The 71151-nt window shown below is 42.2% G+C and overlaps 2 protein-coding genes and 10 non-coding genes across 12 annotated transcripts; 9 read left to right on the forward strand and 3 right to left on the reverse strand.

The window, feature by feature from the left end:
* Window positions 1–357: 357 nt before the first annotated feature.
* LOC112085669 lies at window positions 358–464 on the forward strand. Its single transcript, XR_002898969.1, has one exon. It is a non-coding gene; the product is annotated as a small nucleolar RNA R71 (small nucleolar RNA).
* Window positions 465–6534: 6070 nt separating this feature from the next.
* LOC112085371 lies at window positions 6535–7782 on the reverse strand. The gene is made up of 2 exons (XM_024154582.1): window positions 7299–7782; window positions 6535–7223 (listed from the first exon to the last, which is right to left on the reverse strand). The coding sequence occupies exons 1-2, from the start codon at window positions 7780–7782 to the stop codon at window positions 6535–6537; spliced, it is 1173 nt and encodes a 390-aa protein (XP_024010350.1).
* A 7805-nt stretch (window positions 7783–15587) lies between these two features.
* LOC112085372 lies at window positions 15588–16826 on the reverse strand. Its single transcript, XM_024154583.1, has one exon. It carries the CDS (start codon window positions 16824–16826, stop codon window positions 15588–15590), a length of 1239 nt encoding a protein of 412 aa, XP_024010351.1.
* Window positions 16827–38665: 21839 nt separating this feature from the next.
* Window positions 38666–38784, forward strand: LOC112085853. The gene has a single exon (XR_002899140.1). It is a non-coding gene; the product is annotated as a 5S ribosomal RNA (ribosomal RNA).
* Window positions 38785–39196: 412 nt separating this feature from the next.
* On the forward strand, window positions 39197–39315 carry LOC112085645. Its single transcript, XR_002898945.1, has one exon. It is a non-coding gene; the product is annotated as a 5S ribosomal RNA (ribosomal RNA).
* A 409-nt stretch (window positions 39316–39724) lies between these two features.
* LOC112085926 lies at window positions 39725–39843 on the forward strand. The gene has a single exon (XR_002899204.1). It is a non-coding gene; the product is annotated as a 5S ribosomal RNA (ribosomal RNA).
* Window positions 39844–40253: 410 nt separating this feature from the next.
* On the forward strand, window positions 40254–40372 carry LOC112085610. The gene has a single exon (XR_002898911.1). It is a non-coding gene; the product is annotated as a 5S ribosomal RNA (ribosomal RNA).
* Window positions 40373–40782: 410 nt separating this feature from the next.
* Window positions 40783–40901, forward strand: LOC112085678. The gene has a single exon (XR_002898978.1). It is a non-coding gene; the product is annotated as a 5S ribosomal RNA (ribosomal RNA).
* A 410-nt stretch (window positions 40902–41311) lies between these two features.
* On the forward strand, window positions 41312–41430 carry LOC112085633. The gene has a single exon (XR_002898934.1). It is a non-coding gene; the product is annotated as a 5S ribosomal RNA (ribosomal RNA).
* A 385-nt stretch (window positions 41431–41815) lies between these two features.
* Window positions 41816–41934, forward strand: LOC112085700. Its single transcript, XR_002899000.1, has one exon. It is a non-coding gene; the product is annotated as a 5S ribosomal RNA (ribosomal RNA).
* A 6524-nt stretch (window positions 41935–48458) lies between these two features.
* On the forward strand, window positions 48459–48565 carry LOC112085515. The gene has a single exon (XR_002898819.1). It is a non-coding gene; the product is annotated as a small nucleolar RNA R71 (small nucleolar RNA).
* Window positions 48566–58945: 10380 nt separating this feature from the next.
* On the reverse strand, window positions 58946–59053 carry LOC112085828. Its single transcript, XR_002899116.1, has one exon. It is a non-coding gene; the product is annotated as a small nucleolar RNA R71 (small nucleolar RNA).
* Window positions 59054–71151: the final 12098 nt, after the last annotated feature.

Consider the following 71151-nt stretch of genomic DNA (forward strand, 5'->3'; position numbering starts at 1 on the left):
TAGTTAAGCTCTTCCTCACTAAACCCATGGTGTGGGCATTGGGTTAGCTACATTGGTGTTCCTCATACACCAACAAAATGCATTGGCTTCTGAGTGGTGAATTTCAGCTTGTCCAATTCACTTCTCAACTCCTTAACTTCTCTAGTGAGCCTCTGTTCTGAGCTTGAACCTTCAGATCTATTTGATCTGTCATAGTCTTCACCATAAGTATCATTGCTCAATGCTAAGTTCTCCACTAGCTCTAAAGCAGCATGTATCTCCTTTTCCAGAAAGTTCCTATTGGAGGCAGTATCCAGCTGGTTTCTAATCTTGGGAAGAGCTCCTCTATATAGTGTGCTGAGAAGGGAAGCCTCACTAAACCCATGGTGTGGGAATTGGTTTGTGTAGCGCCTGAATCTCTCATATGCTTCACCAAAACTCTCTTTGCTGTGCTGAGTGAAGCTAGAGATTTGGTTCCTCAGTTTTGCAGTTCTTGAGGTGGAGAAGAACTTAGATAGGAAAGCTTGCTTGCATTGCTCCCAGGTTTGAATGGAGCCTCTTGGAAAATTCTTTTCCCATTGGTGAGCTTTGTCACCAAGACTGAATGGGAATAGTCTTAGCTTGAAGCTGTCCTCTGAAACTCCATTAATCTTAATCAGGTCACACACCTTATCAAATTGATCCAAGTGTTCCAAGGGATCTTCCATTGCTAATCCATGGAACTTTGAGTTCTGGACCATATTCAACAAGGATGCCTTCACTTCAAAGTTGTTATTTTGCACAGGTGGTGCCTGAATTCCAGCTCCATACTGATGAGCATTGGCCCTGTCATTCTCTCCAACATAGACTTGGGGTTGCTCATATCTCCTTTGCTGGTGTTGGAAGGGCTGATGTTGGTGGTGTACCTGTTGTCTTTGCTGTACATTGGCCTGATGCCTCTATTGATGAGCTTGAGCTTGTCCCTGGTGGACATAAGCTTGTTGGTGATGCACCTGTTCCTGATGAACATTACCCTGATTTAACCCTTGACCAACTCCATTACCAGCTCCATTACCCTGAGCCTGTTGCTCCTGAACCGGTTGTTCTATATCCACCACGTGCTCTCTTTGTTCTTCCATATCAGCCTGATCAATCTGTCTTCCACGTCTGTCCCTTCTCCTCCTTGGTACCAAAAGATTGATGTTGTCGTTGAGAGGGAAAGGTGGACCACAGCTTCTTGATCTAGACCTGGTGTTCATACACCTGAAATCACAAACAGAACTTGAAAGTAATCAGTAAAAACAAGAAAGTAAGCACTTGATCTCAAGAACAGATCAGAGCTTAATGCTAACAAACCACAATTTGGCAACGACGCCAATTGATAACTAAGAGTTTTCAAGGCTCTTTGTAGAGGTTATCAATCCCCTTTCTTGTAGTACAAGGGGTTTATCAATCCAAGAATGTGGTGATAGACAGTAAGCTATGTAATCAGGTTCTTAATTCAAGCAAACAAGAGTGGTTTGGTTAACTAGAGACAACTACAAACTTAAACAGGATTAAAAACTAATGAAATGATTAAACAAAGAACTAAAAAAATGACAAGTGATGAGAATGTATGTATGATGATGAGAAAGGTCTTAGACATGATAGAGGATTAGGGTGGCTTCAGTGATAAACTAATGAGCTAATGAATCACATGATCAAGCAAACCATTCAACATAAACATCTTTAATTAAGTTAATCCTCTCATGAAGGTATTAACTCCTATGCTAAAACAGTTTCTAACCCAATCATCATCAGTGAAACATGAGTTAACAAGCATTAAGAATCAGTTTAATCTGTCATTAACGCATATAGACAATCATTCCCATGATGAATAACACTTAAACCTCTAACAACCTTGGTTCAGGCATTTCATCAAACACTTTTGGTGCATGAAATGCCCAGAATCTAGACCACATATGATTTTTATGGATCTAGCATAGAGAACAGCTTGTAGAAAATGGAATATGCATGATCTAACCCCTAAGCTCACTAATCTACCACTTAAGCATCCTAATCTACATATCTAAAACCTTAATATGAGATTACTCACTAATCATGATCAACACACTAGATCCTTTGCAAGATGTGTTGTTAATCATGATTAGAAGTGTGATTTGATGATAAGAAATGATAGAACAAGATAAAAAGAGTCTTCAAATCGATATTAAGCTCAAAAGCAAAGTGTAATAAGTGGTCTTTCACAAAAAGGGAAAAGAGACTAGAAATGGATAAAAAGGTCCTCTCCAAATTAGGTCTAAAATGTATTTATAGATGCCTTGGACGAACCGGGTCAACCAGGAACGAACCGGGTACTGACCCGGCCTTGGTGGGTAAAGAAGGGGTTTGCCACGGTCTAGCAAGTTCTGGTCAGCCTGTGGCAAGTGGCCGTGGCAAAGTCTTGTATCTTCGTGTTCTTGGATGAATCTTGGTGTCACGGTCTAGCAAGTCTGAATCTATACCCATGGCAAGTGGTCGTGTCAAACGCCGAATGTATGTAAAAGGTTGCCACGGTCAATTCCTAGACTGTGGCACTCAGACCGTGTCAATCGCCGAAGGTGTGTAAAAGTTGCCACGGTCAAGTCCTAGACCGTGGCATTCAAACCGTGTCAAGTGCCAAAAGTTTGTGAAAAGTTGCCACGGTCAAGTCCTAGACCATGGCATTCAAACCGTGTCAAGTGCCGAATGCTTGTAAAGTCCTCCCAAGCCAAATGTTTCTTTCCCACGGTCAAGTCCTAGACCGTGGCATTCAAACCGTGTCAAGTGCCGAATGCTTGTAAAGTCCTCCCCAGCCAAATGTTTCTTTGCCACGGTCAAGTGTAGACCCTGGCATGAAGATCGTGTCAATCGCCGAAGGATTGCAAATAGGTGCCACGGCCAAGTGTGCACCGTGGCATTCCATCGCGGCATGTTTCACTTAGCTCGCATCATTCAGGGCTGTTTGGACCACTTCGCATTCCGGAGAGTGTAACTTCTGAGATACTTGTCCGAATTGTGTGCTTCTGGTTTCAAAGGCCATAGGACTCATATATCTCCAACTTTAGTGAAGAAAGCTTCGGTGCTTGGGAAGTGGAAGGCCTCCTGGAGGGCTCATCTTCGCAATGCATTTACACGATCAGAGAAGGGCGTCTAGACATGTGTCCATTCCGGAGACCGTATCTTCCTGCTCATAGCTCCGAATTGAATGATCTTGGACGTTCTGGAAATAGGACTCAAATGTCTCTGATTCCCATGAAGGCCCCGAAAACTGAATCGGCCTGGAAGTGCACCGTCCTTCGCGTTCTTCGGAGCTCATCGGCTTGATCCAAAACGGCAGCGAGACAGGAGTTTCTTCCGACGAGCTTAACTTTCTGCTCACGCGTCCGAATTGAATGATTCCACTTGCTCTGGAACCGTGATCCAATCCTCTCCAACTTTGATGAAGCACCCGACAGCTGAACGGACCGGAAGGTTCCCCGGACAGGCGATTTCGAAAACGTTTCTGCACCCGGAGATTTTGGCCGAGAAATCCATTAGCCGGTATGTGTTTTGGCCGATAAAAACCTTCCTGGTGCGCGAGAATGGCCGATAACCTCCAAAAACCCCATTTCACCATTTTTCAAGCCTTGATCACCATTCCACTTCCTGGATTCATCTTTCCAGCTCCAAATAGTTCCAAATGCACCTGATAAACACTCAAAACATGCAAAGACTCATTGGGACCTAATGCATCTCCTAAGTTCTAAAACAAACCCTAAGGACCTAAAATGCATGGAATAAAATATGATTTGGAATGAATTATGCAACCTACATGATGCAAATTATGAACATATCACATACCTTCTTCAGACCTGTGCACCTGATGAAGACAAGTGGAGATTCCCCTACACGTCGTTCACACATTCGCGAGTACCAGGTATGGAGATACCTCAAAACATTCAGAGTGGTGATTGCGGAGTCTACTGCCTGAAGTACATCGAGTGTCATGCTTTGGATTTGTCATTTCCTCCGCAACTTTGTGATAAAAACATTCGACAAATCAGAGAGAAAATGGCTGCAGAGATCTTTGACGAAATAGGTGCTAGGGGCCATGACAAGCTAGATGCAACCAGGCTGAATTTCTATGATAGGAAAGCTTAGGGTATCCATATTTAAAACTAACTTTGATTTTTATGGCAACTTTTTGGCTACTTGCATAAATGACATTCAATGTGATTGCAGGTCATTTTAGCAATTGGTAGATGATAGGTGTGGAAGTTGTTTGGCCCCCAATCGTATAATTAAAATGCCAACTATGCTGTATTTTCGTTTAGGATATTGTAATTAAACTGAAGTCTACGACTGAAGTCTACTAAGTTGTAATTGTATTTGTACTGAAGTCTACTAAGCAATTAACATGTTTGTATTTATAAGTTTCGATTTTCACCCTAAACACTGAATCGTGTGAAATATTATTGAAAATGCACTCCTGATAATGTCTACGGAAAAAGTTTAGTAGAACTCATAAATATGTTGCTTACAATAAATATAAGTCTACAAACGAAGTCTACTACAGAAGTCTACTAATATCAGTTAAACATATAAGTAAACACAAAAACATAAAACATTGCGTCAACAAATTTCAACGCGGCCATTCATTTGCAAATCCAGGAATTGTTTTCCAGAATATGGCACATTCCAACTTCCAGAAGCAAGAACTGCAGAGTTTGTCACCATATGAGTCGACAACGCTTTCATCATCCATCCAGTGCTGGTTTGGCAGATTCATACAAGCACAACTCCTTGATTGTGCCTTAGCAAAAACATGGAAGACCGGTTCGTGAAACTCGCAGGCTTCTTATAAATGGTCGGACACTTATTGATGTGCTGCTTAGTCTTCCTCATCTTCGTTGCCTCTGCCGAAAGTAGACCATGAATGTGGTTAAATACATCATGGCTGCCATCCATGGTTAAAGAGAACATAACCATAGAGTAAGTAGCCATGAGGCATCCTCCATTTGATGACACCTTTATTAAATCAAACCCTGCTTGGATGTTGTCTTCATAGAAGATTAGAGAAACGCCTCGTAGGTATTGCGCTGTATGATTTCTACACTCCAAACAGCACCGAAAGAATGCGTCAACCCTCCCATGTTGATCCCAGACCCATGGAATGGTCAAATTTATTAGATCAACGGATCTTAAAAAACCCTCTTCAGTAGAAATCTCATTTAGATGTTTGGAGAAAACCCTTGCTTTACAGAGCGCAGGGAGGGAGGGAGAGAGTTGAAGTTTATCAGGTTCGACATCTTCTAAGGATCTGGGATGAAACTATAATTCGTCTAAACCCGAGAATTTATAAGCAGGAATACCGTAGACAAACAGGAACAACGGTTATACGCACCGTTAAAGTCGTTAAAGCATTTACTTAAATGAAGTTGTTTCAAACCCTAACAGTAAACAAAATATCACATATATGGTAGACTTTGACAGTAGACTTCCATAGTAGACTTCTAGACAACAATAGCAGCTGTGTCCTCCTATTCCGGAGCCTTCTTGATATTGTCCTGGTGAATCTTCGACGTCTAAGTGAGAGACATAAAGTTTAGTAAATAAAACTGTTAATATTGTATAGGACATTATTAGATTAGTTTAGCTCAACTTACACAATTCGGTAGGGTATGACCAGGTTGCTTGCATTGTGAGCAGCTGTATAGTTTGTGCAGCTTCCTTGGCTTCTTGCTTTTCCTCCTAGCAATTTCTAGCCATGATTGCCACCGAGACTTCTTCCGTCTGCCTGATTTGCGGCGAATGTCTGGTGGCAGACATATTGGTAGTTGGACTCCTTGGACCTCTGAAATTTGGGGATATATGTTGGCAGAGTATGCAGCAAACAAGTAGTTGTTTGAGTAAGTCGGACATACAAGGGAATCCACAGCTATACCACCGGCAAATGCAGCTGCAATAGCATGTGAGCATGGGATCTTCTCGATATAAAACACACCACATTCACACATTCCATGTTCCAAATCAACAATACAATTTCTGGTTCCTCCTTTCACATAGTATCTCCAAGTGTCAATTCGGTCCACCTCCATTGCATCTGCATAATGTTCACGAATCGCCAGCAAATACTCCACTCCCCGAGTATTATGTGTTGTGAGACTCAAAGCATCTTCTCTGCGTTTTAAAAACCACCGACCGAGCTTCTCTCGTATGAAATCCAAGAGGAATGAAATGGGATAAACACGGGCCTTCTTAAGTGCAGCATTTATAGACTCTGCGACATTGCTAGTTTTAATATTGTATCTGTCTCCAACAAAATGAACTCGGGACCAAAGGGAAACATCGGCTTCTTCCAAATAGTCAGCAAGGTCAGGCTTGATCTGTCTCAGCTCCGCCATGTACCGGTTGTAGTCATAGAGGTTGTAAGCATAAGCCACACGTTTTACCAAGTACAACAACTGCTTCCCCCTAAACTTTGTTACTATGTTATGTTGTAGATGGTAGAAGTGTATCCCTCGTTTTGCCCATGGGAAAACAGTTTGGCAAGCTTTCTTAATAGAAAGATGTCTGTCAGAAACTATCACCAAAAGGATAACCATCTGAGACACATTCACGCAGTTTAGAAAAAAACCATTCCCATGAAGCATCATCTTCACCATCACCAATTCCAAAGGCCAAAGGAAAAATCTGAAAGTTTTCATCTTGTGCGGTGGCAACCAACAAAGTACCTTCGTAATTCCCTGTTAGATGACATCCATCAACCACAATAACTCTTCTCATGTACTGAAAACCGCCAATCGATGCTCCAAATGCGAGAAATAGATAGTTGAATTTGTTATTCGAATCTACATGAAGAGCTGATACAGTTCCCGGATTGGCTTTGTTCACTGAATGTAGGTAAGCTGGGAGACTCGCATATCCATCTTCAGTTGTTCCCCTGACCAATTGTTGGGCATATATCAAAGATCTGTATGAAGTAGTGTAATCCATCTTGATGCCAAACATATGTTTCATTGAAACCCTGACATGTTCTGGTATAAGTCCATCAATGATGCCCAAATGGCTTATAAACAGCTTGCCAATATACTTAGGAGTAGACTTCCCATGCTGAGCCATTCGATGGGTTATTGAACATGTGTGGTCTTTCACATATTTTGTCACCCAAAAAGTGGATGCATCATTCTTCACGCTTGCTCTAACCATCCAAGCACATCCTTCCACTCGACATTTAGCCACAAACTGGGTCTTGGTAGACTTCTCTGTTTTAAAAGCAAATTTTAACATTATCGCAGTCAATCTAACCTCTTATAACAGCTTCTCCTTTGTAGGGAAACTTGCCCTAAGATATATATTATCAGACCATGACATGGGCGTGCTTCCTGTTTCACCATATCTGTTTCTGACATTTTCAATACAGACTTCATCTTCATCATCATCTTCATCTTTCACTTTACCGTAGACACTGTAATCTTCTCCGTCAGAGTAAGCTGCATCGTCGACATCTTCTTCATCCTCGTTTACATCAGAACTGTCTGCCTCATCATCGGTAGAATGTTCTGAATTTTCCTCAGACTCCTCACCTAAATTTTCATCTGATCCTTCCTGGTTCTCCTCAGTATCCATCTCCACTCGACTGGACACACAAAGACGTACCATATGCACTCTGCTTAACGCAATCAAGCTTGAAACTTGTCTATCATTGGTGACATGCATTGGAGGTGTATCTGGAGCCATAGTTTGCAACATTGAGACTGGTAGTGAGTAGGTTAACTTGATGAGCTCAGTCTTCTTGCCCAAGTTATAATCATCTCGCGCCATCTCAGTAAGCTACCCCAAGGTGCAACCATCGTTCAAAAACCACATTCTTCCACCTTTGCCCATGTCAACAACAAAATGGCATGAATTCTCCTCAATCTTCCACTCCCCATACACAGCTGGAATTTGAGCCATTCTCTGAAAAAATAACCATATAAACTATATTAGCAAACACTGCATACAGACTTTTTGTATCAAGAGTAGACTTCTCCCGAAAAGAACATTAGTAGACTACACGACGAAGTCTACTTTGATAAGCTAAGTAGCTTAAAAATCGAAACTTCTGATTCAACAATAAATATCGAATGAAATGAAATGAAATTCACTGGGTAGTTCAATCAGTTACGAAGAAGCAATTCTAATCCAAAAATTTTGAAAAATACTTTATAAATTTGCCTAAAACGCGTTTTAAAAAAAACGCCAAAAGTAGACTTCTACAGCAGACTTCAAATGTAGACTGGAGGAGAAGTCTACTTTTTCATAGAGAAGTCTACTAATGAAGTCTACTAAAAAAACAGGTCATTTTTGCAATTGACCAATCTGTTGACTTTCTTTCAGTAGACTTCAAAAGTAGACTTCCGTCCAAAAATGTTACTTTAGCATTTGACTGATGCATTGACTAACAAAGTAGACTTCTATTGTAGACTTCATGTAAGAGTAGACTAATCTAACAATCTACTTTTGAAGTCTACGGAAAAAAATAGGTTATTTTTGCAATTGAATTTTTTTAGTAGACTTCATTGTGAAGTCTACTCAAAAAATGATTCCTTCTAAGTTTGACCGAAAAATATAAGTAGACTTCACAAAGAAGTCTACAAACTGTAGACTTCTTTGGGAAGTCTACTGAAGTTTTTCGGAATTTTTTTAATTTTTTAATTTTTAAAAAACAGTAGTCAAACACTAAAATGACCTATACGTTTTTGGTCAAACTACAAAACTAACTTTAAGGTAGACTTCTGATGCAGACGTAAACAGTAGACTTCATACGGAAGTCTAAATTCAAATGTCAAAATACGGTCAACTATAAAAATAACCTCTTTTCTTTAGTCGACTTCTTGAGCCTTCAAACGAAGTATGCTAAGCTTTTTTTTTGTTTTCAAAGGATGTCGAGTAGACTTCTCGTGAAGTTTAACGAAGTCTACTTTTAAGAAGTCAATTGCAAAAATAACCTTATGTTGACTAGTAGACTTCAGTATACTTCACGAGAAGTATACTTTCGCGATATAAAAACTGAAATGTGGAGAAATTGAAGTGCGAGGATTACCTTTAACAAAATTGAGCTCGCCTAAGTTTTTCTTAAGCACCCAGAACTCAGGATTTCACCGAAAATAAACAACCCAGGTGTCGAGTAACCAGAAATCACTGAAAATGCATAGCCCAGATGTTTTGGAGAAGAAATTATGAAAGAATGAGCAAGGTTATGAATGAATGAGCTCGGATATTTACTTATTACAGCTTTAAAATTGGTTGAGAAGCATTTATTCCCATTTCGTGGTTGTTCATGGTGGTTGAAGGAATTGAAGAAGATGGCATTTTTGTAAATAAATGGTCTTTAAGAGGACCAATGAGACTTTACCCAAATTAAAGAAAAATTGAAATAATAGATGTATAATGGCATTTTCGTTAATAGTTTAGGTGGGGAGGATAAAATTGTGAGAAAATGGATACTTGACCGGTGAAAGTTTTTGTTTTTGATCATCTGTGAATGTTTCATTTCTAACTATTTTTTATATTAAAACAAAAAAAAACTATCTAAAATATTCTAATTACATTGACAAAAGAAAATTTAATTAGTCATATATATATATATATATAGTATAAACGAAGTAAAATTTTACTTCTAAGCTCTCTCATTCAATTTTAGGATAACTAATTACTGTGTGAGCCAAAACTCGCACAACCAGAAATTTGTTTTAAGAAAACTAAGGGATCGAAAACTTCTAGGGTTTATCGTCAAGAACAGAAAGATCGAAAGAAAGTTTTTCTTGCTGTAAAAGTGTTTAGCTCTTATTGCTTAGGGTTGCAAAAGGTTACAGAATGAATTGTATACATCATCTATTTATACTAATTCTCTGAACCGCCTAGCCGAGAATCTCGGGAGAGATTTTCGGAATATTTCCTTATCGCCTCGTGCGGCTCACCGCCTTTGTATTTTGCCTAGGGTTTTATGGGCTTCGTCTCTCAAGGCCTTGGTTCGGCCCATTTGAACTTCTCCACGGCTCGGCCCATCTAAACTTCTCCACGGCTCGGCCCATCTAAACTTCTCCATGGCTCGGCACACTTGCCATTTGAGTCGAGACGTGATCTGGTCCACCTCACCGAGGCGCGGCTCGGCCCAGGCATGTTAGAGAGGGGCTCGGCCCATTTCTTGCGATACGGCTCGGCCCATCTCTCTTTCCTCACGGTGCTCCCTACTGGTCTATCTTCACGGCTCTCCCACTAGGTGAGAACGGCTCTCCCACTTGTCTTGGTGAGAACGGCTCTCCCACTTGTCTTAGTGAGAACGGCTCTCCCACTTGTCTTTCTTCCATACTAAGTCATTTTGAGATGGTTTTATCTGCGTGGGGTGAAAACCGACCCCAACAGTTAGCTCGTCAGTTTTGGAGGCGAGAGTGACGAGGTCCATTACTCCTGACCGTAGGATAAACCATCGAGTCAAGCTGTTATGACGTAAGGCCAGATAAGGTATTTTGGGAATGAAGATGCCGAGGCGTTTCCAAGGAGTGCCGAGGGTGCCGAGGTGTTTCGAAAGGGTACCAAAGATGCCGAGGCAAGTTTAAGGACGAGGCGATTTTGTTTGGTAATGATGAACGGAGGCGATTTGAGAAGGTTATGCCGAGCCAAATAAATGGCGAGGCGTTTCGAGAGAAAGTTCATGCCGAGCCGTTTTTGTTAACGACGAGGCGTTTTGAGAGAAAGTTTGTGCCAAGCCATTTTTGTTAACGACGAGGCCTTTTGAGAGAAAGAGTTAATGCCGTGCCGTTTCGTTAACGACGAGGCCTTTTGAGAGAAAGAGTTAATGCCGTGTCGTTTCGTTAACGACGAGGCCTTTTGGCTTTGCATGGTGTCGAGCCGTAAGGACGACGAGGCGTTTTAGCTTTTGTTAGCCAAGGATGATTTGGTAGTCTCGTTGAATCTGACTATGGACCGGCGTTTCCGAGAGGATGACTATGCTTGTCGGGTTTAGGAGTTTACTTCGGTTTTAGAGAAAGCGATGTAGTCTCGGCTTATATTCTCGTGTGCGATAGTAAACCGTGGCGACCTGATACATTTTTGGTCTGATATTTGTATAGCGCGCTTAATTTTTATCCGTAGAGGATGTAACTTGCACCCTCGTCCTAGGAAAGGTGGTAAAAGTCCGTTTAGAGAACTTTGTAGTTGTTGCCCCATTGTGGCCAGCAACGAGACGAGGCATTCAGTGGCTTAGTTTGCCGAACTGAAAATGCGGAGCAATTAAGGTCCGAGGTAACCAAGTCATGATTACTCGCCGAAGTGATGAGTGAAAGAATTTAAAAATCAGAGCTTGTTAAAATAAGTTGCTGATTTAGAAAGAATGAGAAACTAGCCGAAGTGATAATGAACAAACTGGAAATCCAAGGTAAACGTGAAATAAGTAGATGATTCAAAACGAGCTGAGAATGTGCCGAAGTGGCGATGTTCCTAAGTGAGCGAGCTAAAAAAGCGTTTTCTGTAGAGTTAAAGGAGGTATGTATACGTACCCACTCCCCCCCCCCTTTTTAGGAGGGGGACAGCTGAACCCGTCCGAGGACGGGCTGCCTACGTACCCTTCGCAGGGATCAAGCCGTGCCGTAGTTCATGTTGGTCGTGCTGTATCCTTAGTGATAGTATTTCTTCAGATGCATTGCGTTCCATGATCTTGGAATCGCCTCGTCGGCTAGTGTCGCGAGTTCGTAGACTCCTGGATGAACCACTTTTGTGACCTTGTAAGGACCTTTCCAATTTGCTCCGAGCTTTCCTGCGTTTTTCTCGGCAGTGTTTTGGAAGACCTTTCGGAGGACGAGCTCCCCTGCTTTGAATCTTCGGCTACGAACGTTTTTGTTGTAGTATCGCGCCGTTGCTTGTTGATAGTTCTGGATTCGAATTAAGGCTTGGTCGCGCTTTTCGTTGATTAGGTCGAGCTCATCTAGCATCATTAAGTGGTTCAAGCTCTCCTGTCCTGGTAGAAGTCCTCGTCGAATACCTGGGAATTACACACTCTGATCCATAGACCAAAGCGAATGGAGTTTCCCCGGTGGCTCGGTGCGGAGTTGTCCGATGAGACCAAAGGACTCCTTCGAGTTCGTCTGCCCACCGTCCCTTCTTGGCGTCGAGCCTCTTTTTCAGACCGTCGAGGATCGTCTTGTTGGCTGCTTCGGCTTGTCCGTTCCCTTGAGGGTATCTTGGCGTAGATTTGCTGAGGCGGATTTTCCACTTCTCGCAGAAGGCTTCGAAGCGTGTTGAGATGAACTGGGATCCGTTGTCGGTGACTATCTCGTAGGGGACCCCGTGTCGGCAGATGATATTTTTCCAGACGAAATGTTCGACTTGAACATCCTTTATGCTTGCGTAGGAATCGGCTTCGACCCACTTGGAAAAGTAATCCGTGAGGACAAGCAGGAAACGCTTCTGCTTCGAGCGATGTAGAGGTCTGACGATGTCCATCGACCATCTCATGAACGGATAAGGTGATGAAATTGACGAGAGCAACTCGGTGGGTTGATGAATTGTTGGAGCGTGCCGCTGACACTTCTCGCACTTCGCTGTAAATTTCTCGCAGTCCTCGAGCCATTCTTTGTCGCAGCCGTACTCCGGCTCGGCTGGTGAGGCGTCTTCATCCATAGGAATGGCTTCGTCGTCCTCTGGTTCTTGTTCAGGAGGATTTATCAGCCAAACTCCTTCCACCTCTTCGATGCTAGGACGTTCGATGAAATCGACTGGGATCGTTCGTCGGAGGTCTGGGTCCGAGGTCGAAGCGAGTGCTGCCAAGGCGTCGGCCGAGGTGTTTTCTCCTCGGGGAATGCGAGTGAGTTCGAACTCATCGAATTTTGGCACCAACTCTCGGACCACTTTGAGGTAAGCTCCCATTCGTCCATCCTTTTCCTCGTATTCTCCGTTGAACTGACATGCTACGAGCTGTGAATCGCAAAAGGTTCTTATCTTTCAAACTCCGATTCCCTGCGCTAGTCGTATGTCGGCGATCAGTGCTTCGTATTCCGCTTCGTTGTTCGAGGCGTGGAAGTTCAGGCGAAAAGACTGCTCCAATATTTCTCCGGTGGGAGAGGTGAGGCGGATTCCTATTCCCGAACCGTGTTTAGTCAACGAGCCGTCGACGTGCAGCGTCCACACTTTGTCTAGAGTCGGCTCGTTTGTTGCTTCGGCGGGAAGTTCAATGAGGAAATCTGCGAGCACCTGTGACTTTGCAGACGACCTGTTCCGATACTCGATGTCGTATTCGCTTAGCTCTATGGCCCACTTGGCGAGCCGACCGGATTGGCTAGGGCTGTGTAGGATCGAGCGCAGCGGAAGCATAGCGAGCACAACAATCGAATGTGATTGAATGTACGGGCGCAGTTTCCGAGCCGAGACTACGACGGCTAGGGCGACCTTCTCGATCTGGGGGTAGCGAGTCTCGGCGTTGGTCAATGTCTGGCTGATGTAGAAAATGGGTTTTTGCTCGGATCGTTCTTCTCTAATAAGCACTCCGCTTACCGCTGTGGCAGACACTGCGATGTAGAGGAAGAGCGGCTCTCCTTCGACTGGTTTTGCTAAGATTGGTGGGCTCGCCAGATAATTCTACAATTCCTGGAAAACCGTCTCACATAGTTTGTCCCACTCAAATTTCTTGTTTCCTCGGAGGGTGTCGTAGAAGCGCAGGCATTTGTCTGTGGAACGGGAAATAAACCTGTTTAGCGCGGCGACTCTTCCTGTGAGCCTCTGCACTTCGTGCTTCGTCCTTGGAGAGGGCATCTCGATTAAAGCCTTGATCTGCTTTTGGTTTGCTTCTATGCCTCGGTGAGTTACCAGATAGCCAAGGAATTCTCCCGAGGTGACCGCGAACCTGCACTTCGCCGGGTTTAGTTTCATGTTGTGCTTGTTCAATTGTTCGAAGCATTCCCGTAGATGCGTGACGTGGTCTTCCTCCTTGAGTGATTTGACTAACATGTCGTCAATGTATACTTCCATGGTTTTTCCGAGCTGAGCCGCGAACATTTTATTGACGAGCCGTTGATACGTTGCTCCTGCGTTCTTGAGCCCGAACGGCATGACTTTGTAGCAGTATATCCCGCGATCAGTTATGAATGCCGTTTTTTCTCGATCTTCCGGATGCATTAGGATCTGATTGTAGCCAGAGAACCGTCCATAAATGTTAACAGTCTATTCCCTGCAGTGGCTTCGACGAGCCGGTCGATGTGTGGCAAGGGAAAGCTGTCTTTTGGGCACGCCTTGTTGAGGTCGGTGAAATCCACACATACTCGCCACTTGCCGTTCTTCTTCTTCACGACCACCGGATTTGCGAGCCAGTCCGGATATTTGGCCTCGGCGATTGATCCTACTTTGAGTAACCTTTCGACTTCGTCGTTAACTGCTTTAGCTCGTTCGGGGCCGAGCTTCCTTCTTTTCTGCTTACTGGTTTAAAGGTCGGATCCACATTCAGCTCGTGACAGGTCACGTCGATGCTTATGCCTGGCATGTCTTCTGCTGTCTAGGCGAAAGTGTTATTGTTTTCCTTGAGGAGGGAAAGGAGTTCGCTTCTCAGAGGCTCTTCCAGTTTTGTTCCTATTTCGACGCATCGCTCCGGGCGCACCTCATCTATACACACCGAGTCCATTGCGTCGCATACTGGCTCGGCACGTGTTTCGCGGCTCTCCGCGATCTGTAATTACTATAAAAGTTTTGAGAGCTCGTTCGCGGGCTCTCGGTCTGTCTTCATCTTTTTGCGGTCGATGTCTGCTCGTGCGTCGGTGACGGGGTTCCTTAGCTTGTGCTCAGCTAGGCAGCACGTTCATGACTCCTTCTGATTCCCCCAGATCGTTTTAATACCTGCTGGGGTTGGGAATTTGAGGCAGAGATGATAGGTAGAGGGTACCGCCCTCATCCCGTTGATCCACGGAGTTCCCATGATCACATTGTATATTGTTGGGTGATCGGTGACGCAGAATCCGATGATCTTAGTGACTCCGCCAGCTACCACAGGAAGCCTGATCGTTCCCATAGTCATCGTCGTTTCTCCCGAAAATCCGGTTAGAGGTTTGGGGATTGCTTCCACCTCGGAGAGGTCGATTCCCATTCTTCTGAGTGTTTCCCTAGAGATGATGTTCACTGAGCTTCCAGTATCGATGAGCACCCTCGCTACGTCGTGATCCCTGATCGTTAACTCAATCACCAACGGATCGTTATGAGGTCGATCGATTCCTACCGTTTCCTCCTCGGCGAAGGAGATCGTTGTGTTTGGGATGTTGGTTGGTTCTGTCCAATTCTCCTTCGCTTCGGCTCGGCGCTGATAGGCTTTGATGGAGGACACGGTATCTTGGTAGTATTGGGATCCACCCATGATCATATTGATCCTTTGCCTCGGCTCGGGTTGCTCTTCAGGTTCGCCTCTCCTGTCACGTTTGGGGTTATCGCCTCGTCGGGGAAGATTCGCGGGTTCCGCCGCGCCGCTCGGCTCGGCTCTCTCTTGTTGTTCGTTAGGAACAAGGTCTTTGAGGCTGACCGCGTTTTGGAGCTCTCCTGCTGCCATTTTTGCTGCGAGCTTTGCTTCTAAAGTTCGGCATTGAGCTGTTGAATGCCCGTAGGTCTGGTGATACTCACAGAAAGCCTTCTTGTCGTAGTTGACGGACTTTCTCACCCAAGTGTTGTTGTGCGGCTCTCCTCTTCCGCGTCCGGTAGTTATGGGCGCCTCCGCTTCTAGGTTCATCCGAGCTCTGCGTTGACGCGTTGCTCGATGGGTTGCCCTTCTTCGCGGGGCGCGACAAAATTGAGCTTCGGATTGCTGCTTTTGTTGCTTCGTACTGCTCGTCCAAGTTTTTCATTTCCTCCTCGTTAACGACGAAGTCTGATGATCGGTGCAAAGCGTCTTGAATTGTTTGCGGCGTGTTGAGAGCCATCTCCCGTCGGAACTCGGATTTGTACCACAAAGATCGTTTTAGAGCCTCGAGCGCAGCCCTGTCGCTTATCCCCTCTATTTTGGATATGACTGCCTTGAATCTTGCCATGTAATCCCGAAGCGGTTCGTTCGGTCCTTGGGATAGTGTCCAGAGATCGGCATCGGATGTTCCTCTGTCCATAAACATCGAGTATTGCTTAAGGAACAAGGCGGAGAGCTGTTGAAAATAGCCTATTGAATTTCGTTCCTGCCTTGAAAACCACTCGAGTGCAGCTCCCTTGAGATGCTCCACGAAAAGCAGGCAGTATCCGGCGTCTACTTCGCGCTTGGTGAGTTTAGCGGCGTTCTTTGTGAAGGCTCGTCCCATTGCTATCCGAAACGCTGTGATGGGTGCTTTCAGGTCGGTTGTTCCTTCGTAGAACGGGATTCTCACCTTCCCTGGCTCTACCTGCTCGATCCATTGGAGGTTTTTTTCCTCCTCGTTTGGATTGTCGCCGCGGGTCGGATTGGAGACTTCGTCAGTTCGGATGCCGTTTAGTGCCGAGGCGAGCTCTTCTTGACTTATTCGGCGAGCCGAGCCGGTTTGTTGCAGATTCGTGGTTCCGTTGTTCTGCTGGGCGTCTACGTCGATCGCATTGTTTTCTTCTTCGCCGGCTCGTCGCCTCGAGTTTCGGCAGAGAGGGGGCGGCTCGGTCATGTTGACTCGGGTCGCCGCGGGGGTCTGTTCGTCGAGGAGACGAGACATTGGAGGAGCCGAGGGGTTTCTTGCGCCGCTCCCTGAGGCTTCTGCAGGTGTCGAGAAATCGAAGCGTCTCTGGATTCCATCCATCGGGTCGGGAATTCCGGCTCTCCAAGTTGGGTGCAGTCGCTCGGCCGCCATCGCGTCGAGCCTCTCCGTAATCGCCTCGTTTCTTTTATCCTGTTCGTCGATTTTCTTCATCAACGCAGCCATCATGTTTCACATCTCCTCTTGGGTTTCGATCGTTGCCGTCGTTGTGCCCGATGCCGGAGCGTCCTTCTCCGCGCCGTTACCGGTGTTGTTGTTGTTGTTGTCGTCGGGGGTGTTGCTCGCCATGTTCTTCGGATCTTAAAGTCTTGTCGATTTAGAGTAAGAAAGTTTCGATTCCCCACAGACGGCGCCAAATTGTGTGAGCCAAAACTCGCACAACCAGAAATTTGTTTAAAGAAAACTAAGGGATCAGAAACTTCTAGGGTTTATCGTCAAGAACAGAAAGATCGAAAAAAAGTTTTTCTTGCTGTAAAAGTGTTTAGCTCTTATTGCTTAGGGTTGGAAAAGGTTACAGAATGAATTGTATACATCATCTATTTATACTAATTCTCTGAACCGCCTAGCCGAGAATCTCGGAGAGATTTTTGGAATATTTCCTTATCGCCTCGTGCGGCTCACCGCCTTTGTATTTCGCCTAGGGTTTTTATGGGCTTTGTCTCTCAAGGCCTTGGTTCGGCCCATTTGAACTTCTCCACGGCTCGGCCCATCTAAACTTCTCCACGGCTCGGCCCATCTAAACTTCTCCACGGCTCGGCACACTTGCCATTTGAGTCGAGACGTGATCTGGTCCACTTCACCGAGGCGCGGCTCGGCCCAGGCGTGTTGGAGAGGGGCTCGGCCCATTTCTTGCAATACGGCTCGGCCCATCTCTCTTTCCTCATGGCTCGCCCTACTGGTCTATCTTCACAGCTCTCCCACTAGGTGAGAACGGCTCTCCCACTTGTCTTGGTGAGAACGGCTCTCCCACTTGTCTTAGTGAGAACGGCTCTCCCACTTGTCTTTCTTCCATACTTAGTCATTTTGAGATGGTTTTATCTGCGTGGGATGAAAACCGACCCCAACAATTACTCTTTAACTCTTATTAAATCATCATATATAGTATAAGCAAAGTAAAATTTTACTTCTAAACTCTCTTATTCAATTTTAGAGTGGCTAATTACTCTTTAATCCTCATTAAAAATCGGTTAATACTTTTATTTCGGTTCAAATTAAGTTTTTCCAAAATAATAAAATAATTGTACCGAATTTTGTTTATTACTTGGAGAGAACCTGTGCGTATGCGCGGATCTTGTTTGAATTTATATTTTAAATAATTTGTATTGAACTTTAAGTTTATTATTAATGTATTTTTTGTCTAAAATAGTTATATATTTTTTTCTTCTTGGTGATATATTATATGTAATCTCCTTTACACCAGTTGTATTAAATAGTTTTATTTTTTCTTCGATCTTTATATTCTTTTTATTCTTGTAAATCGTACTAATATAATATTTGTTCATTTTTTTTAATTTAATATTTAATTTTTATTTAGTTATATATATTTTATTGATTTCATCTTTTTTTATTACTTAAAAAAAACCATAGATGACATTTTTATGTGGATATCTTTCTTTTTACTATTATTTTTAATAACTTTTATCTTTTGAATAGTTTATTAAATATGATTTGTGTTTTATAATTTTATTAGTTGAATTTTTATATAAGATTATTTAAAAAAATTTAATTTATTTAGTCTCATAATTTTTTTTCACTTGCATTAAAATGTAATTATATTTTTAGTTTATAAATGAAGTTTAAAACATTTTAAAAAAATCGAATTGTGCATTTAAAAAATCTTGTATTATATAATATTTATAAGTTTGTATATAGTTAAATTAAATTTGAATTTTATTCTAATATAAATATATATCAATATTTATTTATGTTTTTAATGTGTTTTAATGTGTTTTAATATGTTTTAATATGTTTTATTGTGTTTACTTTAAATTTAATTAATTAATTATTTTATTAAATTTGAAGATGACAGGTGGCGTTCTCTCCAGCGCGCTGATGTGTCACTCAACTGGAGAGAGTTGGCCAAGTTTTATATATAAGATTGGGCCTTTTCATATTTTGTGATTATTGGATTTGATTCTTTCTAATATCGATTAAAGGGTTTTGTTTAGGCACATACAAAAATTTTGTTCTGTTGTTTGAAATTCGAACAAAATTTTTAATATAGCTTTATTTTTCAGGTTTTGTAACTAAGGATAAACTAATGTTTATTTGTTTGATGATACAAACTTACACAGGAAAAAGAAGGTGAAGAGTAAACCCATTACAGATGTTTTTTTCTCTGAAGGAACTCCATGCAGCCATAAACAGTTTTAATTACGATTAAAAAAAAACTTGTGGAGGTCGCTTTGGTAGTGTGTATTGGGGTCAGTTATGGGATGGATCTCAACTAATGATCTTTTTAGATTATTAACTAGAACTTGCTTGATATGGTCGCTTTGATTTTCATCTATTATAAGTTTTTGCTGTAGATTGTAGTAGAGTGATTGAAAGCATGGAGTAGCAGAGAAGAGAATTTTTCGCTGTAAATAGAGAGTTCAAGAGTCAAACCTGTTTCATAAAAAATTATACTTCAATACCCTACTGAGACGATATAATACAACTGTCATATGAAGCTCATATATATCCGCAGAAAAGGAAAAATGAAACTGCAGAAACCAGCCAGAAAATCGAAGAGAAGAGAGTTCATCTGTTTGGTCTGCTAATCAAGCAGCCACAGTCGTCGGGCATCCCTAAGATTCAAATAGAAGAAAGAACACTGAGAGTGAAATGGTACGGCGTTGTATGTGATAACTAAAAGTTTTCACTCTTTAAAGAGGTTATCAATACCCCTGTCCTTGTAGTACAAGGGGTTATCAAACCAAACTTGTAGTGGAGACACTAATCTATGTTACTTGTGATCTTAAGTCAAGATGAAATGATAAGGGTTTTAACTAAACTATTGAACGGGTAAATAAGCATGTAAATGAAGCAAGAGATGAGATTTGAACTAAGTAAAGATGCAAATGACAAGCAAATGGTTCGGATGATGATAATATATGATAAAGGCAGAAGCTTTAGACAGGATACTTGACTCGGGTGCTTCCAAGCTAAACTAATGGGTTAATGAATCATTTTATCAAGCGGTTTCATTTAACTTTGAACTCAAGGCATGTTAATCTTCTCATGAAAGTATTAAACATCTAAACTGATCCTCTTTCATACCAAAATCCCTTTTGAGAGGCATGAATCAGTCAGCAATAAGATTCAGTTCAATATGTCATTTAAGAGAACAAACTATCACTCTCGCGATGAAAGACTCTTAAACCCTTAACCGAGTGGTTCAGACATTTCTACAAACACTTTTGATGCGAGATATGTCTCAGATCTGAATCTCAAGTGATGTGCTTGGATCCAGCTTAGAGATCTCGTTGGTTAAAGAATGAAACATGCAAGACTAGACACCTAAACCTATTAATCTATCTTGAAAGCACCCTAATCTACCTAGCTAAAGCCGCTTAAACGACTACTCACTGATCATAACGAGCTCACTCAGTCCTTTGCAAGACGTGTAGCTAGTCATGATAAGGATTTGATGCTGGATGATAAAAGAAATAAAGAAAGAACAAGATTCTGATGCAAAAACGAGATATCGGATTAGATTAATCAAGTTTCACAAAAGAGGCAAGTTCTTAAAGCTAAAAGATGATAAGAGATAAGATGATTAGGTTTTTGGTCCTAAAATGTATTTATAGTAAAGGGAAAGTGTCGCGGGTCAGCCCGGAACAAACCGGGTACTGATCCGCCTTCTTGGGTTGATGGGTGAGTGCAACGGTGTGTCGGAGAGTGAAGCCGAGGCCTTGATGTCGAGGAGTGCACGTGAGCCAAGATCCAAATGGAGGTCTCGTGAAGAACACGTCAAGAACATGCATGAACCCTAGTCTTTGATCCATCTTCACGTGTGTGTTCTTGAGCCGTCTTGTTCTTGATTCTGGGGTTGTGACAAGGGACCTCGCCATAGAATGTCGCGGGGCTTGGTAGTCGAGGGGTTCGGGAGAACAGAGTCCGGCATGCACGCCGAGGCCATTACACCGAGGTGCACGTTCAACACTTAGTCATTTCTAGCTTCAATTCTTACGTGTGCATGCCTTGATCCCAACGTGCCGAGGCGTCAGCACGAGGTCTAGTCCAAAATACTCCCAATATATGAGCCTTGACTTGAGCAATGTCGAGGTGATGATGCCGAGGCCTGAGAAAATACTTAGCGCGTACCGCGACTCATTTAGGCTCGTGTCGACCATCTCGCCTTCCGGAAGCAGTAACTTTCAGCACACGACTCCAATTGCTTCGAGACCAGTTCCATAGTCGAGATGACTCGATAAGCTCGAACTTGGATGAAGAAACCGTCGGAGCTTGGGAAGTGGAAGGCTTCCTGGATTTCACATCTTTGCACCGCATTGAAATCACCAAAAATAAAGCTTTTGGACCGATGTGAACTCCGGAGACTTTATCTTTCACACCACTGTTCCGAATAGAACGATTCCAACTGTTCTGAGAAGGTCTTTCAGAGATCTCAAACTTTTATGAAGACCGGGCAGGTTAGTTCGGACCGGAAAGGCTCCGTCCTTCGTGATCTTTGAAGTCCGCTGTTCGGTTCTCGAGTACGCGCAGTACTGGTGCATCTTCCGGAAGCCGTATCGTTCTCCTCACTGGTCCGAATTGGATGATTCCAACTGTTCCGGGATAGTTGCTTGATTATCTCCAACTTTGATGAAGACCCCGCCAACTGATTCGGACCGGAAGGTTCCCCGGATTGCTGATCTTCGAAACGCGCGGCCAAGGACAGGTATTAGCCGAGAAAAGCTTCCCGCGGTAAGGAAAATGACCGAGGGATATGTACCGCGGTAAGCTTTTTAACCGTAAAATTCCTCTCGCCTCGGCCAAAAAATTAACCCGAGGTAATTTGCACCCGATACTCGACCTTGGCCGATTTTGGACGATCGGTAAGGGTTTTGGCCGATAATGAGCGTTCGGTAAGCTTTTTGACCGAGGTTTCTGTCCAGCCGGTATGAGTTTTGGCCGAGAAATTCCTCCAAGCGGTTTTCACCATTTTTGACCCTTTTCTTCACCGTTTTCTTTCCTGCTCCTCTTCTTAAGCTCCAAATGGCTTCCAAAACACCTGATAAAGACTTCAAAACATGCAAAAACTCTTTGGGACCTAATGCAAACCCTAAATCCTATTTAGATGCCTAAAGACTCAATTTACATGGGAAAACACATGATGAGAACTCTAAAATGCAATCTAAATGATGCAAAATATAGACATATCAACTCCCCCACACTTGTCCTTTGCTTGTCCTCAAGCGAAAAGAACAAATGAGAGAGAGAGGTTGTAGTGCAGATGGAGCTCATATTTTCTTTTTAGAGAGAAGTGATCACAATAAGAACTCGGATTCATGCTCAAATATGCAATGCAAAGCTATACTCAGATATTTTCCAAATAAAGCACGGAATCTCCACAAGTCATCATCACATTCAACTCTTTCACAATCATTAAGTTTGTAACCGGTGAATCAAATGATGCAATGTTCAAATAGGCTGGCTTGGCTAGGGTAAGGTCATGAGATAAAAATGATCTCATCAATATTCAAGCGGGAGCAATGCAGCAAAGGGATCTCTCTATGAACGACCAAACTTTGGCAGAATGCTAAAGGTAAAAAGTAACCTATGCATACAAGGGCAAGACTCATCACACCCCACACTCCACTCAAAGCTTTCTCACTTGCTCACCCTCTCAAGATCCTCACTCTTCTCAATCGTTTTCTTTTCACTAGGGGACTCATTTTTTGCTTTCATTCTCAAGTCTTGGAATTCATTTATTCGCATAGCTCTTCCCTTTCACAGCGAATAGCCTCTTTTCTTTTTGTTTTAGAACACTTGAGCCTTTTTGGCTTCTTTTCATTTCAGAGACTAAATTTTTCTTTTAAAAACATCAGAGCTCATCTTTTCAAATCCAAGACTCAATTCTTTTTCTTTCATCCCCCTAGCTATTTCCACTTTCTCTTTTCCACTCAACTCACCTTTTTCCACTCACCAACAAGTCTTTTCCCCCACACTTATTCCTTGCCAATACTCTCAGTTCCTTGATGTTGGAACATTGCACTCAATGAGACATGCCCTTGTCGCTCTAAACCTAACACTTTCTTCTAAGTTCAGTCCAAGGTGGCCTTACAATTCACACACAAACATTGGCTCAAAAGAAAGATGGGTTCAAGGTGAGGGAACTGATCCATGATGCGGATTCAGCTACTTGAGCTAAGGAAGGAGGGTGGTAAAAACAGCGATTCTAGCTCAAGTATGTATATCGGTATCCACAAGCCTATTCAAGCAATGCATCAAAAGATATTTTCAATTCAAGTTCAGGGTTATCACTTAGTTAGAGTTGAGTGTAATTCAAACTTGCTTCTCAAATTCAAATCGTTGCAAGCTTTACAAGCACAGAATGAGTTTCACAAGCATATTTAGTTCAAGTTCTCAAGTGATTTATTCTCTAGGAAAAAAATCTATCATTGCTCCTTGCACTGATGCAATCCTACATGATGCAACTAGACTCGATCTTAGAATGCGAGATGCAACTAGAATGATGCATTTTTTGTGAAATTTTTCAATTTATCATATGTACTAAGCTAGATGAGACTCAAGAATGCAAAAGTCAAATAAGAACAAAGAAAACAAGATCAGAAAACACAAAGCTCCTCCCTTACACTTAAATAACACAGTCCCTTGTGTTATAAAAGCGGGTGAGAGAAGTAAAAAGACAAACTAAACAAATGCAGGATGGTATATACAAGATGCATATTTACAAGGTTTGAAGTCGATACCTCAGTCTGAGAGGTCTGATCCCAAGTAGTGCGAGGGATTTGACGTTGAGCAGGAGGGTGTGGACTGACGTGGTGGGCTGCTCTCCGAGGGTTCAGGTAAGAAAGCTGTGGCAGGATCGATCCAGTCCTCTTTGCCTGGTGGAAACTCCGGGTTCCTCGCGTTTGAGCTTTCTCAAACCTCTTCTTGTGTAACCGGTGCGGTTGAGGTCGCCGAGTTCTTATCCGGTGAGGATGGCCTGGTTAGTTGCTTGACCTTCTTTTTCAAGTGCCTAGTCCACCAACGCGTGAATGGTCTTGTCTTGCCACTTACACCACTTTTGGAGGGTGTTTACTCTCGAATACAGCTTCTTGGTGTGGCCTGCTCCAATCCTTCTCTCAGCGTGTCTCTGTTCCTCATTCTCACATCCGGCCGGGCCATTCTTGTTCTGAGGCTTGCTAGGTGCGGCCTTGGTGCACTTGCGCATTTGTGGGTCGAGAGATGGGTTGTACAACTGATCTTTGAGGACATAGAAGGAGACGTTACACTGCTTATCAAGCATGGTGAGGCCTCGGTTAGGCACTAGAACCTGTGTGCCGTCTCTGTGCATCAGTGTGAAGTTGTAAACCCATCTGTCTCCTGACTTGCCTCTGAAGAATCCACTTTTACTTAGATATTGCTCATCAATGAGATTCGGCCTTGATGGTTAATCAGGGAATATGAACCCTTGAGCTCTCAAAATCTTAGTGACAATCCAACCGTTCTGAAGCCTCCTTGCTCCTTTCTTCTTTCAGTCGCACCAGACATTGTGCCTATAAGTAAGCATTTGAATCGCAAAGAACGCGCCTAAAGAGGGTACATGCATTGGCCCTTGGAACTCCTTGTTCTTCATTTGAGTGATGAGCGGCTTCAGTCCAAGTCCTAACAGTTCAAGCTCGCCTAAGTTTCTCTTAAGCACCCAGAACTCAGGATTTCACCGAAAATAAACAACCCAGGTGTCGAGTAACCAGAAATCACTGAAAATGCATGGCCCGACGCATTGTAACTTAGCCCAGATGTTTTGGAGAAGAAATTATGAAAGAATGAGCAAGGTTATGAGTGAATGAGCTCAGATATTTACTTATTACAGCTTTAAAATTGGTTGAGAAGCATTTATTCCCATTTCGTGGTTGTTCATGGTGGTTGAAGGAATTGAATAAGATGGCATTTTCGTAAATAAATGGTCTTTAAGAGGACCAATGAGACTTTACCCAAATTAAAGAAAAATTGAAATAATAGATGTATAATGGCATTTTCGTTAATAGTTTAGGTGGGGAGGATAAAATTGTGAGAAAATCGCAAAACTTGGAGAGAAAAAAAAAGAGGTTAGTTTGGTGTTTGACTTTGAAATATAGGTTAAATCTGAAACTCTCCCTATTATTTAAGTTTAAATATTTAAACTTTAGACTTATTTAATAAAAATATACAATAATATATCATTTTCATATCTGTTATTGAAATTATTATTTAAATTTTAATATTTAAATTAAATTTAAATTAATATCTGGGTTATTATTTTTTTAAAGATATAATAATATTTTTTTATAATTTTTTATAATTTAACCTATATTTAAGGAAATCAATAACAAATCTAAATTAAAAACTAAATTTTTGTGATTTATATTAAATTAGAAATTAAAATACATTATTTTATTAATATTACACTAAATTAAATTATTTAGTAAATCTAAATTTAAATCAATATTTTTGTTTGACAACAAAAATAACAGTTATCCAAAAACAAAATTATAAGAAACCAATTAAAAATTCTGTTTGGACACAAAACACACTTCTCTTTTAATAGTACAGATAAGGTTTTATTTTCCTTTTTAATAAATTATAGGGTCACATTTTTTTTTGGTCCACCATTCTTGTTGGACCAGTGAAAGTTTTTGTTTTTGATCATCTGTGAATGTTTCATTTCTAACTATTTTTTATATTAAAACAAAAAAAACTATCTAAAATATTCTAATTACATTGACAAAAGAAAATCTAATTAGTCATATATATATATATATATATAGTATAAACGAAGTAAAATTTTACTTCTAAGCTCAGGATAACTAATTACTCTTTAACTCTTATTAAATCATCATATATAGTATAAGCAAAGTAAAATTTTACTTCTAAACTCTCTTATTCAATTTTAGAGTGGCTAATTACTCTTTAATCCTCATTAAAAATCGGTTAATACTTTTATTTCGGTTCAAATTAAGTTTTTCCAAAATAATAAAATAATTGTACCGAATTTTGTTTATTATTGGGCCTTTTCATATTTTGTGATTATTGGATTTGATTCTTTCTAATATCGATTAAAGGATTTTGTTTAGGCACGTACAAAAATTTTGTTCTGTTGTTTGAAATTCGAACAAAATTTTTTATATAGCTTTATTTTTCAGGTTTTGTAACTAAGGATAAACTAATGTTTATTTGTTTGATGACACAAACTTACACAGGAAAAAGAAGGTGAAGAGTAAACCCATTACGGATGTTTTTTTCTCTGAAGGAACTCCATGCAGCCATAAACAGTTTTAATTACGATTATAAAAAAACTTGTGGAGGTCGTTTTGGTAGTGTGTATTGGGGTCAGTTATGGGATGGATCTCAACTAATGATCTTTTTAGATTATTAACTAGAACTTGCTTGATATGGTCGCTTTGATTTTCATCTATTATAAGTTTTTGCTGTAGATTGTAGTAGAGTGATTGAAAGCATGGAGTAGCAGAGAAGAGAATTTTTCGCTGTAAATAGAGAGTTCAAGAGTCAAACCTGTTTCATAAAAAATTATACTTCAATACCCTACTGAGACGATATAATACGAAGATCATATGAAGCTCATATATATCCGCAGAAAAGGAAAATTGAAACTGCAGAAACCAGCCAGAAAATCGAAGATAAGAGAGTTCATCTGGTTGGTCTGCTAATCAAGCAGCCACAGTGGGCATCCCTGAGATTCAAATAGAAGAAAGAACACTGAGAGTGAAATGGTACGGCGTTGTATGTGATAACTAAAAGTTTTCACTCTTTAAAGAGATTATCAATACTCCTTGTAGTACAGGGGGTTATCAAACCAAACTTGTAGTGGAGACACTAATCTATGTTACTTGTGATCTTAAGTCAAGATGAAATGATAAGGGTTTTAACTAAACTATTTAACGGGTAAATAAGCATGTAAATGAAGCAAGAGATGAGATTTGAACTAAGTAAAGATGCAAATGACAAGCAAATGGTTCGGATGATGATAATATATGATAAAGGCAGAAGCTTTAGACAGGATACTTGACTCGGGTGCTTCCAAGCTAAACTAATGGGTTAATGAATCATTTTATCAAGCGGTTTCATTTAACTTTGAACTCAAGGCATGTTAATCTTCTCATGAAAGTATTAAACAACTAAACTGATCCTCTTTCATACCAAAATCCCTTTTGAGAAGCATGAATCAGTCAGCAATAAGATTCAGTTCAATATGTCATTTAAGAAAACAAACTATCACTCTCGCGATGAAAGACTCTTAAACCCTTAACCGAGTGGTTCAGACATTTCTACAAACACTTTTGATGCGAGATATGTCTCAGATCTGAACCTCAAGTGATGTGCTTGGATCCAGCTTAGAGATCTCGTCGGTTAAAGAATGAAACATGCAAGACTAGACACCTAAACCCATTAATCTATCTTGAAAGCACCCTAATCTTCCTATCTAAAGCCGCTTAAACGACTACTCACTGATCATAAAGAGCTCACTCAGTCCTTTGCAAGACGTGTCGCTAGTCATGATAAGGAGTTTGATGCTGGATGATAAAAGAAATAAAGAAAGAACAAGATTCTGATGCAAAAACGAGATATCGGATTAGATTAATCAAGTTTCACAAAAGAGGCAAGTTCTTAAAGCTAAAAGATGATAAGAGATAAGATGATTAGGTTTTTGGTCCTAAAATGTATTTATAGTAAAGGGAAAGTGTCGCGGGTCCGCCCGGAACAAACAGGGTACTGAGCCGCCTTCTTGGGTTGATGGGTGAGTGCCACGGGGTGTCGGAGAGTGAAGCCGAAGCCTTGATGTCGAGGAGTGCACGTGAACCAAGATCCAAATGGAGGTCTCGTGAAGAACACGTCAAGAACATGCATGAACCCTAGTCGTTGATCCATCTTCACGTGTGTGTACTTGAGCCGTCTTGTTCTTGATTCGGAGGTTATACAAGGGACCTCGCCATAGAATGTGGCGGGGCTTGGTAGTCGAGGGGTTCGGGAGAACAGAGTCCGGCATGCACGCCAAGGCCATTACACCGAGGTGCACGTTCAACACTTAGTCATTTCTAGCTTCATTTCTTACGTGTGCATGCCTTGATCCCAACGTGCCGAGGCGTCAGCACAAGGTCTAGTCCAAAATACTCCCAAGATATGAGCCTTGACTTGAGCAATGTCGAGGTGATGATGCCGAGGCCTGAGAAAATACTTAGCGCGTACCGCGACTCATTTAGGCTCGTGTCGACCATCTCGCCTTCCGGAAGCAGTAACTTTCAGCACACGACTCCAATTGCTTCGAGACCAGTTCCATAGTCGAGATGACTCGATAAGCTCGAACTTTGATGAAGAAAACGTCGGAGCTTGGGAAGTGGAAGGCTTCCTGGATTTCACATCTTTGCACCGCATTGAAATCACCGGAAAATAAGCTTTTGGACCGATGTGAACTCCGGAGACTTTATCTTTCAAACCACTGTTCCGAATAGAGCGATTCCAACTGTTCTGCGAAGGTGTTTCACAGATCTCAAACTTTTATGCAGACCGGGCAGGTTAGTTCGGACCGGAAAGACTCCGTCCTTCGTGATCTTTGAAGTCCGCTGTTCGGTTCTCGAGTATGCGCAGTACTGGTGCATCTTCCGGAAGCCGTATCGTTCTCCTCACTGGTCCGAATTGGATGATTCCAACTGTTCCGGGATCTTTGCTTGATTATCTCCAACTTTGATGAAGACCCCGCCAACTGATTCGGACCGGAAGATTCCCCGGATTGCTGATCTTCGAAACGCGCGGCCAAGGACAGGTTTTAGCCGAGAAAAGCTTCCCGCGGTAAGGAAAATGACCGAGGGATATGTACCGCGGTAAGCTTTTTAGCCGTAAAATTCCTCTCGCCTCGGCCAAAAACTTAACCCGAGGTAATTTGCACCCGATACTCGACCTTGGCCGATTTTGGTCAATCGGTAAGGGTTTTGGCCGATAATGAGCGTTCGGTAAGCTTTTTGACCGAGGTTTCTGTCCAGCCAGTACGAGTTTTGGCCGAGAAATTCCTCCAAGCGATTTTCACCATTTTTGACCCTTTGCTTCACCGTTTTCTTTCCTGCTCCTCTTCTTAAGCTCCAAATGGCTTCCAAAGCACCTGATAAAGACTTCAAAACATGCAAAAACTCTTTGGGACCTAATGCAAACCCTAAATCCTATTTTGATGCCTAAAGACTCAATTTACATGGGAAAACACATGATGAGGACTCTAATATGCAATCTAAATGATGCAAAATATAGACATATCAACTCCCCCACACTTGTCCTTTGCTTGTCCTCAAGCGAAAAGAACAAATGAGAGAAAGAGGTTGTAGTGCAGATGGAGCTCATATTTCCTTTTTAGAGAGAAGTGATCACAATAAGAACTCAGATTCATGCTCAAATATGCATTGCAAAGCTATACTCAGATATTTTCCAAATAAAGCACGGAATCTCCACAAGTCATCATCACATTCAACTCTTTCACAATGATGCAATGTTCGTAACCGGTGAATCAAATGATGCAATGTTCAAATAGGCTGGCTTGGCTAGGGTAAGGTCATGAGATAAAAATGATCTCGTCAATATTCAAGCGGGAGCAATGCAGCAAAGGGATCTCTCTATGAACGACCAAACTTTGGCAGAGTGCTAAAGGTAAAAAGTAACCTATGCATACAAGTGCAAGACTCATCACACCCCACACTCCACTCAAAGCTTTCTCACTTGCTCACCCTCTCAAGATCCTCACTCTTCTCAATCGTTTTCTTTTCACTAGGGGACTCACTTTTTGCTTTCATTCTCAAGTCTTGGAATTCATTTATTCGCATAGCTCTTCCCTTTCACAACGAATAGCCTCTTTTCTTTTTATTTTAGAACACTTGAGCCTTTTTGGCTTCTTTTCATTTCAGAGACTAAATTTTTCTTTTAAAAACATCAGAGCTCATCTTTTCAAATCTAAGACTCAATTCTTTTTCTTTCATCCCCCTAGCTATTTCCACTTTCTCTTTTCCACTAAACTCACCTTTTTCCACTCACCAACAAGCCTATTCAAGCAATGAATCAAAAGATATTTTCAATTCAAGTTCAGGGTTATCACTTAGTTAGAGTTGAGTGTAATTCAAACTTGCTTCTCAAATTCAAATCGTTGCAAGCTTTACAAGCACAGAATGAGTTTCACAAGCATATTTAGTTCAATTTCTCAAGTGATTTACTCTCTAGGAAAAAAATCTATCATTGCTCCTTGCACTGATGCAATCCTACATGATGCAACTAGACTCGATCTTAGAATGCGAGATGCAACTAGAATGATGCATTTTTTGTGAAATTTTTCAATTTATCATATGTACTAAGCTAGATGAGACTCAAGAATGCAAAAGTCAAATAAGAACAAAGTAAACAAGATCAGAAAACACAAAGCTCCTCCCCCACACTTAAATAACACAGTCCCTTGTGTTATAAAAGCGTGTGAGAGAAGTAAAAAGACAAACTAAACAAATGCAGGATGGTATACAAGATGCATATTTACAATGTTTGAAGTCGATACCTCAGTCTGAGAGGTCTGATCCCAAGTAGTGCGAGGGATTTGATGTTGAGCAGGAGGGTGTGGACTGACGTGGTGGGCTGCTCTACGAGGGTTCAGGTAAGAAAGCTGTGGCAGGATCGATCTAGTCCTCTTTGCCTGGTGGAAACTCCGGGTTCCTCGCGTTTGAGCTTTCTCCAACCTCTTCTTGTGTAACCGGTGCGGTTGAGGTCGCCGAGTTCTTATCCGGTGAGGATGGCCTGGTCAGTTGCTTGACCTTCTTTTTCAAGTGCCTTACACAGTCCACCAACGCGTGAATGGTCTTGTCTTGCCACTTACACCGCTTTTGGAGGGTGTTTACTCTCGAATAAAGCTTCTTGGTGTGGTATTCAGGCTCACCCCACACGTATGGATCAAAGTGATATCGGCCTGCTCCAATCCTTCTCTCAGCGTGTCTCTGTTCCTCATTCTCACACTAGCCGGGCCATTCTCGTTCTGAGGCTTCCTAGGTGCGGCCTTGGTGCACTTGCGCATTGGTGGGTCGAGAGATGGGTTGTACAACTGATCTTTGAGGACATAGAAGGAGACGTTACACTGCTTATCAAGCATGGTGAGGCCTCGGTTAGGCAGTAGAACCTGTGTGCCGTCTCTGTGCATCAGTGTGAAGTTGTAAACCCATCTGTCTCCTGACTTGCCTCCGAAGAATCCACTTTTACTTAGGTATTGCTCATCAATGAGATTCGGCCTTGATGGTAAATCAGGGAATATGAACCCTTGAGCTCTCAAATCTTAGTGACAATCCAACCGTTCTGAAGCCTCCTTGCTCCTTTCTTCTTTCGGTCGCACCAGACATTGTGCCTGTAAGTAAGCATTTGAATCGCAAAGAACGCGCTTAAAGAGTGTACATGCATTGGCCCTTGGAACTCCTTCTTGTTCTTCATTTGAGTGATGAGCGGCTTCAGTCCAAGTCCTAACAGTTCAAGCTCGGCCGTATGAATAACACCAGGGTTATATGTCGAGAAGAATGTAGAGGCTAGAACTCGGTTCGTGTATCTGATCGCAGGGTTTCTGATGCAACTCTTCTTGCTCTTGCCTCCCAAGTAAGGTCCAAAAGCGATTGTTTCCCACAGGGCAGCCAACTCTTCTTTTGGGTACACAAATTTGTCAAGTGAGCTACCGTTCCTCTCAAAACCAAATATCTCGTCAAGCTCCTTGAAACTGACCTTGTAGTGCACGCATTCCATGTCAAACTCTATGTGGCCTAATCCTTTGCCATGTAATCGTTTGGGATCTCTCTTGGGGTAGATGACAACCTCCAAAGTGGCAAGAAACTGTTGTGTGATCCCCTCATAAGCAACATCGCTCATCTCAAAGAACTCGGCCAAGCCCATGTTTCGAAAGATGAGGGTAACATCGTCAAGTATCTCAAGCTTTCTCAACAACTCCATATCAGGAAACCGACCTTGTGCCACTCTTATAGAGTTAAAGTGGTCCAAGTACTCCTCAGTAGTTGGGAAATGCTTTTCCTCGGGTTCGGCCTTTGTTTCCTTCTTTGGCCTCTTGCCACAATCGGTTTCATGAGGGACCAGGGCTCTCAGCTCATCTTCATCGTTTCCAGTAGCTGCCTGCTTCCCATTCCTTCTTGATTCAAGGGCTGGTGCAGGAATGAGCTCGGCGTTCCTTGTTCGTTTAGCGGCTGGCTCGCCATCGGGTCTTGTTGAGGGTTTCTTGCTTGTTCCACCATTACGTGCCAAGGCAACAGCTTTTCCTTTCGTACCCCTCCTCTGGACCTCGCTTTAGTTCATCTCACGAGCAGGAACGGTTCGTTCGTCGGTCATCTGCAAGAGAGATTCTCAAGAAAACCATTAGAATTAAGTATATCGCTAAGAACATGTATCTCAAGATGGCAAGAACAGAGCTTTTTCTCTAACAAGACCGGTTTTATAGCTTCTTCAAACATCAAAGAGATTAACAACGAGCTAGAACAACCAGTGAGAGGCAAGATATCTAGACAGTTCAGCACATAACTCAGTTCACATTTAAAGCCGGTTCCAAGCGCATTTTCTCAAGAATTTTAAAAACTCAAGAACAAGTGATTTTCAGAGCAAAGACCAGTTTTGCATGTGTTGTCTATCGTGATGGAATTTTTAAAATTGTTCCCAAAGGCCGATACGTTCTAAAAGAATCGATTCCACATTTTACAAACATTAAAGCTCGCAAATAATGAAGGAAAAAGATGAGTTCTTTGAGATGCAAATACCTTTGGGAATCCAAGGTTCAAGCTTAGTGAGATGCTTATGCAGAATAGACAACACCCTAACGAGTCTAGAGCACTTGGAATCACGTGAAATGAATGAGAAATGAGAGAGTCGTGTTCGCAAAATGTAGAGAAAAGAGTGAAGAAGGCAAATTCTGCGTTTTGGCTCGGTATGTAGGCTGATATGGGCTGGGGCGCGCTTTCCAGCTGGCATTTGGACTGTTGTGGGACTGGTCCCCCTCTCTGCTCTAACTCCAGCCGTTGACCGCGCCAAAAACGCTCTTGACCAGGCGTTTAAATTCAAAATGCCGCGCAAAGCCTTCAAATGGACGCGGTATGGGAATGACGTGGGCCGTACGGTCTAAACCGATTTTTCTCGTGTTAACTTGAGCGGCCTCGACCTGTTCCACCACGAGGGCACCAAGCCGAGTGGAATGAGCTCATGCTAATGAGTAAATCTCCGTGGCCTCAAAGTCTTTTCCATGGACCGCGCAAAGCCTCTTTTTCGATCTAAGTGTTCCGAGTGTTCTTGTTTTTGTTCGTTCTTGAAACCGGGCATCTCGGCATGCTCCACCACGAGGGTATCATGCCGAGGTCACTTGTTTTAACAAAGAACACTTGGTGCTTGGGGGTTTAAACGGGCTGGCCTTGGTGTAAACTAGTCGCGGCCTCGGATCGAGGTTTTTGACCGTTTTAATTAAACATCGCTCCTCGGTATAATTATACCGAGGTGTTTACACCGTGAGCCTCCCCCACACTTAGTCATTTCACCACTTCTCTTCACATACACGGCAATGATGGAAATAAGTCGAGGAGTTTAGCTGAGGTTCTCAAGCTTACACTCGGTAAAAGATGACCGCGGTATGAATATACCGAGGGTCGATACCGAGGCTATGAATATTCTCTGACTTAAGTCATCAGACCGTGTCTGTTTCAAGCTTTTCTCTCAAGGCTCACTGTCTAACTCCTGAAACACTTAACAAACCCTTCAAAAAGCTTTAAATAAAAGAAAAAAAAAAAGAAGATGAAAAACGAAATATGTACAAGGATAGGCTTGGGGTGTCTCCCAAGAGCACTTTGTTTAACGTCTCTAAGTTTGACTTTTCATACCCTTTTAGGCTGATTCCGGTTCAAGAAGAGGAACTGAGGTAGCTCCCTCTCTTGTTTCTGATGCCAAGTAATGCTTTACCCTCTGAGCGTTTACCACAAAACCTTGCCCATCTTTTCCTTTTAGAACCACGGCTCCATAGGGCCTTACTTCAAGAATTGTGAACGGACCGAACCACCTAGACCTCAGCTTCCCAGGGAATAGCTTAAGTCTTGAGTTAAACAACAGAACTTGGTCCCCTTCTTTGAACTCTCTCTTGTGTATCTTCTTGTCATGGAGCGCCTTGGTCTTTTCCTTATAGATTTTAGAGCTCTCAAAAGCGTCTAAACGGATTTCCTCAAGCTCGTGAAGCTGTAAAACTCTCTTCTCTTGTGCAGTCTTGATATCAAAGTTCAGAAGTTTTACTGCCCAAAGAGCTTTGTACTCCAGCTCAACCGGTAAATGGCAGCTTTTCCCATAGAGCAAGTTAAACGGTAAGGTTCCAATGGGGGTCTTGTACGCGGTCCTGTAAGCCCACAAAGCATCATCAAGTTTCCTGCTCCAATCCTTTCTAGACGAGCTCACGGTTCTCTCCAAAATGGCCTTTATCTGTCGGTTAGAAACCTCCACTTGGCCGCTGGTTTGTGGATGATAAGGGCTGGCCACCTTGTGCTTTACTCCGTGCTTCTTCAGAAGACTCTCAAGGGTCTTGTTGATGAAATGGCTTCCTCCATCACTGATAACTACTCTTGGGACTCCAAACCGTGGGAAAATGATACTCTTGAAGAGTTTTACCACCACTTTTGAATCGTTGGTCGGAGATGTGACTGCTTCAACCCATTTACTCACATAGTCCACCGCGACAAGGATATACTGGTTCCCGTATGAGCTTACAAAGGGACCCATGAAGTCAATGCCCCAACAGTCGAAGACCTCTACTTCAAAAATTGGATTTTGGGGCATCTCATTCCTCTTGGATATGTTACCGTGCCTTTGACAAGCTTCACACCTCGAGACTACATCTTGAGCGTCCTTGAACATAGTCGGCCACCAGAAACCGCTTTGTAAAACCTTGGCAACCGTCTTGAATGCACCTAGGTGACCACCATATGATGAACCGTGGCATTCTTATAGCACCGGATGGATCTCTTCTTCGGCCAAGCATTGCCTAAAGAGATGGTCTTTGTTAAGCACGTAAAGATATGGCTCATCCCAATGATATCTCATGACATCTCTAAAGAACTTCTTCCTCTGATAAGTGTCAAGATCTGGTGGCTCTAAACCGCAAGACAAGTAGTTCACTAGATCTGCGAACCATGGAAGGCTTCTTTCCTTGATCGTGTTGGCCTCCTCCACTTCTAAGTAAGACCTGACTAGCATGAGGGTTTCCTCCGGTAAAGCATCATCAATGGGGACCCGTTCTTCAATCCTCAGCCTTGAGAGATGATCTGCGGCTCCGTTTTCAATGCCCTTCTTATCAAGTATCTCCATGTCAAATTCTTGGAGCAATAAGACCCATCTTAACAGTTGATATATTCATAAATTGCATCATTTAATGTACATATTCTAGTCCAAATCATGTCTCATTTGCATGCATTTTAGGTGTTTAAGCATTGTTTTAGGACTTAGGAGATTGCATTAGGTCCAAGAGAGTTTTGCATGTTTTGGAGTGTTAAACAGGTGCTTTTGGAGTTTATTTGGAGTGGAGGATGTGATTCAGATGAAGAAATGGAGTTGAAATGATCAAAAATGGTGAAAAGGAGCAATTTTGGGTTTCTCGGCAAAATGATATACTGATGGCCGAAGATTCTCGGCCAAAATCCTTCCCGCGGGTAGCTTTCTCGGCCAAAAACACGTACCGCGGTCAAGTCTCTCGGCCAAAATTCCCGGGTGCAGATATATTTCCGAAATCGCGTTACCGGAAGCTCTTGCCGGCAGATTCAGCTGTCGGAGTCTTCATAAAAGTTTGAGATAATTGAGTCAAGAGTTCATAACAGTTGGAATCAAGGCATTTGGACCACGGAACTGAAAGATATGGTAATCGTAAGACGAACAGGTCTCGCACTCATTCCGGAGCAATCCGATACCCCTGAATGATCGCCTGTCCGGGGAGCCTTCCGGTCCGATTCAGACGGTGGCTGCTTCATAGAAGTTGGAGAGCATTGCATCACGGTCTCTTAGCAAGTGTAATCGTGGAATTCGGACGCGTGAGCAGAGAGATAAGCTTGTCGGAAGGAACCCCAGTCTCGCAGGTATTCCGGACCGAGCAGATCAGTTCTAAAGGATGCGAAGGACGGTGCATTTCCAGGCCGATTTAGTTTCCGGGTCCTTCATGAGAACCAGAGACATTTGAGTCTTCTTTCCAGAACGTCCAAGAGCATTCAATTCAGATCTATGAGCCGAAAGATACGGTCTCCGGAATGGACACATGTCTAGACGCCTCTCTCTGGTCGTGTACATGCACTGCAAAGATGTGCCCTACAGGAAGCCTTACACTTCCCAAGAACCGAAGCTTCCTTCACTAAAGTTGGAGATAAATGAGTCCTCTGTCTTCTGCAACCAAAATCATTCAATTCGGACAAGTCTCATAGGAGTTACACTCTCCGGAATGCGAAGTGGTCTAAGCTGCTCTGGATGCTGCGAGATGGTCTTGCGACTTGGTTAACCCGCAGGCCTGAAGATGAACGCCTGAATGCTGATGCTGCGAGTTGATATGTGCGGGTAAACTATCACTGGAAGAGGTCTGAAGCTCAAGAGCAAGAGAAATGCTAAGTCCACAATCGTGCGACTTAGGCATGCGAGTTAGCCGCGCCTGGAACTATGCCGCACGATCACTCGCAAATCACTCCGACTTGAGCCTGCGACCTAGGTGCAACAGAGACCAACCCGCACAGTTTGTACATTCCCCAGAAACCGCCTTAGCCCTGCGAGTTGGAGAGGAAGGAGACCAAGCCGCAGCAACACTCGCAAAACACTCCTACTTAGGCGTGCGGCTAAGACAAGGCGATTTAGGCTTCACAAGACAAGTCTTCATCTACTGCGACTTAGGTGTGCGACCTGGGACATACTGGACTGACCCGCAGGATTTCCACTTGACCCAACTGAGCCGGGTCAGTACCCAATTTGTCCTGGGCTGACCCGGTCCATTAGCACTAGGTATATGTAGTTTTTTGGGAGAAAAGCCCTGGACATCATCTTCTCTCTTAGTTTCTCTCTAGTTTTCTTTCCTTTTTAGTGTAAAAACGTTTTTGATTAAGAGAGATCTCAAGGATTTAATCAATCTAAGTCTGTTTCTCATCATCTCATCATCTCATTTCTGCTTCTAATCATGATTAACATCATCTCTTGCAAAAGATTAGATGTGTTCTTCATGATTAGTGAGTAGTCATCTTTTAAGCTTCTAGGTGTGTAGAGTAGGGTGCTTAGATGTAGATTAATGATTGTTTAAGCTTAGATTCTCTTCTCCTTTCCTTAGTTAGCTGATCCTAATGCTAGATCCTTGCACATCACTTGGGTCTAGAATCTGGGTTTTTCATGCACCAAAAGTGTTTGATGAAATGCCTGAATGAAAGCTAACTAAGGGTTTATGCATTAATGTCATGGGAATGATTGTTAAATGCATGAATGGCATATTAGAACTGTTTCTTAATGCTCATTGATTCATATTTCACAAATGATGATTTGGTTTGAAAATGGATTAGTGTAGAGGTTAGTGCCTTCATGAGAGGATTAATCTAGATTAGAGTTCTAAGTTAATTGGAATTTGAGATCATGTGATGCTTGCTTTATCTTTCTGTATAAGATTCAGTCTTTCTTAGCTCTTATTTTGATGCACAAAGAGGCTGTCTGGTCATGTTAGACTTGGAACCTTATGCTTGTTAACTGCTTATTCACTAATGGGAATTAGTCTTGAATTGGTAATTAACAAAGGGATTTCTGTCATGAGAATGAATTAATCTGAATTGGAAGTCTAGACTAAAGATTTGCAAGTGTTGCATTGTTTGCTTAGCATCATGAATTCACATTTAAAGCACCCTAATCAATGATCACATCTAGAGGTTTAGCTTTCTTTTTATTTGAATTTGAGTGTTTGTTTAGTTTCTCTTGCTTTTTTTAATTCTTAATTACTGTTTGTTCTTGCTTGTTTTGTTATATGCTTTTAGATAATTTTGGTTACCAACTCATCTGCTTATTAGACTTGGATTAAGAATTGATCCTCATAGTTCTAGTGTCCAGAATCTCTCCATTTGGATTGATACCTCAAGTGCTACAATGACATGAGTAGTTGAGGAATTGATCAAGGATTGAAAAATTCCTACTATCAATTTGGCGCCGTTGCCAATTGGAGAGTTCATTCTAGCATTAGGACTTTGGATCTTCTTGAGATCAAGTCATTTTCTTTTGTTTTACTGATTACCTTTCAAGTGCTGTCTTTGTTTTCAGGTACCGAATCCCATCAGAACACCGCAATTAAGCGTGCTTGGGCGAGAGTAGTACTAGGATGGGTGACCTCCCGGGAAGTCCTCGTGTTGCACCCCTTTTTTGTTCCTCTTGATTTTTTTGTTTTTTTTTTTTTTGGTCTTTTCATTTGAAAAACAATGCATCTTCCGAACGACGCTATTTCAAGACCGTGTGGAACCACGCCTCCTACAGCAACTTTTCGAAAAGCCCCAAGAGTGCTCTCGGGCTTGCCCAAGGGTCTAAAGACCATGGGTGTGGTGTACGAGGCCAAAATTTTGAGTTTTAGACCCTCTTCCGGGCGTTTTTCTAAAACATAAGCCCCGGTTTTAGTGTCGTCAAACGTGGTGTCCTAACTTATATATCTTGGCACGAATGCTCGTCGCAGCTGGGTGGGAAAACCCATATAAACAATGCAACACACGCGAAGAGATTTCATTGCGGACTCAAAGCCAAAGGATATATGCTAATGCGATACATATACTAACGGGTGCGATCATACCAGCACTAATGCACCGGATTCCATCAGAACCCCGCAGTTAAGCGTGCTTGGGCGAGAGTAGTACTAGGATGGGTGACCTCCCGGGAAGTCCTCGTGTTGCACCTTTTTTTGTTCCTCTTGATTCTTTTCTTTTTATTTTATTTTTTGTCTTTTCACTTGAAAATACAAAGGCATCTTCCGAAGGACGCTATTTCTAGACCGTGTGGAACCAGGCCTCCTACAACAACTTTTCGGAAAGCCCCTAGAGTGCTCTCGGGCTTGCCCAAGAATTTAAAAACCAAGGGTGCGGTTTACGAGGCCAAAATTTTGAGTTTTAGACCCTCTTCTGGGCGTTTTTCTAAAACATAAGCCCCGGTTTTAGTATCTTCAAACGTGGTGTCCTAACTTATATATCTTGGCACGAATGCTCGTCGCAGCTGGGCGGGAAAACCCATATAAACAATGCAACACACGCGAAGAGATTTCATTGCGGACTCAAAGCCAAAGGATATATGCTAATGCGATACATATACTTGATGGGTGCGATCATACCAGCACTAATGCACCGAATCCCGTCAGAACACCGCAATTAAGCGTGCTTGGGCGAGAGTAGTACTAGGATGGGTGACCTCCCGGGAAGTCCTCGTGTTGCACCCCTTTTTTGTTCCTCTTGATTTTTTTGTTTTTTTTTTTTTTTGGTCTTTTCATTTGAAAAACAATGCATCTTCCGAACGACGCTATTTCAAGACCGTGTGGAACCACGCCTCCTACAGCAACTTTTCGAAAAGCCCCAAGAGTGCTCTCGGGCTTGCCCAAGGGTCTAAAGACCATGGGTGTGGTTTACGAGGCCAAAATTTTGAGTTTTAGACCCTCTTCCGGGCGTTTTTCTAAAACATAAGCCCCGGTTTTAGTGTCGTCAAATGTGGTGTCCTAACTTATATATCTTGGCACGAATGCTCGTCGCAGCTGGGTGGGAAAACCCATATAAACAGTGCAACACACGCGAAGAGATTTCATTGCGCACTCAAAGCCAAAGGATATATGCTAATGCGATACATATACTAACGGGTGCGATCATACCAGCACTAATGCACCGGATTCCATCAGAACCCCGCAGTTAAGCGTGCTTGGGCGAGAGTAGTACTAGGATGGGTGACCTCCCGGGAAGTCCTCGTGTTGCACCTTTTTTTGTTCCTCTTGATTCTTTTCTTTTTATTTTATTTTTTGTCTTTTCATTTGAAAAACAAGGCATCTTCCGAAGGACGCTATTTCTAGACCGTGTGGAACCAGGCCTCCTACAACAACTTTTCGGAAAGCCCCTAGAGTGCTCTCGGGCTTGCCCAAGAATCTAAAAACCAAGGGTGCGGTTTACGAGGCCAAAATTTTGAGTTTTAGACCCTCTTCTGGGCGTTTTTCTAAAACATAAGCCCCGGTTTTAGTATCTTCAAACGTGGTGTCCTAACTTATATATCTTGGCACGAATGCTCGTCGCAGCTGGGCGGGAAAACCCATATAAACAATGCAACACACGCGAAGAGATTTCATTGCGGACTCAAAGCCAAAGGATATATGCTAATGCGATACATATACTTGATGGGTGCGATCATACCAGCACTAATGCACCGAATCCCATCAGAACACCGCAATTAAGCGTGCTTGGGCGAGAGTAGTACTAGGATGGGTGACCTCCCGGGAAGTCCTCGTGTTGCACCCCTTTTTTGTTCCTCTTGATTTTTTTGTTTTTTTTTTTTTTTGGTCTTTTCATTTGAAAAACAATGCATCTTCCGAACGACGCTATTTCAAGACCGTGTGGAACCACGCCTCCTACAGCAACTTTTCGAAAAGCCCCAAGAGTGCTCTCGGGCTTGCCCAAGGGTCTAAAGACCATGGGTGTGGTTTACGAGGCCAAAATTTTGAGTTTTAGACCCTCTTCTGGGCGTTTTTCTAAAACATAAGCCCCGGTTTTAGTATCTTCAAACGTGGTGTCCTAACTTATATATCTTGGCACGAATGCTCGTCGCAGCTGGGCGGGAAAACCCATATAAACAATGCAACACACGCGAAGAGATTTCATTGCGGACTCAAAGCCAAAGGATATATGCTAATGCGATACATATACTTGATGGGTGCTATCATACCAGCACTAATGCACCGAATCCCATCAGAACACCGCAATTAAGCGTGCTTGGGCGAGAGTAGTACTAGGATGGGTGACCTCCCGGGAAGTCCTCGTGTTGCACCCCTTTTTTGTTCCTCTTGATTTTTTTGTTTTTTTTTTTTTTTTGGTCTTTTCATTTGAAAAACAATGCATCTTCCGAACGACGCTATTTCAAGACCGTGTGGAACCACGCCTCCTACAGCAACTTTTCGAAAAGCCCCAAGAGTGCTCTCGGGCTTGCCCAAGGGTCTAAAGACCATGGGTAAGGTTTACGAGGCCAAAATTTTGAGTTTTAGACCCTCTTCCGGGCGTTTTTCTAAAACATAAGCCCCGGTTTTAGTGTCGTCAAACTTGGTGTCCTAACTTATATATCTTGGCACGAATGCTCGTCGCAGCTGGGCGGGAAAACCCATATAAACAGTGCAACACACGCGAAGAGATTTCATTGCGGACTCAAAGCCAAAGGATATATGCTAATGCGATACATATACTAACGGGTGCGATCATACCAGCACTAATGCACCGGATTCCATCAGAACCCCGCAGTTAAGCATGCTTGGGCGAGAGTAGTCCTAGGATGGGTGACCTCCCGGGAAGTCCTCGTGTTGCACCCCTTTTTTGTTCCTCTTGATTTTTTTGTTTTTTTTTTTTTTGGTCTTTTCATTTGAAAAACAATGCATCTTCCGAACGACGCTATTTCAAGACCGTGTGGAACCACGCCTCCTACAGCAACTTTTCGGAAAGCCCCAAGAGTGCTCTCGGGCTTTTGAGTTTACGAGGCCAAAATTTTGAGTTTTAGACCCTCTTCCGGGCGTTTTTCTAAAACATAAGCCCCGGTTTTAGTGTCGTCAAACGTGGTGTCCCAACTTATATATCTTGGCACGAATGCTCGTCGCAGCTGGGTGGGAAAACCCATATAAACAATGCAACACACGCGAAGAGATTTCATTGCGGACTCAAAGCCAAAGGATATATGCTAATGCGATACATATACTTGATGGGTGCTATCATACCAGCACTAATGCACCGAATCCCATCAGAACACTGCAGTTAAGCGTGCTTGGGCGAGAGTAGTACTAGGATGGGTGACCTCCCGGGAAGTCCTCGTGTTGCACCTTTTTTTGTTCCTCTTGATTCTTTTGTTTTTATTTTTTTTTTTGTCTTTTCATTTGAAAAACAAGGCATCTTCCGAAGGACGCTATTTCTAGACTGTGTGGAACCAGGCCTCCTACAACAACTTTTCGGAAAGCCCCTAAGAGAACTTGTGGAGATTACTGTTGAGTTGTTACATCAGAGTATGGTCTTGCATTGCATATTGAGCATGAACTTGAATTCTCTTAGTTGTCACTTTTCTCTTTCAAAGGAAATATGAACTCCCAATGCATTCAACCTCTCTCTCTCATTTGTTCTTTTTGCTTGAGGACAAGCAAAGGATAAGTGTGGGGGAGTTGATATATTCATAAATTGCATCATTTAATGTACATATTCTAGTCCAAATCATGTCTCATTTGCATGCATTTTAGGTGTTTAAGCATTGTTTTAGGACTTAGGAGATTGCATTAGGTCCAAGAGAGTTTTGCATGTTTTGGAGTGTTAAACAGGTGCTTTTGGAGTTTATTTGGAGTGGAGGATGTGATTCAGATGAAGAAATGGAGTTGAAATGATCAAAAATGGTGAAAAGGAGCAATTTTGGGTTTCTCGGCAAAATGATATACTGATGGCCGAAGATTCTCGGCCAAAATCCTTCCCGCGGGTAGCTTTCTCGGCCAAAAACACGTACCGCGGTCAAGTCTCTCGGCCAAAATTCCCGGGTGCAGATATATTTCCGAAATCGCGTTACCGGAAGCTCTTGCCGGCAGATTCAGCTGTCGGAGTCTTCATAAAAGTTTGAGATAATTGAGTCAAGAGTTCATAACAGTTGGAATCAAGGCATTTGGACCACGGAACTGAAAGATATGGTAATCGTAAGACGAACAGGTCTCGCACTCATTCCGGAGCAATCCGATACCCCTGAATGATCGCCTGTCCGGGGAGCCTTCCGGTCCGATTCAGACGGTGGGTGCTTCATAGAAGTTGGAGAGCATTGCATCACGGTCTCTTAGAAAGTAGAATCGTGGAATTCGGACGCGTGAGCAGAGAGATAAGCTTGTCGGAAGGAACCCCAGTCTCGCAGGTATTCCGGACCGAGCAGATCAGTTCTAAAGGATGCGAAGGACGGTGCACTTCCAGGCCGATTTAGTTTCCGGGTCCTTCATGAGAACCAGAGACATTTGAGTCTTCTTTCCAGAACGTCCAAGAGCATTCAATTCGGATCTATGAGCAGAAAGATACGGTCTCCGGAATGGACACATGTCTAGACGCCTCTCTCTGGTCGTGTACATGCACTGCAAGGATGTGCCCTCCAGGAAGCCTTACACTTCCCAAGAACCGAAGCTTCCTTCACCAAAGTTGGAGATAAATGAGTCCTCTGTCTTCTGCAACCGAAATCATTCAATTCGGACAAGTCTCATAGGAGTTACACTCTCCGGAATGCGAAGTGGTCTAAGTTGCTCTGGATGCTGCGAGATGGTCTTGCGACTTGGTTAACCCGCAGGCCTGAAGATGAACGCCTGAATGCTGATGCTGCGAGTTGATATGTGCGGGTAAACTATCACTGGAAGAGGTCTGAAGCTCAAGAGCAAGAGAAATGCTAAGTCCACAATCGTGCGACTTAGGCATGCGAGTTAGCCGCGCCTGGAACTATGCCGCACGATCACTCGCAAATCACTCCGACTTGAGCCTGCGACCTAGGTGCAACAGAGACCAACCCGCACAGTTTGTACATTCCCCAGAAACCGCCTTAGCCCTGCGAGTTGGAGAGGAAGGAGACCAAGCCGCAGCAACACTCGCAAAACACTCCTACTTAGGCGTGCGGCTAAGACAAGGCGATTTAGGCTTCACAAGACAAGTCTTCATCTACTGCGACTTAGGTGTGCGACCTGGGACATACTGGACTGACCCGCAGGATTTCCACTTGACCCAACTGAGCCGGGTCAGTACCCAATTTGTCCTGGGCTGACCCGGTCCATTAGCACTAGGTATATGTAGTTTTTTGGGAGAAAAACCCTGGACATCATCTTCTCTCTTAGTTTCTCTCTAGTTTTCTTTCCTTTTTAGTGTAAAAACGTTTTTGATTAAGAGAGATCTCAAGGATTTAATCAATCTAAGTCTGTTTCTCATCATCTCATCATCTCATTTCTGCTTCTAATCATGATTAACATCATCTCTTGCAAAAGATTAGATGTGTTCTTCATGATTAGTGAGTAGTCATCTTTTAAGCTTCTAGGTGTGTAGATTAGGGTGCTTAGATGTAGATTAATGATTGTTTAAGCTTAGATTCTCTTCTCCTTTCCTTAGTTAGCTGATCCTAATGCTAGATCCTTGCACATCACTTGGGTCTAGAATCTGGGTTTTTCATGCACCAAAAGTGTTTGATGAAATGCCTGAATGAAAGCTAACTAAGGGTTTATGCATTAATGTCATGGGAATGATTGTTAAATGCATGAATGGCATATTAGAACTGTTTCTTAATGCTCATTGATTCATATTTCACAAATGATGATTTGGTTTGAAAATGGATTAGTGTAGAGGTTAGTGTCTTCATGAGAGGATTAATCTAGATTAGAGTTCTAAGTTAATTGGAATTTGAGATCATGTGATGCTTGCTTTATCTTTCTGTATAAGATTCAGTCTTTCTTAGCTCTTATTTTGATGCACAAAGAGGCTGTCTGGTCATGTTAGACTTGGAACCTTATGCTTGTTAACTGCTTATTCACTAATGGGAATTAGTCTTGAATTGGTAATTAACAAAGGGATTTCTGTCATGAGAATGAATTAATCTGAATTGGAAGTCTAGACTAAAGATTTGCAAGTGTTGCATTGTTTGCTTAGCATCATGAATTCACATTTAAAGCACCCTAATCAATGATCACATCTAGAGGTTTAGCTTTCTTTTTATTTGAATTTGAGTGTTTGTTTAGTTTCTCTTGCTTTTTTTTTTAATTCTTAATTACTGTTTGTTCTTGCTTGTTTTGTTATATGCTTTTAGATAATTTTGGTTACCAACTCATCTGCTTATTAGACTTGGATTAAGAATTGATCCTCATAGTTCTAGTGTCTAGAATCTCTCCATTTGGATTGATACCTCAAGTGCTACAATGACATGAGTAGTTGAGGAATTGATCAAGGATTGAAAAATTCCTACTATCAACAGCCGCCGTTGCCAATTGGAGAGTTCATTCTAGCATTAGGACTTTGGATCTTCTTGAGATCAAGTCATTTTCTTTTGTTTTACTGATTACCTTTGATCCATCCTCACGTGTGTGTTCTTAAGCCATTCTGTTCTTGATTCTGGGTTCGTGACAAGGGACCTCGGTATAAAATGCCGAGGGGCTTGGTAGTCGAGGGGTTCGGGAGAACAGGGTCCGGCATGCATGTCGAGGTCATTACACCGAGGTGCACGTTCAACACTTAGTCGTCTCTAGCTTTGTTTCTTACGTGTGCATGCCTTGATTCCAACGTGCCGAGACGTCAGCACGAGGTCTAGTTCAGAATACTCCCAAAATATGAGCCTTGACTTGGCCGATGTCGAGGTAATGATGCCGAGCCCTGAGAAAACACTTAGCGCGTATCGCAACTAATTTGGGCTCGTATCAACCATGTTGCCTTCCGGAGACAGTAACTTTCAACCCACGACTCCAAATGTTCTGAGATCAGTTCCATAGTCAAGATGACTCAATAAGCTCGAACTTTGGTGAAGAAACCGTCGGAGCTTGGGAAGTGGAAGGCTTCCTGGATTTCACATCTTTGCACCGCATTGGAATCATCGGAAAATAAGCTTTTTGGACCGATGTGAACTCCGGAGACTCTATCTTTCAAACCACTGCTCCGAACTAAGCGATTCCAACTATCCTGAGAAGTTATTTCACAGTTCTCAAACTTTGATGAAGACCGGACAAGCTAATTCGGTTCGGAAGGGCTCAGTCCGCCGTGATCTTTGGACTCCGCCGTTTGGTTCTCGGATGCGCGTAATGTTGGTGCATCTTCCGGAGACTGTATCTTTCTCCCCACTGGTCCGAATTGGATGATTCCAACTGTTCTGGGATCTTTGCTTGATTGTCTCCAACTTTGGTGAAGACCCCGCCAACTGGTTTGGAGCGGAAGGTTCCCCGGATTGCTGATCTTTGAAATGCGCGGACAAGGACAAGTTTTGGTCGAGAAAAGCTTCCCGCGGTAAGAAAAATGACCGAGGGCTGTGTACCGCGGTAAGATTTTTGGTCGTAAAATTCCTTCACCTCGGCCAAAAACTCAACCCGTGGTAATTTGCACCCGATCCTCGACCCAGGCTGATTTTGGTCGATCGGTAAGGATTTTGGCCGGTAATGAGTGATCGCTAAGCTTTTTGACCGAGGTTTCTGTCCGTCCGGTACGCGATTTGGCCGAGAAATTCCTCCAAGCGGTTTTCACCATTTTTGACCCTTTTCTTCACCGTTTTCTTCTCTGCTCCTCTCCTTGAGCTACAAATGACTCCCAAAGCACCTGATAAAGACTTCAAAACATGCAAAACTCTTTGGGACCTAATGCAAGCCCTAAATCCTATTTTAATGCCTAAGGACTCAATTTACATGGGAAAACACATGATGAGGACTCTAAAATGCACTCTAAATGATGTAAAATATAGACATATCACCCGCTCATGTGGAGCTCCAAAAACCTCGCTTAGCTCCAAGTTCCCTCGGTTGGTCCAAAAGACGCTTGTACACCTCGCTTTCATCGTTAAAGTACCCGTGCTCGCTTTGTTCCCGTGTCAAGACCACTTGTAACGGGTCTTCTGCGTTTAACTCCTCTAGGAGCTCATCAGCTAGCTCCTCCATAACCTCCACATAGAAAACCTGACCTCCAATGGTCGGTTTCTTCATCATATCCTTCACGTTGAACTTCATAGTCTCGGAACCGATGTGTAGTTCAATCATACCCCCTCTCACGTCGATTATGGCTCCTGCGGTTGCTAAGAACGGTCGGCCCAAGATAATAGGGTCTAGTGGTTCCTCGTCCATCTCAAGAACTATGAAGTCCGTGGGGATTTCTATCTTACCCATTCTCAAAGGTAAATCCTCAAGCAACCCCACCGGTAGTCTAACCGATCTATCAGCTAATACAAGAGAGATCTTGGCCGGCTTGTAACTTTTGTAAGCTCACAGAAGCTCCTAGATCACATAAGCAATTTCAGAACTTCAAGTGACCTAAAGCACACGGTAAAGTAAAGCTGCCCGGATCGGATAGCTTTCTTGGTATAGATCTTCTTTGTATTATAGCGCTGCACTCATGGCTCAGTATTACCATACCCTGGAGCTCCTTTGTCTTGTTGAGGATCGCGTCCTTTAGAAACTTTCCAAGCTGAGGTATAGCTAAGAAAGCATCTATGATGGGTAAGGTAAGTTGCGTATTCTCCAAGTGTTTCTCAAAGACCGCCTTGGCTTTGTCTAGGATTTTCTTTTTGAAACGCCCTGGGAATGGTATCTTGGGTTGGTAAGGTGGTGGTGGAATGTATGGCTTTTCAAGCTCAGTTGCCTTCTCCATCTCTTTTCCTTTCTCTTTAACCGGTTCCTTCTCCAAAACCTCGGTTTTATGCGCATCATCTGAGGCTGCCTCCCCCTCTAGTTGCTCATTGGCCTCAATGAGCTTTGTCTTAGGCGTTCGAGCTTGTAATTCTTTACCACTCCTCAATGTGATAGCGTTCACATACTCCTTGGGGTTTGGCTCCGGTTTACCAGGTAATGTCGGGCCTCTGGATGATGTAGAGGCTTGGTTTTGCTTAAGCTCTCTGATATCTTGCTGCATTGTTGCGTGCTGGCTCTCAACTCGCTGCTGACCCTATAACAGTTGCTGTAGAATCCCACAGACATCGGTTCCCATCTGATTCTGACCCGTTCCCTGAATCTGTTGCTGATTACCCATCGGCTGCGGATTGAACCCTGGTGGAAACTTCTGTTGCTGCGGTTGGCTGTTGAAGTTGTTACCCTGAGCCGCTTGATTCTGCTGAGTGTAGCCGTGCTGTTGCCCACTGAACTGTTGCTTGGGCTGGAAGGTATTCTGAAAAGGGGCTTTTTGAGCATAGCTTTGTTGTTGTTGTTGAGCAGGGTACACTTGGTCTTGAGGGTTAGCTACATTCGGGTTTCTATAAGAGAGGTTTGGGTTATTGCTGTAGTTGTTAAACCGCTGATACCTCTGCTGATTCCCTATGTAGTTCAGCTCCTCTTGAGTTAGACCATCTTCATTAACATTGTCAAAACTTTTCCCTTGCTCATCAAACTCGCCTACAAAGTGTATTGGCTTTTGAGTCGCCATTAAAACCTTGTCAAGTTTGCTCTGAAGCTCTCTTATATCCTTTTTCATGCGCTGTTCATCACTAGATCCCTCTGAACGGTTTTCTCTATCAAAATCCTCTCCATACGTGTCATTAGACATGGCTAGGTTTTCTACTAGTTCCATGGCCGCATTGATCTCTTTCCCAAGAAAATTTCCATTTGAAGCTGTATCGAGTTGGTTTCTGATCTTGGGGAGTGCACCTCGGTATAAAGTACTCAAGAGGGATGCCTCTGAGAAGCCGTGGTGTGGGCATTGGTTAGTATAACTCCTAAACCGTTCCTAAGCTTCACTAAAGCTCTCGTTGTTGTGCTGCGTGAAACTTGAGATCTGATTCCTGAGCTTAGCCGTGCGTGATGTGGAAAAGAACTTTGATAAGAACGCTAGTTTACACTGCTCCCATGTTTGTATAGAACCCCTCGGGAGGTTCTTTTCCCACTGGTGAGCTTTATCACCGAGGCTGAATGGGAACAAGCGTAGCTTGAAGCTATCTTCTGAGACGCCATTGATCTTGGTTAAGTCGCATACCCGATCAAACTGATCTAGATGCTCAAGAGGGTCTTCTCCGGCTAAACCGTGAAACTTTGAATTCTGCACCATATTGAGCAGGGAAGCTTTAACTTCGAAGTTGTTAGTTTGAACCGGTGGTGCTTGAATCCTGGCTCTATATTGGTGCGCATTAGCTCGGTCGTTTTCTCCAACAAAGACCGGAGGAGGTTGTCTCTGAGCTGGTGGTGGTGGGGGATGAACATGATGGGCTTGTTGCTCATTTCTATTCGCTTGTTGTTGGTTTTGCTGAGCAAGCCGTTCGTTTCTTTGAGCTTGTTGTTGGTTAACATAGGCTTGTTGTTCATTTCTTCCTGCCTGCGCCTGATTAGCCTGAGCCTGGTGCTCGGCATCCTGAGCCTGTTGCTCGATCCTTTGCTGTTCTGCCATTCCAAGTCTTTCAAAGTGCCGTTCTCTCTAGCGAGCTCGCCGCTCAATCCTGTTGATGTTATTGTCGTATGGTAAAGGCGGTTCTGTGCTACGAGACCTGGTTTTCATGCACCTGAAATCAAAACAAGAACTTGCAAAAGAGTCAGTAAAACAAAAGAAAGTAAAGTCTTGATCTTAAGAACAAATAAGAGACTAATGCTCCCACAAGTTGGCAACGGCGCCAATTGATAACTAAAAGTTTTCACTCTTTAAAGAGGTTATCAATACCCCTGTCCTTGTAGTACAAGGGGTTATCAAACCAAACTTGTAGTGGAGACACTAATCTATGTTACTTGTGATCTTAAGTCAAGATGGAATGATAAGGGTTTTAACTAAACTATTTAACGGGTAAATAAGCATGTAAATGAAGCATGAGATGAGATTTGAACTAAGTAAAGATGCAAATGACAAGCAAATGGTTCGGATGATGATAATATATGATAAAGGCAGAAGCTTTAGACAGGATACTTGACTCGGGTTATTCCAAGCTAAACTAATGGGTTAATGAATCATTTTATCAAGCGGTTTCATTTAACTTTGAACTCAAGGCATGTTAATCTTCTCATGAAAGTATTAAACATCTAAACTGATCCTCTTTCATACCAAAATCCCTTTTGAGAAGCATGAATCAGTCAGCAATAAGATTCAGTTCAATATGTCATTTAAGAGAACAAACTATCACTCTCGCGATGAAAGACTCTTAAACCCTTAACCGAGTGGTTCAGACATTTCTACAAACACTTTTGATGCGAGATATGTCTCAGATCTGAACATCAAGTGATGTGCTTGGATCCAGCTTAGAGATCTCGTCGGTTAAAGAATGAAACATGCAAGACTAGACACCTAAACCCATTAATCTATCTTGAAAGCACCCTAATCTACCTATCTAAAGCCGCTTAAACGACTACTCACTGATCATAACGAGCTCGCTCAGTCCTTTGAAAGATGTGTAGCTAGTCATGATAAGGAGTTTGATGCTGGATGATAAAAGAAACAAAGAAAGAACAAGATTCTGATGCAAAAACGAGATATCGGATTAGATTAATCAAGTTTCACAAAAGAGGCAAGTTCTTAAAGCTAAAAGATGATAAGAGATAAGATGATTAGGTTTTTGGTCCTAAAATGTATTTATAGTAAAGGGAAAGTGTCGCGGGTCAGCCCGGAACAAACCGGATACTGAGCCGCCTTCTTGGGTTGATGGGTGAGTGCCACGGTGTGTCGGAGAGTGAAGCCGAGGCCTTGATGTCGAGGAGTGCACGTGAGCCAAGATCCAAATGGAGGTCTCGTGAAGAACACGTCAAGAACATGCATGAACCCTAGTCTTTGATCCATCTTCACGTGTGTGTTCTTGAGCCGTCTTGTTCTTGATTCTGGGGTTGTGACAAGGGACCTCGCCATAGAATCTCGCGGGGCTTGGTAGTCGAGGGGTTCGGGAGAACAGTGTCCGGCATGCACGCCGAAGCCATTACACCGAGGTGCACGTTCAACACTTAGTCATTTCTAGCTTCATTTCTTACGTGTGCATGCCTTGATCCCAACGTGCCGAGGCGTCAGCACGAGGTCTAGTCCAAAATACTCCCAAGATATGAGCCTTGACTTGAGCAATGTAGAGGTGATGATGCCGAGGCCTGAGAAAATACTTAGCGCGTACCGCGACTCATTTAGGCTCGTGTCAACCATCTCGCCTTCCGGAAGCAGTAACTTTCAGCACACGACTCCAATTGCTTCGAGACCAGTTCCATAGTCGAGATGACTCGATAAGCTCGAACTTGGATGAAGAAACCGTCGGAGCTTGGGAAGTGGAAGGCTTCCTGGATTTCACATCTTTGCACCGCATTGAAATCACCAAAAATAAAGCTTTTGGACCGATGTGAACTCCGGAGACTTTATCTTTCACACCACTGTTCCGAATAGAACGATTCCAACTGTTCTGAGAAGGTCTTTCAGAGATCTCAAACTTTTATGAAGACCGGGCAGGTTAGTTCGGACCGGAAAGGCTCCGTCCTTCGTGATCTTTGAAGTCCGCTGTTCGGTTCTCGAGTACGCGCAGTACTGGTGCATCTTCCGGAAGCCGTATCTTTCTCCTCACTGGTCCGAATTGGATGATTCTAACTGTTCCGGGATCTTTGCTTGATTATCTCCAACTTTGATGAAGACCCCGCCAACTGATTCGGAACGGAAGGTTCCCCGGATTGCTGATCTTCGAAACGAGCGGCCAAGAACAGGTTTTAGCCGAGAAAAGCTTCTCGCGGTAAGGAAAATGACCGAGGGATATGTACCGTGGTAAGCTTTTTAGCCGTAAAATTCCTCTCGCCTCGGCCAAAAACTTAACCCGAGGTAATTTGCACCCGATACTCGACCTTGGCCGATTTTGGTCGATGGGTAATGGTTTTGGCCGATAATGAGCGTTCGGTAAGCTTTTTGACCGAGGTTTCTGTCCAGCCGGTACGAGTTTTGGCCGAGAAATTCCTCCAAGCGGTTTTCACCATTTTTGACCCTTTTCTTCACCGTTTTCTTTCCTGCTCCTCTTCTTAAGCTCCAAATGGCTTCCAAAGCACCTTATAAAGACTTCAAAACATGCAAAAACTCTTTGGGACCTAATGCAAGCCCTAAATCCTATTTTGATGCCTAAAGACTTAATTTACATGGGAAAACACATTATGAGGACTCTAAAATGCAATCTAAATGATGCAAAATATAGACATATCAGTATGGTGGTGGAAGAAGCTCTGGTGAGAGCTATGGATTGAGGCGGAGACAGAAGTAGGTGCTGAAATCTATGCCTTTAAAATGATAATGAAAACGCAAATTTTGATCTGCTAAGAAAAGAGAAAGGAGAGATTAGACACCCAAATTTTTTGTAATGACTTCTAGAGTTCAAAAATACAATCAGAGTTCAGTTGACTGTTGGTATTTGAATTTTGGGTTCATCAAATAGTTCATCAAAGACTTTTTATAAATCGTAAAGAAGAAATCATTTTTCTGTATGGTTTCATTTATAATGTGTAATGGCATGTGACATCAAATGAATAGTATATCAGAGTTTGTGGAAAAGAAGAAAGTATGCTAAAACATTTTAAAACATATAACAATGAATGTACTTTTGTGATTTGAAAAGGATTGAGCTTTTTAATCGGATAAGAAGAATGAGATTAAAAAAATATATATATGGAAAATAAAAGAAGTATAATTGGAAGAAGAGAAAGAATAAGCTGAAGAAAAGTTGGAACATAGAAGATAAAGTGGAAGAATGAAAAGATATGGAAGAAAAAAAACAGATAAAAAATTGAAAAAAAAGTGAAGAAGGTGAAAGTTAGGAAAAACACTAAGAAATTGGAAGAATAAAAAACCAGAAAAAAACGAAGACGATAAAGAAGAAAAAATATAAAACAAAGATGCTGAAAAAAGAAAACGTAAAAAATGAGGAAGATAAAAAATAAAATAAGAGAAGTTGAAACCAATGAATAATTATTCAAAAATAAGAGGAAAAGAAACGAAGAAAATAAATAAATTTAAATCATAAAATACTTAAATTATTCATACATCCACATACCTTGTGTTAAAAGTTAAATCATATATAGTATAGACCAAATTTGTAAAGATAGAAAGAGAGAGAGAGGGAGAGAGAGAGAAAGAGAGAGAGAGAAAGAGAGAAAGAGAGATTTCATGTACATCTAATTAATCAATATTTTATCGCCGTTAGCTCATCTTTTACATGTTTCTGACTTTTGTTTAATATGGTTGACAAGGAAGTTAACTGGTCAGAGAAAAGCCAAAAGCTATCAAAGAGTTATGCTTTGATACCATGATTTCGTATCCGTGCTTGGAAAAAAAGATAAGAATCGACAAGAGAGACAAAAGCTACCAAATAGATTGTTGATTATAAGCTCTAATACCAAAGAATAAAATGGCAATGACCCTCAAAACACATCAATGTATGAATTCAACAATGCAGTGCCAAGCCTTGCTGGAAAAGTTGAAGGAAAATCACAAAAGGTAGAAAGAAATAGTGGTTCACACGATGAAGATGTTTTCGGAAAAGACAGGTGTGATTTATATGAAGAATTCATATATTGCATATGCTTGCAAGAAAAATAAGAATTGACAAGAATAAGAGAAAAAAAAAAAAGTTACCAAATGGATTGTTTAACTACACTCTAATACAAAAGAAGAAAATAGCAATGACCCTTGACACATATCGACGTATAATCAGCAAAATTTAAGAGATAGTGCATTTGAAAATGTTAAAATCAAGTAGAAAACAAAAGGTTAATTATTCGCTACACGGTGCGTTTAGGTGTGGGTGCGATCAAAAAGGCGATAGGGTTTTAGGTTTTCTTCTCGTCCACGCGAGCTTTCCGGCGCAGCCGCCACCGTGATGGCAACGCCGGGGGAGCAGGAGGGAGTCCCCTCGTCACGTCCTCAATCACCGGCAAAGTCGAAGGAAGGTTCCGGTCCATCGACGATGTCTTTGGCTTCAGTAGTCCAAAATAAACAAGTTCTGAAACGGTATGACGTAGCGATCAAATCTTCAGATGGCCATCGATTAGTCGAAGTTCCAGACGAAGTGTTTGAAAATCCATCACCCCTGTGGGAAGATTTCGTTGTTGGTATATTTCTCTCGGCGGCTCCCCATGTCGCTAAAGTGCACGTCATAGTCAATAAAATATGGTCTCAAGGAGATAAAGTGGAAGTTCATGTTGTCAATCCAACAACGATGCGGTTTAGGATTCTAAATCCACAGATGCGAGCCCGAGTCCTTTGACGAGGTATGTGGAACATAGCGGACATTCCCATGGTGGTGTCTAAATGGTCCCCATTCTCTGAGAATGACACACCCAAAATCAAATCAGTCTCGTTGTGGGTTCACCTTCGCAACGTTCCCATGGATATGTTCTCGTGGAAAGGTCTGAGTTTCATCACCAGTGCTGTAGGGGAACCGAAGCACCTACATCAGGAGACAGCAGCTTGTTCAAATTTTGAATTAGCAAAAGTGTTCGTAAATGCTGATTTAACTAAAGAGCTTCCAGATAATATCAGTTTCACAAAACAGGGGAAGGAATCAGAAGTTGAATTTGCCTATCCATTGTTACCTCCAAGATGTATTACTTGTGAGAAGTGGGGTCACCTAGAGACAGCATGTGTAACTAACGCAAAGAAAGCTGGAGGTAAAGGAACTCCTACCTTAGCTATCACGGGCAAACCTGCAGAAGAAACAGTAAGCAGTCCAAACACTGCAGCGCCAGTGATCATAGTTCAGAATTCAGGAAGTCATAAAGCAGTAGAGGCCAAAGAGGATCAAGCTTTAACCGACACTAAAACATATCAGGAGAATGTGGAGAACTGGACTCGTGTTTCACCAGCTAAAGCAGGTCGAAGCCCATCAAAACAAAAGGATTCTAATGGAGTGCATAATACCATAGCCCTGGCCTCTGCATTTGCAATCTTGAGCGATCAAGATGAGGAAGGTGAAATTGTGGAGACTGTGGAAGCAGAGAACCCGTCACAGAATTTGGATGTAACTGAGATTGTTGTAGAAACATAAGAGCAGACTACAAAAGCAGCTGTCGTTGAAAGTAATGCGGTTAGACAGTCCTTGCCGAGAGACTCAAAAAATCGTCATAAGTTCTTGACGGAACCTGCGGTTGTAACAAACAGGGATACCCTGGGGGTTACAGCTAAAAAAGTCCCTCGTCGCAATTAATCCATGTCGAGATTCTTTTGGAATGTTCGGGGATTCAACAAAACATTTAAACATTCCGTAGTTCGAAATTGGTTAAGGGAGGCTGACGTTCAGTTTGGGTGTTTGTTGGAAACTAGAGTCAGAGAAAATAAAGCCATGAATATCGTAAATTCAGTTTTGAAGGAGTGGTCATTCATGGCTAATTACGAATCTAATCCATTGGGTCGCATTTGGGTCTTCTGGAGATCAAACGTCCGGTTAACTCCAGTGTTTAAAAGCGGCCAAATTGTCACTTGTTCAGTATTGTTAGATGGAGCGGAAGAAGAATTTTTCTGCAGTTTTATCTATGCGCTGAATACGGAAGAAGGAAGGAAGGATCTGTCGGATGATATGAGGAATCACCAAAACTCACCAATGTTTAAGGATAAACCTTGGCTAGTGATGGGAGATTTTAATGAGATTTTGGATGTGGAGGAGCATTCAAACGCTGATATCTCAACTAATGCCTCCTCAGGAATGAGAGAATTACAAGACACGGTGAGGCACTGTTCATTGTCTGATCTCGGAGGACACGGACCTCTGTTTACTTGGTGTAACAAAAGGGAAAATGGCTTGATCTGCAAAAAACTTGATAGGGTATTGATGAATGATGTGTGGCTGCATAAATACTCGCAAGCTTATTCGGTATTTGAGGCGGGAGGATGTTCAGATCACCTCCGATGCAGTATTAAGCTTGACGTCTCAGACACGGTTAAGAGAAGGCCATTTAAATTTGTGAATTTGGTTGGGAAAATGCCCGAGTTTCTACCACTAATCGAGGATTGGGCATCCTCAGCTCCCCTGTTTCACTCTACTTCAGCTTTGTTTCGTTTGGGGAAAAAACTAAAGTTGCTAAAGCTGAGATTAAGAGAGCTAAGTAAAGCGAAATTGGGGAATTTGCCTCAGAGAGCAAAACAGGCTTTGCAGGATCTCTGTGAGAAGCAAACGGCAACAATGGATTTACCGACTGCAGAAAACATCAGGGACGAATCAGAAGCTTTTCTCCGCTGGCAGCATGTGGCCACACTAGAGGAGGAGCTCTATAAGCAGCGATCTAAACTCCATTGGCTGCAAGTGGGGGATCAAAGATCCTCCTTCCCTGTGGATTCGATCCCTAAGTACTACAATCGATCAGCTGTGCACTTGCGGCTATTGATTTCTTTTAGGGTAAAACTTGACAACCCTCGACACACGACACACCACATCAAGTTTTTGGCGCCGTTTCCGGGGAAGGCACGTGTTTTCTTTTTCGCAAAACCCCAAGAAAGGTTGGTAAATCGACTCTAGACCCCCTTTTTCTGCATATTTCCATTTTTCGGTTATTTTGTTTCCATTTCAAAAGATATGGATCCTATAAATCGAAATACACACTATGAGGAAGGTTTCTATAACACTCCTCAAGCCACCCGACGCAGAGAGAAGCAGTACTTACGCAATCTCTACGAAGAAATTCGAACTGAAGACTACAGAACGTTCCAGAACGAGCCATACATACCTCCAATGGCAAACCCTAGATATCCTATGTATCGCCTACCTCACCAGATTCTCCACCGAGATGAGAACGTCCAGCTCAGCAACCGATTGAGTCAGCTCGAAGGCGTGATCAAGCAATTCATAGAAGCTCAAGCAACCGCTACAGCCGCTCTAAACGAAAGGATTGACGGGATATCGAAACTTTTCAATGAGAAGATCGATGACCTAGCCTCACAAGTCAATTCAATAAAAGAACGAGCAACCAAGGACGCAGCTATGATCGCTAACAGGTTCGACAACATGGAGGAAGAGCAAGCAAAGCACACCTATGAGCTCCGCAACACCAAAAACAAAGTCATGGACCTGGATTTCAAACTTGATGATGTGCACAAAGCCCTAAACGAAGCAAAGAACGAGTCTTATGACTTTACAGTCGAAGTTTCAGAGAAGGTTTACAAAGTCATTGACAAAACCGAAGAGCTTGACTCAACCATGGACAAAGTTGTCTATGCTCTTGATGAAGTTGAAGAAAAGGTTGAGAGATCATACAAGGACTTGGAGCAGATTACAGCAATCAAAACTAAAGGCTCAACCCCAGAGAGGAAGTACATCAAGCCAGAAGACCCAGGAGATCATTGAGGAAGCAAAGGAGCAAGGAACAGCAGCAAATCAACCTGGAGACACTTCCCCGCGGTTGCATCGCTTTCGACCGCGGCCAAGAAGCCTTCTCCCGCGGTCGTGTTAGGTCTACCCGCGGCCCATGGTCGTTTTCCCGCGGTCGCGTCACCTGCAGTCAAGGCCAACCGGAAAAACGTTCCAAAACAGTCCCGTTCAGCTCATACAAGCAACAGTGCGTCTGATACACCTCCTGCGATGACTAAACCACTCCATCAATAACTGGTTTGCTCCATCAGCACCCAAAGATCTGAAGACGAGGACAAGTCATGGCCCTGCAACATGGCCTTGTCTTGTGAAGATGAGTATGAAGAGCAACACTTTGAAGAAGAAGAGTATGGGTTGTTTGTAAAAGATCCAAACGCAGGATATACCAAAGTGTTTCATAATGCTGTTAAGATTCGGCAAAAACATAGCAACATTCGCGAAATTCAGTGCTCTGATGGTAGTAAAGCGGCCACTGATAACACCGTATTTTGACCACTTTTATGGATCATAATAATGTCTTATGCAGGTGTTTTAACTCTGTTTTCGATGTTTTAAAGTGTTTTCAATGTTTTAGAGTTTCAAAAGACTTTACAGGAAAATTGGGCAAAAGATATGCAATTTGGAACAAACGAGCAATTTTGGATAAATGCAGACCGTCAGAAGTATGACATGCGATGAAGACCTTCTCACCGTCTGATCACCCCCAAAATTTGAGACAACATCGAGGATCCAACCAGCTTTCTAATGCACTTGGTTTGGAGACAATCCAACGGTTAGATCTTCAGATACTCCCGATGCAAGAATGACAGAAAATGCAGTTCCGGAAGAGGACCACGAGCCGGGACCGCGGCCAACACCCATTTTCCCGCGGGTGGAGCCACCGCGACCAGGGACTTTGGTCGTTCACTTTCCCGAAGACTTAAATAAAGCCCAGATCAATTCCTTTCATTATTTTTGAAGCCCTAAGTGTCCAGAACCACCCCAGAAGCTATAAATACCCCCTTTAGGTCATTCTAAAGAGATACCCCCTTTCTAGTTTAGATTTAGTGACAACCAAAAACCCAAAACCAAAACCAAAACCTTTTAGTTCTAATCTGATTTAAGCGTTGTAGTGAATTCGTATTGAAACAACTAAGTCTCTGTGGATAGATACCCTAAGTACTACAGCGCACATCTGTGCACTTGCAGACATTTAGGGGTTAAAAATTTAAAACCTGAAGCTTAGTAAAACAAAAACAACAAACCCCGCTTTTGCTCGCATCAAGTTTTTGGCGCCGTTGCCGGGGACATTGATTTGTTTCGTTGCGAATCCCAGCTTAAATCCATTAGAACACTTCTTTACTTTTACTTTTTCTTTTGAAATTTTCAGGTTTCTCTACAATGAGAGACCTGGAACATGTTCCCGGAACTCTTGGTGATCCACCAAATCGTTTGGATGGTGATCCAGGCGATGATGACCTGACTGATGATGAGTTTGAAGAACCGATTTATGATGACAATGAGCTGATCGGATCGGTCAAACACAAAGATGATGATGAACTGATTGGAAGTTTCGATTCACTCGAAAAGTTCATGAGAGATCGAAGAGCTATTCAACCAGCCTTACCTGAGGATGGCAAAACCGAAATTAAGGTACCCCATATCTATTTAGTTCAACAAAATCAATTCTCTGGTTATTCATTCGAAAACCCGATAGACCATATCGAGACGTTCGAAGAATTATGTGCAACCATTACAGCAAATGGGGATTACCACAAGTATAGTTTTTTCCCATTCTCTCTTAGAGATAAGGCCAGCAAATGGCTAAAATTTTTGCCACCTGCTTCACTAAAAACGTGGGCAGCGTGTAGAACTGCTTTCCTAAATCGTTTTTACACTAGAAATCGTTCAAATCTCTTAAGAAAGAAGATAAGAACTTTTAAACAAAAAGAAGATGAAGATCTTTTAGATACTTGGGAAAGATTTAGGGAGTACCAAAGAGATTGTCCACACCATGGATATGCCGAGGAATAACTGCTAGGTATCTTCTATCGCGTTATAACTCCAGAGTTGCGACACTCTTTTGATATAGCAAGTAATGGAGATTTCACAACTAGATCTGTAGAAGATGCTCACGTTTTCATTAAAAATTTAGGAAACAGCATCCGAAATCAAGTAACCTTTGGTAATTCTGCACTTCCTGAGAAGAAAGAAGAAATTTCGGAAGTTATAAAGTGTCTCCGTCACATAATGAGTCATCTTGGATTGCAACAACCAAATAGGGTACACAATACGTGTAACTTTGATGGCTGGGACAACCAAATGGATTCTTATGGTCAAGGGATGCTTAACACTGCAGAACTCTATCAAATTCAAGATTTTCCATTCGTTTCTGATCACCGCGGGTCCATTCATCCGGACCGCGGCCAAGCAAGCTTTCACCGCGGTCGTGCTGATTCTGACCGCGGCCAAGACATGATTCACCGCGGTCGTGAGCCACCTGACCGCGGGAAAACGTCTTCCGAGCCTGGTTGGACACCACCTTCCGAACCAATCTCGGCAATTCAATCTAATCCTGTTTCCTATCCTAGTTTTCCCTCTTCTAAAGCTGAAAACCTAAACAAAAAGAATTTAGAGCTTGAAAAATGTATTTCTCAAGAGATTAGTGATCTTAGATCTGAACTAAAAGAAATGTGGAAGGATTTTGATACCCTCCTTAGCATAATGGTCAAAACTAATTCTAGAAACTTAGAAAATTCTGAAGAGGAGCCAAGTGAAAATTCTTTCGAAAGCTCAAGTGAAGCAGATCCCTCCGATCATGTGAAAGCTATCACACTTAGGAGTGGATTAGCTTACAAAGAGCCTGAATTTCCTAAAGATCCCGAAGATGAGGAAAAGGGTAAGGAAAAGGAGAAAGAAAAAGAAAGAATCACGAATGAAGATGTTGAAAAGGAAGTGGTAGGAGAAAAGGATGGAGAAGATTCATCCCGGGAAATCCTTGGAGAAGACCCGATTCCTCCTCCACCAACTCGTGTCTACAAACCTAAACCTCCATATCCTAGAGCCTTAAGCGCCCCTAAGAAAGAAAAAGAAAAAGCTAAGCTGAAAGAGTTAATTGATCAACTAAATGTGAGATTACCTTTCGTAGAAGCTTGTGCTATGATTCCCGCTTTAAGAAAATACATGAAGGGTATTCTAACAAATTCTTTAACTCTTGAAGAAGGCGTTATGATGATAACCCATGAATGTAGTTCTATCCTGAAAAGCCAAATCCTTGAAAAGAAAAACGATCCTGGAAGCTTTGTACTTTCTTGCACCATCAATGATGTAGCTTTTGAGCATGCTCTCTGTGATTTAGGTTCTAGCATAAACATGATGCCTCTTTCAGTAGCAAAACGTTTAGGACATCACACTTTCAAGCCCACTAAAATCTCCTTAGTATTAGCTGATCGTTCTATTAGACAACCTGTAGGTATCTTAGTAGATGTTCCCGTCGAAATCGAAAAATGTTCCATACCAACCGATTTCGTAGTTCTAGAACTAGAAAAAGAACCTAAGGGTCCACTTATTCTTGGACGACCATTCTTATCTACAGCCGGAGCCATAATCAATGTTCCTGAAGGAAAAATCGACCTTCATCTAGCCGGTTTAGTTATGCAATTTGACATGAACAAAAGTTTCGATAAACCGACTCTGGATGGCAAAATTTGTTGGGTTGATGAGTTAGACGGAATTATTGAGGAAGTCTATGAAAATCTGCTTCTAGACGACCCTTTGAGTGTCACGCTTTCACCCGCAAAAGATGAACGCAATTTCCTTGAAGGAATTTCGAGTGAATGCGCGCGTATGCTTGATAAATCTGAAACTTATAGGAAACCTCTAAACTATCTAGATCTTAAAGACCAAACAAACATTCCTACACCTCCTAAAGACACTGCTGCAGCAATTAACGATCCTTGGAGCGAGCTTAAAGCCCCTAAAGTCAAGCTTAAACCTCTTCCCGTCGGACTTAAGTATGCTTTCCTTGGACAAAATTCTACTTATCCTGTCAAAATAAACTCTGGTTTGACGGAAGAAGAAACCACAATGCTGTTGACTGAGCTGAGAAAGCATAGAAAAGCCTTAGGATATTCACTTGATGACATACCTGGAATCTCTCCAGATCTTTGTATGCACAAGATAAATCTAGAGGATAATGCTAAAAACTCAATCGAAAGTCAAAGGAGACTGAACCCTAATCTCATGGATGTTGTCAAGAAGGAGATTATGAAGCTTTTAGAAGCTGGAATAATCTTTCCTATCTCAGATAGCACTTGGGTTAGCCCAGTTCATGTTGTTCCAAAGGAAGGAGGAGTCACTGTCATTAAAAATGATAAAGATGAAATGATCGCTACAAGAACAGTAACTGGACATCGTATGTGCATCGATTACCGGAAACTGAACGCAGCAACTAGGAAAGATCATTTTCCACTTCCATTCATAGATCAAATGCTAGAAATATTAGCTAATCATCCCTACTATTGCTTTCTTGATGGATACTCCGGATTTTTCCAAATTCCTATTCGCCTGGAGGATCAAGAAAAAACGACATTCACTTGTCCATATGGCACGTTCGCTTACCGACGTATGCCTTTTGGATTGTGTAATGCACCTGCTACCTTCCAGCGGTGCATGATGTCGATCTTCACAGATTTTATTGAGGATTTCATGGAAGTATTCATGGATGAACGTATAAATAGATTAGACACAACCTGATCCACGTCGATCCTTGCTTAGAGTGGCTCTGATACCACTTGATACGTTCCACCTTATGATCGTCACTCTAAGCACTAGATCTCACGATTTTGAGTAGATTTTGGATATGAACTTTAGGTAGAAGTTGGTGGAAATGATAGGTCACACAAAGGATGCGGAAGGCCTTTGATATACCAGGGTGATTCTAAGGATATGACTCACCAAAGAATCGGTTTGCTTGAAGATATAACACACTTACAAGCTAAGATGTTCAAGAGAACAAATGATCTAACTTAGAAGAGTTTTTGATAGAAAAGATAGATGAGTTTAACAAGGAGCGTACAAGGGTTTAAAAAGAAAGAGAACAAGTCTGTGACAGCCAAGACTTGTCTCGGAAATACTAAGACAATAAAGACTAAGTTTGAATAAGAAAGAAACAAGAAAGAAACTCTTCTTCTCCAGGCCGATACTTCATGTTTTGGGCCTCTTGTTGGATCAGCGAATGAGGGATATGATGTGAGCCGTTTGTCTCATTAAAAACCTCCCTTTGGAAAACCCATTGGGACAAAACCAAAGGAGAGGGAAAAAGAGTGCAAACGGGTCACATGCCCATTCACTGATCATCTTGAGCCTGTATAGAAACCAATGCGGCTTGTATAGCAACTTCTCCCTCCTGGCTCAAGACATTGGCTTGTCTCCAACTGATTCTAAGCATAGCTCCGATAGCTTCCTTAAGTTTCTTGCTCCTTGATCTAGTTATTGGACCAGCTGGCATCTCCAAAGCTTCCTCTATATCCGGTTCTTCTTGTTCTTCTAGTCCATCTTCTTGAGCTTCAAGTTCCAAGTCCTCTAGGCTGTCCATGATTGCATCATGTGAAGATAAGCATTTAGTATTAAATTTGGAAAAATGTCACTTCATGGTACGAGACGGAATCGTGCTTGGGCACAGAATTTCTGGAAAAGGAATTGAAGTTGACAAAGCTAAAATAGAAGTCATGACCAGCCTACAACCACCCACAAACGTAAAAGGAATTCGTAGTTTCTTAGGACACGCAGGATTCTATAGGCGATTCATAAAAGATTTTTCTCAGCTAGACCTCTTACGTGTTTGCTTTGCAAGGAAACGAACTTCGAGTTCGATGATGAGTGCTTGGGAACTCCCTTGTTTCCGCTCCAGTCGTGCAAGCACCTGATTGGGAACTCCCATTCGAAATCATGTGCGATGCAAGTGACTATGCAGTCAGAGCAGTGCTTGGCCAACGAAAAGATAAGAAACTGCACGTAATCTAATACGCAAGCAGAACTCTAGACGAAGCTCAATGCAATTATACTACAACAGAGAAAGAACTTCTAGCTGTCGTATTTGCATTTGAGAAATTTTGTTCTTATCTCATAGGATCTAAGGTCATAGTTCATACTGATCATGCTGCAATCAAGTATTTAATATCTAAGAAAGACGCTAAACCTCGGTTGATAAGATGGATCCTCCTACTTCAAGAATTCGACATCGAAATTCGAGATCAAAAAGGCGCAGATAATGGAGTTGCAGACCATCTTTCACGAATTCGAGTTGAAGAAAGATTGCCTTTAAATAACAGTTTGCCTAAAGAAAACATTTATGCTATAGATACAACACCCACCAATGCTAATACCGCACCACCACGTCCTCTAATGCGACGAGCAGATGTTTTCAACACCCCATGGTTTAGGCATATAGCGAATTACTTAGCAGCTGATGTAGAGCCCCCGCAATTTTTCGGTTATAGGAAGAAAAATTTTCTGAAAGACATAAGACATTATTTTTGGGATGAACCCTATCTCTATAAGAGATATGCTGACGGGTTATTCTGAAGATGCGTGGCTGAAGAAGAGATGGAAGGAATTTTATTTGGATGCCATAGCTCGTCTTACGCAGGACATTTCGCAACCTTCAAAACTGCTTCAAAGATCTTGCAAGCAGGTTTTTGGTGGCCTACTTTGTTCAAAGATACTCAAGCTTATATATCGCGATGCGATAAATGCCAAAGGATGGGCAACATAAGCAAAAGGAATGAGATGCCTCAAAATTTTATTCTCGAAGTCGAAATTTTCGATGTCTGGGGAATAGATTTTATGGGACCCTTTCCTACTTCTTTTGGAAACCAATACATCTTGGTAGCAGTAGACTACGTCTCTAAGTGGGTAGAAGCAGTCGCTAGTCCCACCAACGATGCGAAAGTTGTCATGAAGCTGTTTAAATCTGTTATATTCCCGCGTTTTGGAGTTCCTAGAATTGTGATAAGCGACGGAGGATCACATTTCATCAACAGAGTTTTCGAAAACCTTCTTAGAAAGAATGGAGTTACACATAAAGTTGCTTCTCCATACCATCCCCAAACCAGTGGTCAAGTAGAGATCTCAAACAGAGAAATCAAGTCGATTTTGCAGAAAACAACTGCAGTTCATCGCAAGGATTGGTCTGCAAAGCTTGACGACGCATTATGGGCATATCGAACAGCATTCAAGACACCATTAGGAACAACACCATTCAATCTAGTTTATGGAAAAGCATGCCACCTTCCAGTAGAACTTGAGTATAAGGCGCAATGGGCTATCAAGGAGATAAACATGAATCTGAAAACAGCTGGAGAAAGAAGACTACTTCAACTGCACGAGTTAGAAGAAATCCGACACAATGCTTACGAAAACTCGAAGATCTACAAGGAAAAGACTAAAGCATATCATGATAAGAAGATTAATCATAGAACTTTTGCTTCTAACGATAAGGTACTTCTTTTCAATTCTCGTCTTAAGCTTTTTCCAGGAAAATTACGTTCAAGATGGTCAGGACCCTTCACGATAAAGGAAGTCAAGCCATACGGAGCCATTGTCCTGTGGGACAGAACCGGAAACTCATTTACAGTGAATGGACAGCGTGTAAAGCCATATCTGGCTGAAGAAACCGAAGACGAGAGAGAAGTGATGTTTTTGATTGATCCATCATCGGCCAATGATGAGACCAAAGAGTGTCACGACCCCGGTTAATTCTAATCGAGCAACAATGTCAAGCTAACGACTTGAAACAAGCGCTTAGTGGGAGGCAACCCACTTGGTATTTTATCTATTTCCCTTTGACCTTCATTTTCTATTTCCATTGCTTTGTTTCTGTTTCATTTAATTTCAGGTTTTCAATAAGGAAGAATAAATAAAAAAAGACGAGCAGCACTCTCCAGCACGATAAGTTCACTTAAACATCTCAACATTTCTATTTTCTTTACCATTCTTTCCAAGATTTATCACACGGACAGTGTAAAATAAGTCTAGGGGAGGATGTTCATCCGTTACTAATGAAATTTGATTTGTTTTCAGTTTGTTTTGGACACATAAAATTTTTCAAAAAGTTTTTCAAAAAAAAATTTTCCAAAATCGTCTTCAAAAATGCTTTTCAAAAAAGTTTTCAAACCAGGAACACAATAAACATTACTATGATGAATTAGACCAGTGTACTTCTACGCTATTGCCTCGTTTTTTGCTCTTTTTGTGATTTAGGCCTAGACTAGGCGGTAGCTAAGTACTTGCATTACGAAATCCCACCAGAGGATTTCTATTCATGGAGATTCTTTCTGACAGGATATACTAGCTCATTTTATTTGGACTTAATTTTGACTTAATTTTATCATTAAACCATTAGATCAGGGAAACGAATCATACATTCAGGACTTCTTATTCCTTTTACCACTCTTTGTTGATCCTGAATGGCTAGTTTATCTTTAGCTAGTTCCCCACCGAACCTAACCTCTTTCAAACCACATGCATTCTTGTTTTTCATTGTCCAATATGCAGATATGTGCAAAAATGTCGGAGAGAAAGAGGATCAACGCGGTTTTCAGTCACTGAAGACGGAGACCTGCGATTTCATTGGAACAATTCACCAAAAGAAGAAAACTCAGTTTGCCTTGGAAAATTTTCAAAATCTTGGTACAATTTCGTCTCTTAGACTCCCTCTCCATAAAAGGTTGTTTCCTCTTTCCCAAAAAAAAAAAAAAAAAACCCGAAAAAGAAAAGAAAAATATGAAAAGAAAGGAAATTTAAAACCTTAGAGAGTCTAGGAAGATTGAATTTTATACTTGAGGCAAGCTTGATCTGATTATATGGAGTTTTGGAGATTATCTTTATGATTCCCGAAAAAGATCTAAGTTTGGGGGAACAGCTGTTTACAACAAAGAAGGAAGATTATGCAGTAACATTTGGCAAAGGAGAAGTGACTGAAAATCTGCGGTCATCAACAGGTCCTTCTCTCTCTTGCGATTTTGCATAATATCTAGCATCCTCCAGATCTTCAGGTAACCCTAAACACCTAAGCTCCACCACTTAAATAGCCTTTAATGCCAAACGCCGTCTACCCTGAATAATGTCTTTGATGAGAATTCACTACTATACTTAATAAATTTAGAGAGCTAGTTGACTGGAAGTTAGATCTAAGTGTGTAGATTTTCGCATGACGGATTAACGGACTAGTTTGCTTGTATTTTGGTGAGAATTTTCTAGACTAGATCCAATTAGATGTTTCACGATAAGTTATGGTTCAGAAGGACGGTCACTGAGTGTTTAGTTCCTGCGATTTTTCAAAAATTTCTTTCCTGACTTAAGTTTGTTTGAGGACAAACAAAAAGGTAAGTCTGGGGGAGTTGATAACACCGTATTTTGACCACTTTTATGGATCATAATAATGTCTTATGCAGGTGTTTTAACTCTGTTTTCAATGTTTTTAAAGTGTTTTCAATGTTTTAGAGTTTCAAAAGACTTTACAGGAAACTTGGTCAAAAGATATGCAATTTGGAACAAACGAGCAATTTTGGATAAATGCAGACCGTCAGAAGTATGACATGCGATGAAGACCTTCTCACCGTCTGATCACCCCAAAATTTGAGACAACATCGAGGATCCAACCAGCTTTCTAATGCACTTGGTTTGGAGACAATCCAACGGTTAGATCTTCAGATACTCCCGATGCAAGAATGACAGAAAAAGCAGTTCTGGAAGAGGACCACGAGCCGGGACCGCGGCCAACACCCATTTTCCCGCGGGTGGAGCCACCGCGACCACGGACTTTGGTCGTTCACTTTCCCGACGACTTAAATAAAGCCCAGATCAATTCCTTTCGTTATTTTTGAAGCCCTAAGTGTCCAGAACCACCCAGAAGCTATAAATACCCCCTTTAGGTCATTCTAAAGAGGAGAGACCAATAGAGACCGAAAATTTAGATAGAGAGAGAGAGAGAGAGTTCGTGGGTGTGCTTCACAAACCCTAGGAGGCCGCCGTTTTAAGGAGGAGGAGCCGCCGCTGGAGAGCATCATCGCGCCTCCGTCGTTGCCTCCGTTCTTCGTTCTTCTTCCTTCTTTTCTTTAATTTCCTTCAACTTTCAATACTCTGTGATGATTGTTTACAATATGTTTGAGTAGTTACCCAGTTGGGTTTAAAGGGATTTTTCAAAGGGAATTTCATGTGTCTTTGCTTATGAATCGATAGATTTAGGATTTATAATCTTCTAGATGTTCTTCGTTTGCCTTTAATCTTACTGCGTAATTCTTTGCTGGCCACTTAGAAGCCGATCTGATATGATATGTTGCGAAAGCTTTCATTGATTGTCTGAATTAGGGTGAAACAAGCAATTCTTCTATAGGAGTGGAAACCTACCTGTAGTTGAGTTGTGAATATTGATGTGTCTTGTTCTGCTATTGCATCTTCTCCCTTCCAGAATCAGAGTGGAAACCTACTGATTAGGGTTGCGAGAGATAGTTGTTTAGTGCTGCGAAAGTAGGCTATTCATACTTTTGTGTCTCGATTTCTAGAACATACGTAGTTGATTACCTTTATCATATGTTTAAAATCGACTTAGCATAGACCATGAACCCCTGCGAACACCCCTTGAGCCCCAACATTTTTCTTTCATTGCTTACAACCTTTGTTTCTTATTCGATTTTCCCTGCTTTCAATTTGTCTTTGATTTATTCGCTTATTACCTGCTTTCATTAGCCTTAGTTTAATCGCTTACTACTTGCTTTTGTTTGCTTTCGTTTTTGTCAATTGCTTTTTAGTTTTTAATTGCTTTCTAGTTTAGATTTAGTGACAACCAAAACCCAAAACCAAAACCAAAACCAAAACCCTTTTAGTTCTAATCTGATTTAAGCGTTGCAGTGAATTCGTACTGAAACAACTAAGTCTATGTGGATCGATACCCTAAGTACTACAGCGCACATCTGTGCACTTGCAGACATTTAGGGGTTATAAATTTAAAACCTGAAGCTTAGTAAAACAAAAACAACAAACCCCGCTTTTGCTCGCATTAGCCATTCCGGAGGAAATAAAGAAAGAGGCTGAGCGGTTCTTTACTGACTTTCTCACTTATAAGCCTGAGGATTTTGTAGGAGCTTGTGTGGACTGTTTAGAGCAGTTGTTGGATTTTCGATGCAGTGTAAGTGATTGTCAGGCTCTTGAGCGACAAGTCACTGAAGAAGAAGTTCAGAAAGTCTTATTTTCGATGCTGGGAAACAAATCACCTGGACCAGACGGATACTCCAGTGAATTTTTCCGATCAGCTTGGCCTATAATTGGAAAGGATTTCACCATCGCAGTGCAGTCTTTCTTTTTTAACGGTTTCCTCCCTAAAGGTATTAATTCCACCATTCTCGCCCTGATTCCAAAGAAAGGAGATGCCATTGCGATGAGAGACTATAGGCCCATATCTTGTTGCAATGTCATCTATAAGGTTATATCTAAAATCATAGCCAATCGGCTAAAGAGTCTTATGCCGAGGATCATAGCACCAAATCAGTCTGCATTTATAAAGAATAGGCTATTGATGGAGAACCTTCTTTTAGCAACTGAGATAGTTGAAGACTATCACAAAGACTCTGTTTCAGCTCGATGTGCACTAAAGATTGACATCTCAAAAGCCTTTGACACTGTCCAGTGGTCGTTCATTGTCAACATCCTCAAGGCTTTACAGTTCCCTCAAGCATTCATCCATTGGATACACCTCTGCATTTCCACTGCTTCATTCTCGGTTCAAGTCAATGGCAAATTGGCAGGGTATTTTTGCAGTGAGAAAGTCTCCGGCAAGGTTGTTCTTTATCCCCGTATCTTTTTGTACTGTGTATGAATGTCCTATCGATGTTAATTGATGCAGCGGCAAAGAGGAGAGAGATTGGCTTCCACCCACGATGCCAAAATATCATGCTAACACACCTGTGTTTTGCTGATGATATCTTGGTGTTTACGGATGGAAAAAAGCGATCAATAGATGGAATTCTGGGGGTATTTGATCAGTTTGCTCGATATTCTGGGCTGAAGATAAGTTTGGAAAAGTCCACCATCTATATGGCTGGTATTTCCCAAGCTAATCATGAAGCTATTCTTGGTGATTTCCCCTTTGCGGTTGGGACGCTTCCGGAAAAAGTATCTTGGCCTGCCTCTGCTCACTCGGAGTATGGCGTCTACTGACTATGAGCCCCTTTTGGAGAAAATCAAGGCGAAGATCAGCTCTTGGACTGTGTGGCCACTTTCATATGCAGGTCGGCTCCAGTTGATCAGATCTGTGTTGATGAGTGTTGCAAATTTCTGGTTAGCTGCATTCAGGTTACCGAGCACGTGTACAAAGAAGATTGAGAAGCTCTGCTCCGCATTCCTCTGGTCGGGCCCCGAATTAAGCCCTCACAAAGCAAAGCTTGCTTGGAGTATAGTCACCAAAGAAAAGTCAGAAGGGGGTCTGGGTTTGAGGCCGTTGAAGGAGATAAATAAAGTTTGCGGCTTGAAATTAATTTGGAGAATATTGGCGTGTCGTGAATCATTATGGGCGAAGTGGATTCATACAAAACTTCTTGGCAAGGAATCATTCTGGTCGGTAAAAGAGAAACAGAACATGGGATCCTGGATGTGGCGCAAGATCCTTAAACTCAGACCACTGGCGAGGCTATTTCAGAGGATAGAAGTTGGAAGCGGAAGAGATACGTCTTTTTGGCATGATCATTGGTCATCCTTTGGAAGGCTGGATGAACTCTTAGGCTTGCACAGCTGTATTGATTTGGGTATTTCCATCAATGCCTCTGTAGAAGCTGTTCTCAAACACCACCGGCGTTGGAGACACAGAGTGGTGCTCTTAAATCGACTCGAAGACAAAATCAGGCGGTAGAAGGAGTCTGCAGACTTTGAGGAAGCTGATATTTTAAAATGGAAGTGTGGCGAAGACACTTACAAGCCGAAGTTCAACTCAAAAACCACCTGGATGCTCATTCGGGAGCCGCAACAGCAGTGTTCTTGGGCCGCTTCTGTTTGGTTCAAGTACGCAACACAAAAGTTCAGTTTTCTTCACTGGATTGTGATGCAGAACAGATTGGCGACTGGAGACAGAATGATGAAGTGGAACGTTGATGTCGTTCCCTCATGTGTATTTTGTCAGCACCCTCTAGAAACGAAACACCATTTGTTCTTCTCTTGCCCATACTCCTCTCAGATATGGACGAAGCTCGCTAAAGGCATTCTCAAGCAATGTTTCACGACAAATTGGGAGAACTTGATGCAGCTTATACAGGATCGTACTCAGACGAAGGTCTACCGATTCATCCTCAACTACACTATCCAAGCTACAATCTATACCCTCTGGAAAGAACGAAATGGCCGCCGACATGGTGAAGACTCTTCTCCGCCTCAAGTGTTAATAAAGCTCATCGATAGAGCTGTGCGTAACAGGCTTAGCTCGATCAGACTGATGGGGGACCAAGATTATGAGGACAGCCTTATGTTTTGGTTTGACACTAGAGATTAGACCATTTCAAATTTGATTTGCTTATTTCAAACTCAGTTGCACTTTGATGTAAAAAGGTTTTTTGGTTGAATAAATTTTACATTCAATTCAAAAAAAAAAAAATGTTAAACTGGTACCAAACCATGTTTGAAATGTAGTAGAAAAAACACATGCTACACGGAAACAATAGTTAAAACAATGAAGATGTTTTGAGAGAGAAGAAATGTGTGATCGATATGAATAAGGAGAAGTAAGAGATAGCGAAAATGCTTGAAGATAAACTAAAAAAACAAAAGAAGAGAGGAGTAGTTGAAGGAGACAGGACTAAACATATCTATTGTATAAATTATATATTATGTAGGAGAAAAATAAGAAGAACATGTTGAAGATTCTCGAGGAAGAACGAAAGGAAATCTAAACTAGGAAGAGATAGATAAATTTAAAGCTTTCAAAGATATGTAACTGATCGATTTTTATCAGTGTTAATTGGTTTCTTCCGTGTTTATGGTTTATGTTTAATATTGTTGATAAGGAAGTTAAAATCTTCAGGTACATGTAAATGTAATAGGTGGAGTTTAAGAAGTGATAAATATGCAATTTTAT

This window comes from Eutrema salsugineum, unplaced genomic scaffold (genome assembly GCF_000478725.1).
Source record: "Eutrema salsugineum unplaced genomic scaffold, Eutsalg1_0 scaffold_3, whole genome shotgun sequence".
NCBI lineage: Eukaryota > Viridiplantae > Streptophyta > Magnoliopsida > Brassicales > Brassicaceae > Eutrema > Eutrema salsugineum.

What these genes read in the sequence shown, in the direction of transcription:
- LOC112085371 (XM_024154582.1), bottom strand. Translation starts at nt 7,782, where the DNA reads ATGGCGCGAGATGATTATAACTTGGGCAAGAAGACTGAGCTCATCAAG. An exon ending in TAATATATATCTTAGGGCAA is followed by an intron (nt 7,224 to 7,298) that starts GTTTCCCTACAA and finishes CTTTTAAAACAG; the next exon opens with AGAAGTCTACCAAGACCCAG.
- LOC112085372 (XM_024154583.1), bottom strand. Translation starts at nt 16,826, where the DNA reads ATGAAGAAAATCGACGAACAGGATAAAAGAAACGAGGCGATTACGGAG.